At 40.8% G+C, this 72,089-nt stretch overlaps 1 protein-coding gene across 1 annotated transcript; it reads left to right on the top strand.

The window, feature by feature from the left end:
- The first annotated feature begins 37,844 nt into the window (after positions 1-37,844).
- LOC141793877 (scavenger receptor cysteine-rich type 1 protein M130-like) lies at positions 37,845-57,549 on the top strand. Its single transcript, XM_074674753.1, has 10 exons — positions 37,845-37,899; positions 41,808-42,137; positions 44,080-44,370; positions 45,435-45,728; positions 48,296-48,619; positions 48,759-49,079; positions 51,846-52,145; positions 53,481-53,801; positions 56,179-56,499; positions 56,628-57,549. The coding sequence occupies exons 1-10, from the start codon at positions 37,845-37,847 to the stop codon at positions 56,654-56,656; spliced, it is 2,586 nt and encodes an 861-aa protein (XP_074530854.1). The 3' UTR covers positions 56,657-57,549.
- The last annotated feature ends 14,540 nt before the right edge of the window (positions 57,550-72,089 follow it).

Here is a 72,089-nt window from a genome sequence, read left to right as displayed (position 1 = left end):
ACTCATCACTCTGCAGTCACACCAAGGTAGAATGCGAGCCACAAACCTATTTTACTCAAAACAAGCCATTCTACTGCGCTGGGACATGCTTTGTCCTCTATGCAGAGTGGCTCTTGGTGGAATGAAATGTCCGCAGACTGCAACACTGATAAAATATGATACAGGAATGTGAAATGACTTCACCCGGGAGAGGTGTAGGGTCATCAAAATCATTTTACACGGGTGAGATCACAATTTTCATACTACATTTCATGGATCTCCTGATAGCCTAAAGCTATGGTCTAAGATAATGGATTTATTCTCTTAAATTTACGACATCAATCCTGTGAATTATATTTTTGTTTTGTTTTGTCTTTCTTTAAAATGGTATTACTCCTGTGCTACCATGTATAGATACTCATGTCCCTTTAAAACATGTTTTCTTTTTGTTTTGTTTTGCTTGTTTTTTTTAGACATATTCTGTTTTTTGAGTTCTTCATGGTGGTTTCCTTTATTCCCATGAAGCATCTTCTGCTAACCCTCCCATTTCTTCCAGAGCACTGTATTTAAAAAACACACTCCTCTATGAAGCCTCACTTTAGCTATGTTGAAGTTACAGTGGAAATCCGACTCAAAATCGTTCCTACCTGGAGGCAGAGCTCGTGGAGGACAGATATTATTCTTAATACTCAGTTCTCTACAGGAGGTAGTCTTCATGGCCTCCTCCTCCTCACCACAGCGAGCTGAGTAATCACTGAATTCTTCTGATTCAGTTCTCTGCTTGTGTGTTTTTACCTCACAGATCTGTCAGATTGAATCAAACACATGATCACATACTTCTCTGCTGCCACTCAGTCTCATATGGTCTGTTATTTAAAGCCTTTCTTTGTTGTAATGCAGAATAGAAGAGCAGTCATTGTTCCTGTTAGCTCAAAGTGATGAGTAATACATGTCATAATTTCTGTGAAGGGCTGTCTGTTTCTCTCTGAATATCTCATTTCTCTTTTGGCACACACTCTACAGGGGGTTCATTTTTGTAACTTGTTATTTTCAGCTGTTTTTAAACTCACCGGTTTTGCCAGTGTACTGTAAAGGCTGACTTCATTGACAGGTGGGAACCCCGCAGCTGTCTATAAAGAGGCTAAAGTCCCACCTTTGTACCTCAGCTTAACATGAATGAAGAGTGTTGAAAGAGTTTTTGAAACAAACTTTGGAGCGTTTTAATAAAACATAAGCTCTGCTGGAAGCCGCACATAAAATGTTTGTGCACCAAGATCTCAAGAAGCATAGGTATAGTTAGTAAAACTAAATACATTCTACAGCAAGAAACGTTTCCTACTTCATTCACTGCAAAACAGAGTGATATGGATGATAAATGACAGGACATTTTGATCACACTGACCCTCTTTTCTCAATATCTAAAGGACTCAAACTTCTAGACTGAGTAAAGCTTCAAGCAGCTCAGATTATGCACAAAGCAAAGTACAGACTACTGCCAAACAACTTATTGAGATGTTTCTCAAGCACACATGGGGAGAATTGTTTTCGGGGGAATTGAATTTTTAACAAACTGCAGTCCAGACAGCTTAAAAAAGCATGTGCGTCTGGGTTTGTGGGGTAATGCTTTGGAACAGCCTTGTTATATTTAACTCAAAATTTGCAAAAACACACAAAACTTGAATCCCTGTTTTAAGCAGGAAGAATTAATGACAAGTACATGATTGAAGAAATGGATAGGTGGTTAAAAATGTGTGGAAGGAAATGTTTATGATATTTTTTTAAGAGGGTAAGTGTGTTAAATGATATTTGTACAAGCTGTTATGTGTAGAAACATACAAACCACTCAGGGTTTATGTTTTGAAAAAGTCTTCCTTATAGATTAATGCCTAATTATAATCCACACTTTAGAATGAGATTATCAGCACCAATATCACTGGTTACATGTCATTTCAAAATGTTACTTCTTAGCTTCCCAAGCACGTTGAACAGGACTGGATTCATTTATGGCATGCCCAAGTTTCTAAGCAAACACCAAGACGATGAAGTTTAATAGAGAGAACAGAGATCTGTGTTTTTCTCTACTGAAAACGATTTTGTAGTGATGGTGGACACTGGAGCCTAACAGTCAGACAGAAAAAGGACAGAAGAGCAGAAGAAAGATAAACAGGAGAGAGATAGAGCACAAGCTAAAGGCTAAAACACAAGCTAAAGGCTAACACAGGCGCTAATCTGTTTGTGCTATGTTCATTCCAACCCACAGTCAGCAGTTATTCTGCAGTGGTCTGTTCAAAATTGAGTCTATCAATAAAATGAAGAGTGAGGTTACGTTAGCTCTGATTGGTAGATGACTGGCAGGACATAACCAGGATTTAACATTACACGTTACCGACATATCTCAGAGCACCGGGCTGCCAGCTAAGCTCAATACAGACAGCTACTAAACTACTTACAAACTGACAGTGTTTATTTGTTGTCAAGTTAGCCTACAGATATGTTAGAGCCCCGGGCTGCCGATAGTGCTACATATAGCTGGCCACTACAAACTTTCCTTGATGTCACGTTTCAAACAGTAGTGCTATGTAGCTGGACTACAGTGTAAGTTTGATAACTGGGATATTAGTTATCAGAAAAACTTCTGTCATTGGTCAGACCAACCGGCCACAGACCAAACAGCTTCACTTGTCAAACCAAACAGCATCAGATGAATGGCCTCAGGTTAAAAGCCATCAGGCAAAATGGCCTCACACAAAAATGGCCTCAGGTGATATTTTATTTTGAAGGTCGCTGAGGTGTGTCATCAATATTCAATGGCCAGAATTTACACCATCAGCATTTGCTGTAATTGTTGTTCTGCTTTATTCTTATGGTTTTTGGAGAGCTCTTTGAATTGCAACTGTGGATTAAATGTGTGATGTTAGCCATGTGTACATTATTACCCACCTAATATAAACGTATTGAAGGAAGTGATTAAATGGCAGTGGGGGCAGCGCTGTTTAACCGAAAGAGAAGCCCACGTCATGGAAAAAATAAGGACAGAAAACAATAAAAAAGAGCTGAATTGGTTCATGACAGCTGAGCTTGTGTTTTTTTAATTGCAGATTTACATGAATCTCAGAGATGACTAGACTAGTTTGCACCCTTGAATATGGTCGTTGGGACAGGTTAAAACAAGCATTTAAGCTTCCACCGGTTCTTCTCAAACACTGCTGGAGCTCCATTTTTAGTCTTTATTGTTGTACTTTATGTCTGGTTCGACATGTGATATGATTGTGATTAGGCAATGGATTGTGTATTTTTGTTTGTTTAATGTTTGAGATGAATAATGATCAAATCAGATGCGGACCCCAAGGAACCTGTAGAAATCCACCCTCTTCCCAACCTCCCTGTGGGTGGTGACAGTAGCAAGGGGACTCCCCTTCTTTCTGTAATCCACCACCAGCTCCTTAGTCTTGCTGATGTTGAGCTTCAGATGGTCGCGGTCATGTTGAGAATCTTTTGATTAGTGCGTCAAGAGTTGTCAGAAACTTTTGGAGGTGGAAGGAACCAGAGTCAAACCAGAAGTGTGAGCTGAAGAGAAAGGGCTCCAGAACAGTCCCCTGGGGTGCTCCGGTGCTGCTCGTCAACACCTCAGAGCTACAGCTGTCCATCTCAACGAGGTGGTTTGTGATCCAGCTAGTGGAGCCCAGGTTGAGTTGCATGACCAGCAGCTAGTGGTTGGTTCAGGATCAAAAATCTTATTACCTATACCACCCTGTCCATCTTCATGTGCGAGTAGGTGGACCACATGACCAGAGAGGTACTGGAGAGGTCCTGGTGCAGACATGTCTCAGATGGTCTCAGGCGATATGAAAAGTCTTTCATCATTCAACATTTAGGAGCGAGTAGTGAGTGATTGGAGTTGGACTTCTTTATTTCCATAATAGACCTTTAAAACTTTGGATTAAGCAACTTTTCTTTATTCCCTGCCAGACCACTGGAACACACACACACACACATATACACACACCCACACAAACCCACTAATGCTTTAAGGTAGAGCACACTCACCACTGACCCCCAGCCAGGCTAAAGATGATTAGTTGGTGAGGAGCAGCATTAACAATAATGACTTCCATTAGAAAACTGTGCAGACACTCCTCTGTGTCTGTGCTTCTTCCTCCCTCCATGCTACCGCTCCCTTTACCCAGCATCCTTTTCTCCCCGCGCTGCCCCTCCGGTCTCTCTGCCACCCACACACAGCCGGGCTCGGCTGCTTTGCAGACTGGGAGTTGACATTCTGAGAAACCATTAAAAGTGCTCATTATTGGGGAAGAAAGAGAGGGCAGGAATCAAAGCGATGTGAGCGTATTCACTGCTGGGGTTCCCCGCTCTGTTCTTCATTCCCCAGCTTCTCTACCTTTCTATTCACATCCTCCGCCTCTCTCAGTCTCTCTGTTTCTTTCCTTTCTCTTTGTTCTGTGGCCTCAATTAAGCTCTGCCCTCCGGCTCTTTCACACCACTGTCAGAAAACTTGTTTTGTCCTCTTAACACATGCAGAAAAAATAAATCATACGAGCCATGCGAAGATATCTTAGCTGTTAAAACACTTTTGACTTTCTGTAATGAAAATCTAATGCTCCTTATTTTAATCTGGCCTTCACCGTGGATTTCTTTTTCTGTCCGCTGAAGGCCGAAGCGTGCTTTCAGAGCTTTCTGAGCCAACTCCATTAATGTCAGGTTTACTGAGCCAGTCTATTCATCCACATTTAAAATTTAATCGAGCTAGAAGGTTTGTGCACAGAACCCATTTAATTGTCACAAAGATATCGTGATATATTGACATCAGGGCTGCAATCAGTTTGAATTAATGTAATGTCACGTACTGGATTTGGTTTGCCATTAAGACCCCTCCCACCTGCTGAGATCAGGACCAGTATGCCAGTTGGGGTCTCCTGAGGAGCTCTACAGCTGACAGGTGAAGTGTCTCTCTCAGCCTTACATCTTTCCTTTCCGATAAGGATCCGTCAGGGCGTGGCTGGCAATGAGTCCCAGGAGGCAGGACATGATGTCTAAATCATGATGGAGGATGGAGCAGCAGAGGCTATGATGGCAGTTCTCAAATTTGTACCAATGCTTCTTCACTGTAAAGAAAAAAAAAAAAATCATTTGTTGACTCAACTTAACTCTCTCAAGTCATCCTGTTGCTTTGAGAGAGTTAAGTTAATTTAGCATGAAGCGTCAAATAATTTGCACTTGAAAAAAGGTTAAAAAACACAAAAGATGTTGGTTGTAATTTTTGTCGTGATGGTGTTTTGTAACCATGAGTGAGGAGGGAACACAGTGGATATGAGACTCTGCTGTTCTCTGAGATGTTGCACAGAGGACACAGACTGTCTGTGTTCTAAATGGCACAGACCAGCTGTCTACACTCTATAGTAACTGTCTGTCCTAACCGTAACCCATCAACACATCTCATTTGTTAGCATAAACACTAGATGCACTGTAAAAATCACTGAGTGCATGGCCCCTGGGCCCATGCCCTGTAGAGCACACACTGCCAGTGCATGCAGTGGAGCGCAGACAGCCTGTCCGTGCGGTGGAGCGCAGACAGCCTGTCCATGCAGTGGAGCACAGACAGCCTGTCCGTGCGGTGGAGCGCAGACAGCCTGTCCGTGCGGTGGAGCGCAGACAGCCTGTCCGTGCGGTGGAGCGCAGACAGCCTGTCCGTGCAGTGGAGCACAGACAGCCTGTGCCGCCCCTCAGTGTAACATGTCAATATACAACAGGGTTTCATATTCATTGCATTTCCTCCTCACTCATGATATTCAAAAACCATGAGTGAGGTTTTTTGCTGCAATTTGCTGCATATTTTTCTTTTCCTTTTTTTTTTTTTTTTTTTTTTTGCAGTAAAAGAACAGTTAGGCAGGTTTGCCAGTATTTTGCAGTTTTTTTTACAGTGAAATCTTTAACAGTGCTGTATTTAACCATAGCAAGATTTTAACATTGAAATCCCCGCATAAATTTACAGTTCTATCTGAAAGACTCACCCAGGCAAGTTCTCCTTGCTCGCATATGCAGCCAGAGCAGCAGACAGTATGCGTATGATTCGCAATCGTGCTCATACAGTGTCATGGCAATAACTTGAAAATGGTTTACTATGCTAAATAGTAATACGCTGATGGTGAAAACTTGTTTCTGTGTGCAGTACTCTGACTGTAAAGTACATATCCCTCCAATAAGTGCAATAAATTCTCCTGTTTACAGTGGGGTTTTTTTTGGAAAATTCTTTATTTTAACAGTTTCATATTCTTTATACAATGTGTTTATCTTCTCTAATTTAAACTTTTTAAAAACCCTATTTAAATCTTTTATAAGTATCTTTATATCCTTTATATCTTTTGTCTTAGAGTCTGAGAGAGCCCCGCACAAGCTTTCCAATGTGTCTGGACTGTCGGTCCATGTACAAATGGCACATAAAAAAGCTCGAATCCTTGAAAATAGGTGATGATGTCATTTGGCGATTTTTAGCTACCTCTGAGACAGCCAATAGCAAAGTTTCTGACCGAGGAGCCATTTCCCTACTGCCTCAGCCTCAACTGCCAGAACTTTCGGTTGTACTGCCTCCATCCCCTGTCTGTGCACCACCCTTCCACCTGAAATCTATGACATTGTTTGGCTTTCTTTAAATCCCGCCCTAAAACCATCTACTTCACCTAGCCCACCAACTCTGACCGCCATCAGTCCAGCTTATCTTTTTAAAGTAATTTCTCTTAACCTTGTTAACGTATATGACGGGACCTTAAAAGGCACCTTGAAATATAATGTGTTAAAACAACTATCTAAAAAATCTATATAACCCCATTTAAACTAATTAAGACTTCATTTTGTCCTGTAATTTCTAGGAATAACCTAACCTCACTAATAAAAAGATACTAGGAGTGTTGATTGATTAAAATGTTTAATCAAAATTAAAAGTTCCAAACTGATCGCACATTTAAAAAAAATCTTTTCCAATTGTACCTTCAAGGGATAATTTTCAAGTTTTGAAACGGACTATGTCCTCGTGAAACAGGAATTAATGATGACGTAGGTGAGTCACGCTGTGTGATAACTGCTAATGGTTGGAGTAGTGTGACCGTCAGTCATACTCCTTACTGGGGTAACAGCACTGCTGGTGGCAATCATGCTTGGGTGCGACAGTGTCCAGTGTGCCATCTAGCAGAGCTTTGGAGCTGAATTTCCCATTCAAAACACAGTCTTTATTCATTTCTACTCATCAACCACAATGTTATGTTAGTGCTGTATCCATTCCTGATTTCCCAACCTATTGGGCTTGCCGAGGGTCATACACAGAACGCATGCAAGTTAATCATGCGTCAAATAAATTAGTGGCATTAAGAGAAATATGAAGTAACTGATTACCGTGTCAACTTCGACAGCCCTAATAACCACTTGTAGATTGAATTTGTTTAGCTGTGAGGCTGAAATGTCTTGGGCTTCAGAGGAAACTCTGGTAGTTTTATTGCTCTGACTGAAAACTGGGTTAGTGATTGAAAGACTAACCTGCAAATGTGACTCTAACTTTGCAGCAGCAGCACAAACGTAAAGAGGTCACAGTTCCCCCTCTCATCCCTCACAGATCAGCGCTAAGTGTCTTAAACAGGAGGCCAAACATGCAGACTTGGATTTGGAAAGTGAGTCGTTTCCAACAGAAGCTCCAGGAATCAGGGACAGAAGAAACTGGAGACCATCGGCCCTGGGATTTGCATAAATGACTCAAGATTTCAAAGTAAGCCCCACAAATCTCCAAAAGCGTCACTAAACCCTCAGTCAGAGCTCCAGATGTGGGAGGAAAAGGTGCAGCTCAGCCTGCTTTCTGTAATGAGGCACCAAACCAGTCCAAAAGGAAATCGAAAAAGGGAAATCCACTGTGTAATTTCCTACCTGTTTTGCTGCCTTTGTTCACAGAAGGTGGGTGAGGAGGGTGGGTGGCTCGGTGATTACATCAGGGAGGTTCAGCTCCGGCTCAGGCAGCAGCTGTGGAGCTGCTACACGCTGACTGTGACTGTGAAGCTACTGTAGCTGCAGGGGGGTGGAGGTTTCAGATGGAGGAAGAATCCACTGATGATGTGAGCTCGCTCCATGGAGTCAAATAATGGAGCAGGATAAAGACTCTTTCTGTGTCGTTTATACCACCAAAAAGAGTTCCAAGTATGCACCACCATCTTTAAAAAACAAAACAGACAAAACACAAATACCCCCCCCCCCCCCCCCCCCCCCCCCCCAAAAAAAAAAAAAAGAGATAAGGCTGTTAACCGTTAAAACAGGGTTAATTCTCTGTTCTCTGCATAGTCTGTAGGTATCTCAAAGCTTTGTTCCGTTGGTAAAAATGTAATGCAGTAATCTATTTGATATCAATTCAAAAGTTCTGATTTCCTAAGTTGGGAGAATGAGGTAATGTGAGACACCCCCTGGATCTCAGCAACAGAACACATTTGTGGTAATGTGACCATCCCATTTCCCCTTAGCCACGATGGAGACGACCTCATTGTGCCGTGGTAAGTACGTCTTTTTTTTGCATGTAAAAGTAAATTTTCCTGTCAACTAAATCAACTGTTATGCCAAAGCAAATCAATTCAGGTAGAAAAACTTCTATCGTATTTTATGATGAACTATCAAGGTATAAAACCATGTAATGATGCTAGCTGAAGGTTAGCCTAAATGGTTAAGACAGGTTGTTTTTTCAAGAATAGAAGTGGTGGGGTAAAGTGAGACTGTTTTCAAATTTGCCTACTACATACTGCTTATGAAAGTAGTATGTAGTAGGCACTTTTTACTACATACTGCTTTCATAAGCAGTATGTAGTATGACTGTTCAGTTGGGTTAATTTTGTAGTATGCTATGCTGGTCTTCAGTTCGAAGAAAACAGAAGTTGGCTATGGCTGACTTTTTTTCCCCAAAAAACGTTATTGAAAATGTACAAAATAAACCACGAGTAACTTATCTGCAAATATATTGCCAGAGAGAGCATTTTATATTAACTTTCAGTGATGGAGATGATGAGGATTTAAAGATAAAAAAGAAATGGCTCTTACATTTATATTCCTCTGCTACTCCGGTTGTTGTTGCTCCGCTCTCTGCCATTTTCACTTCTGATATGGGACCAGGCGCATTGCATTGTGGGTAACAGTAGGCGAAGCAGACTGGTCTGATGCATACTGTGGATTTTTCCCGATTCAGTTCGTCATCCGGGTGTTTTTCTCATACTACAACTCTGACATTTGTTCGCATACTGCATACTGCATACTGCATTTTGGTCAAATCAGTAGGCACTGCTAGTATAGTATGCGAATTCGAAAACGGCCAGTGTCTCAGTCTCAGGCAATTGAAATGGCTTATAAAAAGAGACAAAAGAAAGTGGTAGGGGAAAGCAAAATGGCAACAAAAAGAGAAAACTGAAAAAAGAGAGCTACCAAAAAGAAAACTCCAGGAAACACAGATCTATTCGTGAGTGACTTTGTCATTGTTAACTTTGCAACTAAAACTAGGACTGTCCGTTACATTGGCAAGTTTGAGAAAGTTGAGCTCAATTTCTCAAAGAATCCAGGAAAACATGAAAGAGTGGGAAAGACCCAGGTTTGCTATAAAGGAAAATGTTGTGGCACATGTTCCTGAAGTGATGTGATGAAGGGACTGCTTCACCCTGAAAGGCCTGGAGCATCCACACGAAGAGAGCAACTCCTCATCTTTCCCTGTAACCTTCAGGGCTGTAGAGCAGGCATAGTTGTAGAGTATAACAGTAGGCTGATGTTCTAATCCAGGTGGGTCCTGTGTTCTGACCCCAGAACTGTGTTCTAATCTAACTGGCTCTATCTGCCATTTGAATGTTGATTAAAATATTTTGAATTATATACTGTTGTATTTGATTTTATTCAGAGTTACTTCAAAGTGTTGGGGAAAAAAATGTGCTTTATTGACCAAACCTCATGAATCTGTTACGAGTCCGATATTACTTCTGTATTGTATTGTTTTTAAGCTAGCAGTCAGGATTTTGACTGTATCAACATGTGTTCATATGGTTGTTTCAGAGGGAAAGGTAAGTAGATCAGTTTGTCCCCAGATGGTTCACTAAACCTAACCCTGTACTTAGGGACCACTCTAGTCAATCACTGCATTCACACAGCATTCACACAGTGCAGATCCCCTGTGGCTGCTTGGGGCTGGTATTCTGCCGGTCTATTTTTTGCCGGAGCGCGCTGCAGAAATGCGTTAATCTCTGCATCAAACAAGAAAACAGACACAAAAAAACGAACATGGTATCCCGGTCATTTCAAAACAAAGCTCCATGCTCTGGCTCCTAATAGTAAATCCCATCCTTTCATCGCGTCAAAAATGCGTCACTGACACAGGACCTGAAGTCATCAGCAGGTCAGATCCAGAGGAAATCTGACACCACAGACAAGGAAAAGTTTGTCTTTGAGGTAAAAAACGATATAATTATAAAACGTGTTACAACCGGCTCGAGAGCCACAACAAAAAGGGAGATGCACACGCACAAAGTTAAGTTTTACTTAACATATCTTATTAAATCAAATATAAAGAGAGAACGAATTGGGTGTGATTGTCAGCATTAGTAGTGTATGTGAGTGTATGGCTGTGTTGGATCATGTGTGGTGCATGTTGTGGTGCAGAAACAAGAAAGAAAGAAATAAGGAGTAGAGCAACGGCTGCTGGGGTCGACACCAGGGAGTGAGAACGAGAGCGAAACACCAGAGCAGGCGGTCCTTAATAACCTGCACACTTGCCAGGTGCACCTAGTTACTAATCAGCATCTGCAAGAGACAAAGACACAAGCAACCAGTAACCAGAGCAACGGACAGAAACAGACCTCAAGGCCCCCCCAAGGCCGTAACAATGACACAACACATTTTTTCTATAAGGACACCAACAGGAAGCAGAAGTCATGGATTGAAGCTTTGGGGAGGACCAGGTGAGTTTAACATGCTAATTAACTACCATGAAATCAGCTGTCAAGGGTGGGATTCTTACAGGAACTTGTGGTTCTGTGATCTGTGATTTGGTGTGCACCCAGAAAAGGCAGCACTGCACAGCACAGTACAGTACAGCAGTCGCGCTGTTAATGAATTAAGGGTTACCTTTACTTAGGGCATATTCACACCTGGCTCATTTGGGGTAGTTGCCTTTAAAGAGTGAGCACCCCTCGTTGGGGCACAAGTTAACACAGCAATTCCTCTCAGACGTGGGGCAAAAAAAGTGGGTCAAATTTGCTGGAATAGCGTGGTCTTGACTTGCTTCCATTCTTGTACCGTAGCACTTTCTTTGCCATGAAACACAATCACTCATAACAACTCAAATTATCAGACAATGAATGTCACTTCACCTGGGCAGGCGGAGGGTTCCTAAGTGTCAGCAATTAGTCGTGTCCCACCAAACAAAAAAGCAAAAACCGCCCTCTGTGACCTGCTAGCCTGCCTTTAGACTGGCTGGTTATCATGTAATGATTTTTGGGAAATGAAAAAGTCACTTCAGCTCAGAAATAAATGAAGGTATATTTTCAAACACACAAAAACACAAAATCACCACCCAACCAGCACAACAATACCCTCCTGCAGAGACACATTGAATAAACAGAAAATCCACAGTTTCCTGACCTGAAATAAAGAGTCCAATAGTCCCCAAATGCAAAATTTATCTACTGTTAAAATGAGTCCTCTCTCTTCCATGTTGAAAAAATCCTAAAGGGAGGGGAACAAATTAAGCAGTAAAGAAAGTCCTGCCTGCCACAGCTGCCACACAGCCACACCGCCTAGAGGTAGTTTTAGACATCCATGAAGAACTTCCCAGGTTGCTCCAAACTCTCCTGTAGCTCCTCTGGAATTAATCCATAACAGCATTATATTCCCTTTAGGACTGCTGATGATGAGGACGCCAGCCTGTGCACACCTTGCTTTTTTTTTTTTTTCCACAGGTAAGTCCCCTCCCACCTTAAACCATCTCCCCTGGGAGTGGTCACTTACCAAAATCCAATAAACAAGAGACAAAAGGGTGCAAAACGCAGCCAAAGACTGACATAAATCCCAATTCAAACAACAGCCCTCCCCCTGTGAAGGTGCTTGTGCGCTCCCTTGAAAACCTGTGGGCCTTAAAACCTCAGCATTTGGCACAACTGGCTCATAACTTAGGTTCCCACTATAGTAATGGGGGGCAGTAATGCACTCAGTTGCCAACCGTGGTTATTCATTTCAAGACTTGTTACCTCTGCCAAGGAGGTTATGTTTTTGGGAGACTTTGTTTGTCTGTGAACAACATAACTCAAAAAGTAACAAACAGAACTTGATGAAATTTTAAGAAAATATTCAAAATAGGATAAGGAAGAAGGAGATAAAATTTCAGAGACCATCCGGAGTGTCGTCTGGATCCAGGATTTTTTAAAAATGATTATTTATCATTGTGAGATAGGGCCATTCTCACCATATGTGTATATAGCTCCACCATAAATGCTCAGATTACTTTGCAGAACAATACAAGAAAAGGTCAACATAATTTCTGACAGATGAAAAGTACGATTCAGATCCTGGCAATAATCTGGATACTAAGATGGGAAAGGGAGTATAACATTAAAGTAGGACTCAAGTGTTGCATGGATGCACAACCTCAATGTGATTTGCTGAAGTCTGCACTCTCAGAGTGCTTTTCTAGTTGGTGATAAATTCACAACTAGATTACAGAAACATGCATAGTGTGAACACTGGTACATTAGCTGGATGAATGCTATAACACAAACTAGCCACACACGCTGCTGATGCTCCAGAATAATTGTTGCCCATGTGAGCATGTGAGAGGTTAAGAACCTGAATGACTGAATAAAGTTAAAGGGAACTCCTGTTCCTGACTTACAACAAAACAAAAGCTCCACAGGTGTGAATACACCCTTAGAGAGCTAGCTGCTGTATGTGCTCCAGAGGGTTGGAGAACAGCATCTGATTTAGTTTGGTCATGCCTTTAACAGGCGATTTTTGGCATTTGAGTGGGGCAGTTAAAGAGTTAATCCTATTCTAATCAGCCTGATTATGATGAAGTCCTCTCTGAAATCATCAAACACTTTCTAACCTAATAGTTTATAATGAAATCATCAATATGCTTCTGTTCAATCAGAACTAAGAGCAGAGTTCCTTTCAGCCATCAGGTTATTTTTCAAAGACTCACTGTATCAGAGAAGTGTTTTTGTCCTCTGTGGGATTTCTTCAATGGCAAATTACAAAATGTATTCATTTCATTTTTTTAAGTACTTTATAATTGTTGCCTGTCATTCACTGAGACAAAAAACACACATGTTGCAGAGATGCTTGTCAAACCATCAGTGATAATTATGGGTTTGGTGTCCTGCTCAGAGACATTATATGATTTTATCAGTGGAGCACCCACTCCACCTGAGGCTTAGCAGAAAAACAAAGACATAATGACAGATCCATCCTCAACCAATCAATCTACGCCGGCCACTTCATTAGGTTCCCCTGTTCAGCAGCTCGCTAATGCTATTATCTACTCAGCCAATCACATGGCAGCTACTTGGATCCAGCCTGCCTTGGCTCACTTTGAGCCCCTTGGTACCACCTGAGCATGGTTTAAAGGTCCATCCCTTTATGAGCACAGTGTACCCACCTTCTGATCCTTGCAGAGAAACATGCAGGGGTCTTAAGCAGTGGCGTGCACATTTTTTTTTTAAAGGGCAGGGGTGAAAGAAATAAAAAAACGCAGTCTTGCAACTGAAGAGGGCACTAATTCTGCATATGTCCAGGAATTTAGCAAACATATTGACCCCTGAAGAGGGCACTGTAATGCATTTTAGCTCTCAGGAGTGCACTTTAGCGCTGACTTTAAACAATAAAGCCATGACGGGGCGTGACCCCCCTGCTCCTCCTCTGTGCACACCACTGGTCTTAAACCAACCTGCCTGAAGCTTTGCTAACACACGAAACAGACCTTAACGTGAAGCTCAAAGCAGAGCTGGGTTGAACATGGATCTGGTGTTAATGGGCTGTAAGCATAAAAGTTATTTTGCTTGTTTATAAATGAGTTCTGCATCATGTTGCACCCCTTTCAAAAGCCCCGTTTCTACCAAATGGTCTGGTATGGATCAGTACAGTTTGGTATGGATCAGTAAAACCTGGTCCTGTTGGTAATTCCACAGCCAATCATGCCCCTCTTGGTAGGTGATGTGTAAGCTGGATGCTGATAGCTGCATCAGCTACTTCAAAGCAGGAAAGCATAGCAGAGTGACACAGTCTGCTCCTCTACCAACCACCATACCTTGACAAAAACATATACATGAAAAGAGAGCATCTTAGAGGAGTCTTTGGAGACGCCTGTTGAAGCTAGTGTTCACTGAGTTAGACTGGGTTCCCCTCTAATTCTCTGTTTTAGGCCAGTTAAGAGATAAAAATAAAATAAAAACTTAATACACTCAAACATAAAACACCAAATTTGGAGGAAAAAAATTCAGAGCCCAGTGCCTGATGAAAATGGTCTGTTGCTCCAATATGAGACGACCTCCATCATGGGATGGGGTTTGTCAGCAGTACATGAACACTTCATACTCTGAGATTCTTATCATGGATGCTCCGCCCATAAATCTGCAGCAGCTGTGAGATGCGATCGTGACAATCTCTAGGGAAAGGTTCAGGTACCATGGTGAATTTCTAACACCAATAATTAAGACCTAAAGAGGCCATTGAGTCCAAAACATCAAAACATGATCAAAAGCAGTCCCATGTTTTGTGTCCCAGTGGAGAGGTTTGATAACCTGACACGCCAGACGAACAGTTTCATATATCTGCCACGGAAATATTTCACTAGTCCATCTGGGTAGCAGCTCTTCCCATTTGTTTTCAGAGGCGGGACTTTAAAGAAAATCAGCAGCTGGTGATTGGACAACCGTTCTGATTAACACACTCACCACGGACCAATCCACATCAAGCCACGGTATGACGTAGCTTATGTGAGCTGATGCTTCTAAGAAACAATAGATGAACAATTACTGAATCACAAGAAACAGCTGTGAAAAAGGCGTTAGACGACAGCTTCCGTTTTTATAAATTTAACTTAAGAATCAAAGGAACGCTGAAAAGTACAAAAGTCTGCTGACGTCACGTCTGCTCCCACAGCTCCCGCCTCTCTTCCCTGATTGGGCCAGTTAGAATTTAGCCTAGTGAATTCGTTGGTCAATAGAGCCTGGCAAGATGGACCTGCAGGAGTTCAGAAACTGAATCAGGCAGGTCCATCTGCACTGCAAGGTTAGAGGTTTGATGGAGAACAGACCAACAACTGTCTTTCATGAACATATCTGTTGGTGATCATAGTAACACAAAGTTGGTCACCTAATTTTCAAATAAGATGATGTTCTTTAAGATACGTTGAACATAAGTTTATTGTGCTTCTCTAAAGTGTGGAAACAGAAACACACCATCCCTTTGACTCACTCCGTCACAGACATAAAGCTCAAAGTGAAAAGCCTGCAAAGAGACATTCAATCAAAGACTAAAGCTCTGTGTTCAGAATAGAAATATTTAAACTTGCAGAGCGATGGCTATCTTTGTTCTCTTTTAAATCTCTTCTTTCCTGCAGTCATTATCTCATATTCTCTGCTCTATTTCACTCCATCTTCCTCTTCTTCCCATTTCTGCTCTCTTTCTCTGTCTCCATCTTTATCCATCACACCGAGGGGCCTGAACCCTCCATTGTACGGTGCAGTAGATCCCACACACACAATACCTCTGTGAGACACACACACTCAGACTAACACACACTGACTGTGCTTAGCCAACTGTCTCCTGCATTATATCCTCCCTAGCTTATGTCACGGAGCTTTTTCACTGCTAATCCACGGTGAATGGGAGAGGAGGAGCTGTGGGGAGATTCAGCAGAACCCAGAGCTGGCTTCAGCAGCACTCTGAAGGGAACTGAGTCCTCTGATAGGCCCATTGTTTGGAAGAGAAGAAGAAAAACCATGCAAAATTTTCCTTTGAGTTCTTTACATTAATGTCATGATTTCACTTCTTCCCCTGACTTTAAGAACCAGCAACCAGCTTATTGAAAAAGAAATAAAACATTTTAAAAGAAAAATATCTTCAAAGTGGGTTTTTATGACATTTAGTGATGTGAGGCTCTGACATTGAACTCTGACTGTACATTCAGCTGGACTGAAAGGACACATTCTAAAAAACACTTATACAGGAAAATTCCTCTGTTAATTAAAATTTATACAAAACATTTAGAGTGCACAGAAAAAGAGATTCTTTTTATCTTTTATTATTTTAAATCTCTAAAAAAGAAAAACAGAAAAATGTGTGCTTTGTGCACAGACTCTTGTAAACATTTTATGGTCAACAATGAAATGTTTTTCATTCCAGTGGTATTTGTAGAGCATCTTATTTCTCAGAAATCAAATCATCTTATAAAGCTAAAGTAAAGCCATTTCATCTTTGAAGGTGTAGCAGTGGACAAAGCTGGGATGGTCATGAATTTATCACCAACAAACCTTGAAAGGAGTCACCAGCACCTACGCCTCCGTCTCCTGAACATTAAGCTACACGAAGAACACTCTAACACTCACAAAACTCATTTCACTCACAGTGTGGTTGATAAAAAATCATTACAGGAAGCATCAAACTGAAAGGGCAAAACACGAAAACCCTCTGTTTCAAAAGCCACCAATGGTCAGTGCGCACTTCACTTAAACTAAGTCAGAGCTAAATTCAAAAGAAAAAAAAAAAAAACAGTTCCTGAATAATCAAATCAGGGGCTTCCAAAAGACAAGGAAACCCAAACAACACCTCAATGCCTTGTGTTACTTAATTTACAGGTGAGTGAGTAGGTAAAGATGTAAGAAAGTAAACACTCAAGTTAAGAAGCAAGAAATAAAGCAAGTAACTGCATGTTCACTCCTTTTCTATCTGGCCTGCCAGGGACTACAGATGACAGCTACACTGTAAAAAATTACCAGGATTTCACAATGTTTCACTGTATTTTCTCATAGTAAATTGCTGTATCACAACTTTACAGGACTTAACTGTAATAATTACAATATAAGACTGTAATTTTAAAATTTGCAATAACAACAGTATTACTACAGTCAACTGCTGTGATATTTGCTGTTTCAATTATAACCAGGATTTTACAGCATTTTATTGCATTATTTCACCATGAAATGCTGTATTAAGACTATCCACTGCAAAAACACAGCAAATTCCATGAACTGAATTGTGGGACGTGCAGCAGATTTTCAACATTTTCAAGGTTGATGCCACCAAAATAAGTTTAACATATTCTGTCAAGTTATTGTACCCTTGTTTTCCACCTTTGCTTTATCTACATATTGTCATTTTGAACTAGTGTGAAGTTCACCATATTAATTCCTCTTTTCTCTGACGCTTTTTTATTTGCTTTTCTGACGCTTTTTTATTGCGGCCGAGGCGCAGCGACTGCTTGGTCCGGATGATCCATGCCAAGTGAAAAAAGTGTGCTGGAAAGACCCGGTAGTGGAGACGGTCGGAGCCTCTGTTACCTCAGCAACCGGGACAACAGACTGACCATCGGGGCGCGCATCAGAGGTCATGAAGCGCGTCACCGTGTGGGCCAGCTCCCAGCACAGATGTAAACTGTTCCTTTGTCAATAATAGGAGTACAACATCTTTTTTAGATCACGTTAGAAACAAAGACTGTATGTCAGCTTACACTGTAAAAAGGGAATCTCTAGTCATTTGAGGTGATGTAATTTTTTAATCAATCCAACTCAAAATTTTTAGATTTAGGTTTCCAATGTATTTTTGTGGATCATGTCAACTTGAAATTCTGCGTTAGTACAACTAATAAAAAGAAGTAGTTGGACCAACTTAAATGAATTGCTTCAATTGGTCACACCTAAATAAATTAAGTTCTTTGAAATGAAATAAACTAGTTCATTTAACACAACTTAATAAGTCAAATAAACTAAATATTTTAATTCTTCTCAAATCAACATTTTGCATCCATGAAAAATGTTGAAAACCATGGGTGAGGAGGCAACACTGTGGATATGAGGCCCTGATGCACATTAAGATACCACACAGGGCCAGTGTGTCTGTGCTCCATGGCATGGACCAGCTAGCTGTCTATGGGCCACTGCGCTGGCTGGCTGTGTGTGCTCAACAGCATAGACTGCTTGTCTTGACTGCCTGGCTGTGCCCAGTGACATTGGCTGCCTGGCTGCCTGGTTGTGCTCCACAGCATAGGCTGCTTGTCCTGTTTTACGGTAATTCCTTGGGCCTGGCAACTGTGAATTAACAGTAAAGTGTTGTTGTTTTAATGTAAACTACTGTGAAACAATTACAGTAAACTACTGTGTATTACTTATGGTAAATTGCTGTGAAGATATTTGCAGCAACTTGCTGTGAAAGTAATGCAATTATTAACCAGTAACTTACTGTAATTTTACGGTGAAATTTTTTACAGTGTAGCCTTACAGCTGAAATACACCATGCGTCTGCAGTTCATCTCCGTTCTATCACTGTAATTGGATCAAAAAGGTTTCATTCAAGTCCATCTGTCAACTTACACCGGATCCGTTCTGTTGCAGTACATCTGTGTGGCTAGTCCATCATGTTGTAGGTAATATGCAGCCATCCTATTTTTGTGAAAGCTGTGATGTATAAATTCAACATAGGGAAGATTAAGCAGGACAGGAAGTTGTGACCAGAAACTACCTAAAAACACCCAGTAACTTTCAAAATAAAACACTGTCAAAATCAGTTTGTATTTATCTTGACTACAATGACAAACGGACATAATGAGTGGAGCCAGACCAGGAGTCAACAGGTTTGAGGTTTTACAGTCCAACATGAATGAAGAGAGACTTATCAATGGAGTGTGAAGAGCAGGAACTCCTTGGTCTGTGACTCCAGCTGTCTGTCATACAGCCAGTGTAAGCCGTAACAAAGTAGCACTGCAGATGTAACTGGTGTATTTGAGGCATATTTATGGGGTTATATTTGTGCAATCGGAAACTGAATTTGAATTGAAATATTGAAATCGAAAAGCATGATGGAATTTAATGTTTTGAAATTGAATTTATTTTTAAAATTGAATTTTTTTTTTTTTAAATTGAACTTGAATGTGTATTTTGCCCATGAAAATTCAACTCTTTTTATACTTTAATTCAACTTTTTTTTAAAACTTAAAATTAAAAAACACAGAATGCAATTTCAATTCCCCAAAAGCAGATTCAGTTTTAAAATTCAGTTTCAATTCAGAGCGGCATGACCATTACGTCATCTTGTGCCTGTAGGGAGACTAATCAAGAAGATTCACAGACACCCTCTACACATCCCCGGACTCTCCTGTGTTGTGTCTAGCTGTACTCCTCCTCCCATGAGCGGGACCATTGTCAGTTCAACAATGGCTGAAGACCAGCAGTTGAATAATCAAGTTAGAAATCAGATAATACACATGGTTGTCTGTCCACTATGTAACCCTGCGATCGACTGGCGACCAGTACCGCCTCTCGCCCACTGACAGCTGGGATAGGCTCCTGCACCCATATAGAAATGAATGAAATCACATACACGCCCCTCACCACCCCGGAGTTGACAATCAAATATGGCTGCCCCCCATTCTAAACAGTTATCAAGCTCCTGTAATAATAAGTTCATAAGCACTTCTGACAAATGTTTGTAACCCTAAATCAGCCGTATACATAGTATTGTTCAACTTATATTTGTAGAAATGCTACCACAGTGTTATCTACATCCCTCGTGTGGAATCTGTGAACTTAATGCAGGGTGTGCTAACAACAGCTAACACAACGGCCCTGGTATGTCGGCACAGTTAGGGGACCTGTAGAGGGTGTCCGTGAATCTGCTCGATTAGTCTCCCTGACAGGCACAAGATGATGTAACGGTTGTGCCACTCTGAATTGAAATTGAATTGTAAAACTAAACTCTGCTTTTTGTGAATTGAAATTGAATTCTGTGTTTTTGAATTTTAAGTAAAAGAAAAAAAAAGTTGAATTCAAGTTTAAAAAGAGTTTAATTTTTTATAGGCAAAATACAAATTCAAATTCAATTAAAAAAAATGAATTCAATTTAAAAAAAAAATCAATTTCAAAACATTCTATTTCATTACACAATGCTTTTTCAAATTCAATATTTTAATTCAAATTCAGTTTCTGATGGCACAAATTTCACCTCATACATATTTACATGGATGCTGTGTGTGCTGAAATGTGCATGTATATGTACTGTCCCCTTAAATAAATAGATAAATAAATAAATGAATAAATACATAAATAAATAAATTGATAAATAAATTGATAAATAAATAAATAAGGGGCATGGCTGATAGAGCCACAGGCAGGTACATTATAGCTGTCTGTCATGAGACACAAAGCCTGCTGTTAATCCTTTTTAGTGCCCTGGATCAGAAGTTATGTTGATTCAACATTTTGAATATGAGCACTATGATCACGCAACTTCAAAACTCTGCTCTAAAATTGGAGAGGTGACATCTCAGAGCCCAGAGCAACTCGACTCACAGGATCACAGAATACAACAGACACAGGTGTGGTTTTAAAAAGGATCTGACCCCCAATCTACAAGACCAATGTCAGTGTCGCCATCCACTGAGCCATCTGGGTAGCGTCAAAGCCAAAGGCCAAGAGTGGTTACCTGCTTACATTCAAACTGTGGCACAGCTCAGAAGTTGTCAGCTCTTACATTACACCTAAAACATAAAACCCCCTCTAACCCCCCCACAGATGCTGTGTATCATAACACAGTCTTGATATTAGTTAATGATAAAGAATAATATGTCTGAATAGGAAGAAATAATGGACCAGATAGATCATTTCTCTTTACTCTAGGTTACGTATGATACTGTGTAATCATTGCACTAGTCAGGTTGAAAAACTGAGAGCAGACCATATCTATAGACTCGCTGAATTATAAATGTGCAGGTGATTATTATCTACACAAAGACAATCAATGTGGAAAATGTCAAACTAATCCATAGATTTCACACAGAGTGATATTGAAGGTAAACGTTGAACAGTAGTGATCAATAGTTCAACAGAGGGTAGAGGACAATGATGAATAACAAGTCTCTGTTGGCTTTGTGTGCTAATGATTAGCAGGCTACTGTCAAAAGGTTTCTCTTTTTACTGCATTAATCAATTCTGTCCATACAAGAATCAGAGTGAGTGCAGGAAGAATACAAAAGATTCTCACAAAATATGATCCCTGGATATGGAGGTTTAGATATGTCTTATCCAGGGGCGTGTCTGGGATTTGTAAAGATCAGGGGCTAAGGCCAGAACACCATGGGTCAGCTATCAACTGTCGGCTTCTCCTCTTCTCTGGTCTCGCAGTTTTTATTTGCAACCTGACGGGATGAATGGCTGCAATTTTTTTTTCATTTTGTTTATTTTTATTTTTATTTTTTTTACCTGAAGTTATATGCTATGAAAAAGTAAAATCTAGCTCAATGAACTGTTACTGAGAAAACATTTTATTTCTGCTTAAATTATTCATTTTACATGCTTTACTGTCACAATGCTTTCCCCTTTCTTCAAAACATGTTAGTTTCTTCAAAGTAATCATGTTACAGAACTAATCACAAACTGAAGAGGTATTTTCAGCCTGTTTAGGTGAGCTGTTGTAGCTTTTATGCTTGTTTCAGCTCGGGAAAGGTGAGCTCTTTACTGCTCAGGAAAGTTGTGGCCTCTTCCGGACATGCAGCGTTCCAGCACCTCATGTCTGGAAAGCACCAGTGTTTGTTGTGCATCTGGATGACAAAACGTCCTCTCACCGTGTTTTGTGTGGTCAAATCAATGAAGATGCCTAAAGTAGCATTGAACAACCTTTCATCTTTGGAATCTCTCCTTTTCCTTGAACGATCCGTGGTTGAAATCAGCTAGTGTGGCTTGGTGTGATGCATATAAGTGATAAAATTACATGTTGTATTTAATGTGTGTGATATTTAAACTAAGAGCGGCGTATTTCAAAGCAACTACAATAAAACTACATTGGGATTAAAAACCATTACCTTTGTGACAAGCCACATGCAGCAGCAGCAGAGGCATGAAAGTGCTACAGGAGGGTACAGAGCCACGCTTCACTAACACCTGAGCTGAACCAGTCAGCCATTGTGAGTTGAACACTTGGGTTGGCTGGTCCGCTTTGGTGACCCAGGGGCTCACACATTGGTACAACAGTATCTCTAAGACAGTTCATGGTCTGCTTCTACACATTTATGTGAAAAGTACTGGACAGTACTCTTTGCGTTCTCAGGACGCCATTACGCTCTCTGTCCCAAACGCTCGGACAGAAATTGGGAAAAAGGACCTTAGGGTGCTCAGAAACCCTCATCTTGGAACCAGCTGAAGAACAACTGAAAGGAGCTGGTGCTCTTAAATGTTTTTAAATCTAAAATGAAAGACACAGATGCCGTTTCTAAAAAATGTCAGTGTTATAACTTGGTTGTTTGAACGACTGATACCTACACTGTAAAAAAATACCAGGATTTCACAATGTTTCACTGTATTTTCTCACAGTAAATTGCTGTATTACAACTTTACAGGACTTAACTGTAATAATTACAATATAAGACTGTAATTCTAAAATTTACAATAAAAACAGTATTACTACAGTCAACTGCTGTGATATTTGCTGTTTCAATTATTACCAGGATTTTACAGCATTTTATTGCATTATTTCACCATGAAATGCTGTATTAAGACTATCCACTGCAAAAACACAGCAAATTCCATGAACTGAATTGTGGGACATGCAGCAGATTTTCAACATTTTCAAGGTTGATGCCACCAAAGTAAGTTTAACATATTCTGTCAAGTTATTGTACCCTTGTTTTCCACCTTTACTTTATCTACATATTGTCATTTTGAACTAGTGTGAAGTTCACCATGTTAATTCCTCTGTTACCTCAGCAACCGGGAGAACAGACTGACCATCGGGGCGCGCATCAGAGGCCATGAAGCGCGTCACTGTGTGGGCCAGCTCCCAGCACAGAGGTAAACTGTTCCTTTGTCAATAATAGGAGTACAAAATCTTTTTTAGTTCACGTTAGAAACAAAGACTGTATGTCAGCTTACACTGTGAAAAGGGAATCTCTAGTCATTTGAGGTGATGTAATTTTTTTAATCAATCCAACTCAAAATTTTTAGATTAAGGTTTCCAATGTATTTTTGTGGATCATGTCAACTTGAAATTCTGCGTTAGTACAACTAATAAAAAGAAGTAGTTGGACCAACTTAAATGAATTGCTTCAATTGGTCACACCTAAATAGATTAAGTTCTTTGAAATGAAATAAACTAGTTCATTTAACACAACTTAATAGGTCAAATAAACTAAATATTTTTAATTCTTCTCAAATCAACATTTTGCATCAGTCCAACTTAAACTTTTCAGTTGTTTCAACTCAATAATCTGCAAAACCCGAAAGGAAAACCATGGGTGAGGAGGCAACACTGTGGATATGAGACCCTGATGCACATTAAGATACCACACAGGGCCAGTGTGTCTGTGCTCCATGGCATGGACCAGCTAGCTGTCTATGGGCCACTGCGCTGGCTGGCTGTGTGTGCTCAACAGCATAGACTGCTTGTCTTGACTGCCTGGCTGTGCCCAGTGACATTGGCTGCCTAGCTGCCTGGTTGTGCTCCACAGCATAGGCTGCTTGTCCTGTTTTACGGTAATTCCTTGGGCCTGGCAACCGTGAATTAACAGTAAAGTGTTGTTGTTTTAATGTAAACTACTGTGAAACAATTACAGTAAACTACTGTGTATTACTTACGGTAAATTGCTGTGAAGATATTTGCAGCAACTTGCTGTGAAAGTAATGCAATTATTAACCAGTAACTTACTGTAATTTTACGGTGAAATTTTTTACAGTGTAGAAAGTAATCTTGATCCATAATCTTGCGTTCTGTTGACTGTGTTTTGTCTGTCCGGAACATGCTAGCATGCTCTAATCAGTAAGACAGCTAACAAAACTTTCCTTAAAAAAAGCTGTTGCATCCCACGGCTAAATGGGTTCAGCTATAAGGTGAGAGCCAGATTCATACTGACATACCTTTGCTTCACTTTGACCTTAATGTTACCCACCTAGGGATTGCACTCTGGTTCAATGGTTAGCGCTGCAACCTTAAGTCAAGAGGGTCAACAGTTTGAGTCCCAATTTGCCCTTCTGTGTAGAGTTTTCATGTTCCCCTGTGTGGGATTTCTTGGGGTACTCAGGGTTGTCTGTATCCACGAGTCAGCCTTGTGATTGACTGGCGACCAGTCCCAGGTGTACCCCGCCTGTCACCCTAAGACAGCCGGGAGAGGCTCCAGCCACCTGCAACCCTGAACAGGAAAGGTGGTACAGATAAAGAATGAATGGTTACCAGAAACCTCTCACCAGAAACGAGAACAGACAGTTCTAGACTGTGATTGAAATGCAAAACTCTATCAAGTGGAGAGCATAACAACACGATGGTGGAGCATACCAACACATTGGCAGGGGAGAGTGTGAATGGAGTCTCAGCAAGGCTGCTGGGTGAGGGGCACAGTGTAGGGGAGGAAAAAAAGTTTAAAAGGTCATTTTTTGAAAGTCTAAAGGCCAATTCTAACTGTCACTCCCTCCCCTCCCTCTGTTTGAAGGACTAAGGGGAAGGGGTGAAAACACATCTCTTAAAAATGAAACGCCACTGGATCCCTGTTACGTCATCACCCTAGACCAGGGCTATTCAACTGGCGGCCCTCGGGCCAACTCCGGCCCGCGGTAAAATTCAGACTGGCTCGCGGATCAGTTATAAATAAAATAAAAAATATCCATCTAACGGTACGGAGAGCGGCTGTCATTGTTGAAACTCTTAAAAAAACAGCAGAGCGCTCTTGTTTAATAGAACATCTTTGGTCCTGTGCTCACAGCCTATCACAGCGCGTGTTAATGAAAAAAAAAACGCCTTTGCGCGCTGGTGGAGTCGTGGCTAGCTAGCAGGAGCAGGAGTATTCATACAACGGATTTGTCAAAAATGTCGCTGTCAACACTAAAGAAACGGAAAGTGGATGCAGAAAATTGCAAATTCAACAACGACTGGACTGAGAAATATGTGTACACCGAAACTGCAGAGGGTAAGCCGATGTGTTTGCTCTGCAATGAGTGCACTGCGGTCGCGAAGGACTATAACCTGCGGAGGCACTTCAAAACTAAACACCCTGGCTTTGATGAAACTTATCCCCTGGGTTCGGATGTTCGCCAGCGGAAAATCAAAGCCCTCGCTGCAAACTACGAGCGAAGCCGTGTCGTCTTCAGTCGATCATGTTCAGCTCAACAGAAGGCAACTGCAGCTTCTCTCCGCATAGCCTGGATCCTCGGTAAAAAGAAGCGGCCGTTCACCGACGCTGAAACGGTAAAAGAGTGCATGCTCGCTGCTATCGAGGAGGTGGTTACAGACAACGAAGCGAGAGAACAGGTGGTATCATGCATCAAGACAATTCCCATGTCCGATACATCAACTGGAAGAAGGATAGATGTTTTAGCCAGAGACGTTTTTGAAACTCTTTCGGCTGAATTAAAGAAGGCTGAGGTTATGTCCCTGGCTGTGGACGAATCCACTGACAGCTCAGACACAGCACAACTTTGTTTATTTGTACGTTTTTTTGATGGCGAATGTTTCAGAGAGGACATCCTGGGCTTAATACCACTTGAAGGGCACACAACTGGTGAAATAATTTTCCAGAGGATTGTTGCTTTTTTCAATGACAATGGACTTGATTTGGAGTGCGTTAACATGCTGGTTACAGACGGCGCACCATCTATGGCCGGTAGAGTCAAAGGACTTGCGGCGCGACTGTCTGCCGTTGCACCGAAGATGAAGTCACTCCACTGCCTCCTCCACCAGAGCGTGCTATGCGCTCGACTTAGCGGTGAGTTGAAAAATACAATGGACACGGTTATGTCTATGATTAACTTCATCAGATCAACATCCAGTCTTCAACACAGACTGTTTCGTCAACTACTTGTCGACATGTCAGCTGAACATTATGACCTGCTTTTGCATAATGATGTGAGATGGCTGAGCAAGGGCAATGCTCTCAGAAGGGTCTGTGAGCTCAGGGAGGAAATTGTCAGTTTTCTCCGCAACAGCAAGCAGAAGAAAGCAGCTACGTTTCTTTCTCAAATGCTGGATGATGGATTTGTGGCAAATATGAGCTTTTTGAGTGATATCTTTCATCATTTGAATGCACTTAATCTGGGACTTCAAGGGAAAGACAAAACTGTGGTTGATCTTGTTGAAAAACTAACTGCATTTTAAAAAAAACTGGAACTGTTTTCATCCGACCTCGCAGACAGGATGCTCCATTTTCCCTCACTCCGTGACTTTATTAAGTTGTCAACACAGACCACAGTAACTCAAGCAATGTTTGACTTTTTAAACAAGTTGAGAGACAACTTTGCATCCAGACTCAATGACTTTGACATGCCCAAAGAGTTGCTGCATTTCATAAGGGACCCATTTGCCAACACCCAAATTTCCCCAAAAGTGCAAGAATTTCTTGCAACACTTGACATTGATGAAGGTGCCTTGCAACTGGAGATCATTGACATGCAGGCATCTTCTGACATGAAGCGTACACATGAGAGAGAGGGCTTTACAAAGTTTTGGACAGTATTTACTGATGTGGAAATATTTCCAAACACAAAAAAACTGGCCATCTATGTGTTAACGATGTTTGGATCTACATATACCTGTGAATCCAGCTTCTCTCACATGAACGCCATAAAAACAAATGCTCGCTCCTCATTGACAAACGAAAGATTGCATCACTGTTTGCGCATAGCCCTGACCTCATATAAACCATCCTTCTCTGCCATTGTCCATTCAAAAAAATGCAATCTCTCCCATTAGTAGCTTGGAAGTGAAGCAAGACAGTGTTTGCTTCTGTTTTATGGATCATCCATGCAGACTCTTATTGCAGTTTTTTTGTTGACCTCTTGGTGGACAAAAGCAGGAAATCAAAGTTTGTTCATTTATAAATGTCTTTATTTGTTTAATGTCATGTTCTAGAATTGATCAGTAAAGATCTGCTTGGCAATTTTTTTTCCAAATGTTCAGCTACTGTAACTTATTGAGTGGCATGAAATCCACTGGCAAGTACAGTTAGCCCATTGTATAAAATCTGTTGTTACTGTAGTTTTTTTTTTAAAAGGAAATGCACTGCTGTAGGTTGAGATGTCAGATTTGACCAAGTTTTATTGAATTTTTCCTTGTAGCACAATAAAAGTTTTATGAATGTAGAAGAGCGTTGTGTGAAATTAACATACGGTACATATTAAGAATGATGGCTTAGAGAAAAGTATGGCCCCCAGGTCTTAAGCTTTCTGAAAATTTGGCCCCCTGAACATTATAGTTGAATAGCCCTGCCCTAGACTCTTGCTGGCCATGTCGTATGCAGGGTGGCTGTTTCTTCTCTTCCAAAGTGTACATATTTTTACAAAGTGATGATTAACTGATGTCAGATTATGGCGACAAACTTGCGGCAAACAGACTTCACTACCACGTACTGTATTACATGAGTGATGAGACAGCTAAACCATGAAAAGCTAACGTTAAGCTAACATTACAGCACTCAGAAGCTTTATCATGTAGCGTCTGCATGCTGTAACATTAGCTCATCATAGCTTATGTAGCTAATGCAGCTCCTGAATGTAGCTTATCTTTCTAATCATTCATGAAATGCAGTTCATTGTAGTGAAGTCTGTTTGCTGCAGATTTTTCACCCTGGTCTGACATCAGTGTAGCTCAGGCAAACTTTTTAATTTGTGGGCCACAATGGGTTCTAACGTTTGACAAAGGGGTGACCAGGAGCAGATGGATGGGGTGCTTTGGTAACTATCAGGGTATCATTCGTTCATTCCATATCCGTTTTAGAATCCAAAATCGGAAAAAACAGATTACGACTTGTTAGTCAATTTTTTGTTTTCAAATCAAAATCAGAAAAGGAATAACTGTCTACTTTTCAATGTTTTGATTTTGTTTTGAAATAAAAATTAGAATATGAGAGAATGGAATTATAATGGGATTTTTAATCCGTGTATGGTTCGTTCTTTCGTTATTCTGTTTCAAAGCAAACATAAAACAATTTAAAAACAAAAAACAGATTGTGTCAAAATTGTGTGTGTGATATTTTGATATTAAATGTGAACGTCTCCATATAAAAAATTAGTCAAATAACACACATTGAAGGTTTATACAGACATGTTCCTGAGCTTTTTTTTTTAATATATCTATAAGTAACAGATCGATGATGATCCACTCCATCTTATCCGCGCGCATATAGGCATTTAATTTTTTCAAGTTCGGCTGGCTGGATTAAAATGTTCAACGGGCCGTAGTTTGCCCATGCCTGGTGTAGCTAATATAAGCTGTCACTTAAGCAGTGTTAGCTAGACTGTTATAAGGAGTGATTTTAAAACAACCAACAATTGAAAACATGGCTAATATTTACATGGAGAAGCAAAGGATTGGATATCTAATAAGAATAAATAAATAAATAAATAAATAAATAAATATGGATATCATGGGAAATTTGTCAAACCTCTTGGTTCCAAGTATGGCAAAACCAAGAACTAAGGGGTGGGATTGGGATTGGCCCCTAGTCAAGTCTGTCACCATTCGTCCAAAAACACACCAAGGTAATACCAACGTCCAACACACAGGGGGGATAACACTGCTGTGCACGTAATATAGAAACACTTTGCTCCAGGTACAGTAGCAGATTATTTACTTGGTTAAATAAGCCAGGAGTCAATGAGGATCTGTCTCAACATGTTTAACTACACACTGCATTACTTTGGAATGACTTTCATTCCCTGCCATGCTAACCCATCACTGAGCTGTACGAGCTGAGCGTGGGTGGTTGCTGTTTGTCTTTGTCTGTTTAGAAAGCTGCTGTGAAGTGTGCTGCTCAGAGACTTGTACCTTCACTCTGAGCAGGGCACAGTGAGGTGGTTTCAGGTCTGATCCTGGACACTGAGCGTATGGTTTCAGCTCAGGCAGACCTGGAATGACTGGTGTCACACTGGGGATCCAGAGAGAGGAATACAGAGGAATCTGGAGCACTTCTCCTGGCTGTTGATGTGTCGTCAGATCTGTGTTTCTCTACCTGATGACTGACAAAGATCTTAGATCCTGTGTTTGTATTTAGGGCTTAGCAGCAGCTCTGTTAACTCGGCAGAACAACGGTGTGTTTGGAGTTTAGTGATTTAACTTTGCTCTGTCACTGTTTGACAGTTGACTTCAGAGACGCACACTTCTTTAAACAACACGTCTTCTTCTACATGATCATTTAAAGGGGGAACTTTGCTGTTCTTTTGCAGTGTATTTCATCATAATGGTGTGTGTGTGTGTAAGTGTGAGTGTGTGTGTGTGAGTTGATATAAATCCATCACAAAGCCCTGCCAGCTATCGTGTGTATGTGTGTTTGGGCAGATTTACGCCTGCTGTCTGCTCTGTGATTGGCCCAGGGACAGCTCGGGACATCCCTCAGGGGCTCCCGCGCTCTTTATCTTGTCAGAGGGGCAATCAGCAAAAAGAGGCGCTAGATTTACCCCTCAGCTCCCCGTCGGCCGGGTGGGGATGGACCGGCGCTGGATGGATGTGCCTGTCTGAGCGCCCTGTCTCCGTCTCTCCTCTCATCCCTCCTTCCTCTCGTCAGGTGATAGATTTGTGGAGATCACTCATTCCTCACAGCCCAGAGAGGGGTGGCATCCATCACTCTCTTCCTGTGCCTCACCCCTCTCTCAGCCTCTCCCCCCTCTCTGCAGCCACAGAACCATAAGCTGTCTGTCACAGTGACAGGCCCATCCACTATATCACAGAGAAGCCAAGCAGCCCACAGGACTCTATTATATCTAATCTGCCCCCCTCGACACAGGCCGCTTACACAGACCAGCACCAGTGTGTGTGTCAGTGTGTGTATGTGTGTGCTTGTATGTCTTCAAACCTGAACACATCACTGGCTCCTAAATTATCTTTTATCCGTCATGCAGCAAATTAATCCACAATTAATTTTCCTTTGTGTGGTTTTGTGAGTTATTATGCATTAAAAAATATGAATGTTCACGTCAGGGCTCCTCACACTTCTCTTGATATCTTGAAAAACCTTTGGAAAACATTCCCTGAGTGAAGCACCAACAGCAGAGAGCTCTGGCTCAAAAAGATGAGTTATTACTCATACATGAAGATGATTTAATCAGTCAAGTGTCTCTCGTCTTCTCCGACTGTAAACTCGGAGCCAAAACTCGTGTATATTTGAAAATCCTGGAGTATGAAGTGTTCATTTACTGCAGACGGAGCCCAGCCCGTGATGGAGACAGTCTTATATTGGAGCAACAGACTATTTTCTCTATATTTGGTGTTTTATGCATGAATGTATTCAGTTTTTATTTTATGATTTTTTTTTCTCCTGACTCGCCTCAGATAGAGAATTAAAGGGGAACCCAGTCAAACCCAGTGAGCACGAGCTTAAACAGGCTTCTCCTCAACTCCAACATCTCTCCAAAGACTCCTTTCTGTTGCTCTATTTTCTTCTACATGTTTTTGTTGAGTTATGGTGAAAGTGGAAATAAAGCTTGCATAAGTTCAGACAGGACACTGAAGTCAGCTGACAGGCTGATGTTTAGCCTCGTCTTGCTCGGTTCATATTGCACCGTAATAAGGGAATCTTCAATCAGTTGAAGTGATGTAATTTTCTTAACCAATCCAAGTCAATATTTTTAAGTTAAGGTTTCCAATGTATTTTTGAGGATCATAAAAACTTGAAATTCTGCGTTGATACAACTAAAAAAAGGAAGTAGTTGGACCAACTTAAATAAATTGATTCAATTGGTCACAGCTAAATAAATAAAGTTCTTTGAAATTAAATTAACAAGTTCATTTAACACAACTTAATAGATCAAAACAAATAAATGTTTTAATTTTTCTTAAATCAACATTTTCTCAACTCAAAGTTTTATGTTTTTTCAACTCAATAATCTGAAAAACCAAAAGAGAAAAAACATGGATGAGGAGGGAACGCTGTGGATATGAGTACCTGCTGCACATCAAGATACCATGCAGGGACAGTGTGTCTGTGCTCCATTGCATAGGCCAGCTGGCTGTCTGTGCTACACAGCATGGGCTGGTTGGTTGTGCTCCACGGCATAGGCTGTTTGTCCTGGCTACCTGGCTACACTCCACAGCAGTGAGGGCACCAAATAAAATACTCTCTCAGTAATGGTTATTTGAATTTAACTGAAGACAAAACCCAGTTTATCATTTCTAATCATAATTTTAGCCCATCAACATATCTCATTTATTAACATATAAAACATTTAACATGCTCAAAGGTATACAGTCCATGCCACAGGGCACAGACAGCAGGTCCATGCCATGTGGAGCACAGAAAGCCTGTGCCCTTGGCAGGTTAACATCTTAATGTACAGCAGGGTCCAATATCCACTGCATTCCCTCCTCACTCACGGTTTGAAATAAGTCAATTCAATAGGCTGTAAAGAAAACTTAACAACTAGACATAAGGTAAACTCAACTTAAGACTATTAGTCATATTTACAAACCTTTTAAGTGCAATTGTTTTCCTAAATTATTTTAAGTGAGCTAAACTTGTCACATTTTTACAGTGCAATAAAGTATAAAAATACCTCGTCAGATTTTACTTTGAGGTTTTGCAAAATATTGAGTTGAAACAACTGAAAACCTTAATTTGTATTGATGCAAAATGTTGATTTGAGAACAATCAAGCTTTTAAGTTCATTTGACTGAATCAATGGTGTTGATTGAACTTATTAACTCCTTTTCAAAGAACTTAATTAATTTAGGTGTGACCAACTGAAGCAATTATTTGAGTTGGTCCAACTGTTTTCTTTTTTCATTGCGGCACAGCATGCATTTTCTGGCATTTTCTTTGACTAAAACTGTTTCTGGTCCCAAATTATCGACTCATACTTTCCCACTGTTTGGTACCCTTCTGTTGGGGTTGCAGACTATACCGATTTGACCCCAGAAGGTGGAGCTAGAGACATTGCAGTCTGTTGATTGGTTGAAAGAATCGTCACTTCCTGTGCATCAGTGGCTCATTTCTCCTGGCAGCACACAGTCTTCTCTGAAACAAAGCTTGATTGTTGTTTGTAACAAAGGACGACATGTCAATCACAAAGAAGACAAATTGCTGGCTGTCTTCCATAGTTGCTCTTTGTTTACTGTGTCATATTTTTCCTTTGTTGGATTTATAAGTGAGGTAACACTGTGTTGTGCTGCTATAGTGTCACACTGAGCCCCTCCTCCCACCAAACATCGAACGTCTGAGAGACATGTAGATTACGTCAGTATTGGGTCGGTCCGTCTAAGACCATATCCAGACGTCAGGGCAACGTGCAAAATAGGTACAAATTTTGATATCTAAATGTGACCTCTTTTGGACTATGTAATGACATTCAGCATTTGGACATCATTTCCAGACCAAATCTAGACGTCAATGAGATGCTCAAAATGGAACAAAACATTCAGACGCCATTACTAGACCATTTTTCAATGTTAATCTTACATGCATACGACATCCGAAAAAGACGTAATAAAAACTTTCATTCTGCACCTTCAGAAGACCGGATTTGGACATAGAAAATTACATTAAATGTACATCATTTTAACGTCACATTGCACAGTGGGCTATCAAGAACGGCACAGTTGGCCGTGGAAACGTGAACAGAATCAGGCTTTATCGATCCGACCCGTACCAAAGTGTTCTGATCCATACTGGACCACTTAGTGGAAACAGGGCTTTTGAAAAGGGGTGTAGCACAATGCAGAACCCTGTTTATAATGGTGCGGCCACACCAAACGCGAACTCGCAAATTTATTCGCGCGAATGGCCTGTCACGCGCTGCGTGAACGCCCGAGTCTCGACGCTGGACTATTTTGACAAGCTGAGGGGTGAACACGCGGAGTAGAGAGCCCGTTCATTTAAAGACCAAAGGCCCAAAAGAGCATCTGAAAAACAATGAGCTGTGGTTTCAAAAGCATGACAGGAGAGTGTGTGAAAGCCTTAGAGATCACAATCAAGGCCTGCTGCCTCTCCCTGGTAATCCACCTCCACTGGCCCTGCCTGGCTGTTCCCTACAACCTCATCCTCGATCCCCCAAACCCCCTACCCCCTGACCACCCGAACCCCCGACCCATGTCCCCGGAGGTCTCCCTGGGGATAATGAAGGAGTCGAAGAAAGAGAGGACCGCAGAGAACTTCCATCTTTTCCCTGGCTCTGGCTCTGCCCCGCTCTTTCCTCCTCTCTATCAGGCTCAAAACTCCACTGAGGGAAACACAGTCGGACTCAGGGATGACCCGTGAAGGCAAATCCAGCTGGAAACGAATGTTTCCAGAACTTACCTTCAAAACCTGTCTCCTCAGAGACTTTCACCCAAGCCTGCTCCTTTTTTCCTGGTCTCTGTAGAGTACACACGGCATATCGTATAACTCTGGATGATGACACACCACACATATTGTTTTGTCCTCCATCCTCCAGCAGAGTTGGAGCCGGAACAGGTCATCAAAACAATGACGTCGTGGGGGAATGTCATCGCTGATTGGCGGCCACAGCAAGCCTTCATGCGAATTTGCGTCAAAAGTTCAATTTTTTCAACTCGAGCAAATTCGCGTCTACCGCCCAAACGCCCAAACGCCCAAACGCGTGAACGCTCCAAACACACAAATATGCTACCCGAGGCGAATCGGTGTTTAAACGCGTCTTTGCATTGACTTTGTATGTAATCGCGCCTCAAATTCGCGTTTGGTGTGGCCCCACCATAAACAAGCAAAACTCTTTTTATCCTTCCAGTCCAATCACACCAGATCCATGTTCAACCAAGGGGCAACATCCAATTTAGTAAAAAAGAAACCTGTGTGGAAGTGCTAAAAATGGCTGTTCATCAATAATTCGCATTAGGCTGGCTGCAGAAAGACTGGAAGTCACGTACACACCCAGCCCTAAAAACAGACTTTTACGGCATTTAAAACGTATTTACAGCCTGGTTCTCAAAACGGCTAGGGTCTGAAACACTGATTTTTCTATCAGCACACACTGTACAGGCGGTGATTTTTTTTATTTTATTTTTTTTCTGTCTCAGCAGTTTACAAGATATTAGGATTGTCTGATTGTCCAATCAGAGACACAGCTCAGCTCACGTGACTGACGACTGACGTCCATGTTTTATACAGTCTTTGTGTTTAACCCAGCTCTGCCTTGAGCTTCACATTAAGGTCTGTTTTGTGTGCTAGAAAAGAAGGTTAGTTTAAGACCAGTGGTGTGCACAGAAGAGGGGATGCTCCTCTAATGGTCTAATTGTTAAAAATCAGCACTAAGGTGCACTCTTGGGAGCCAAAATGAACTAGAGTGCCCTCTTTAGGAGCCAGTATGTTTGCTAAAGTGCAGAATTTAGTGCCCTCTATAGTGGCGAGAATGCACTTCTTTTTTATTTTTCCCCTGCCCTTCAAAAATTCTGTGCATGCCACTGCTTAAGACCCCTGCATGTCCCCTAAAGTGCATCATGTCCTTGATGGAAACATGGTGCCCTTCCTGTTTGATTTACGACGTATGTACTTTGATGGCATAAATATCATGTCTAGACTGAAACAGCATCATGGACACGAGTCTGTGGCAGAGAGGCTGATTTGAAGGGGGCTTGAAAAACTCATGAAGCTTTACCTTGAACATCTGATTTCTCATGTGTTCTGTTTGCCAAGCTGTGCTGACCGTAAACAGTTTTAAAGAGAGTCCAGACACTCTTTTACCTCTTCATTGCTTTGCTCTGTATTTCATTTATCTATATATGCCTCAGTCAGATGTTAATCTTTATTGCCACACTCAATCTTTTCTGCAAATATCTTTGGTTTTCATGTGATTTATATTAAATTAAATCTAATTTGCGGAATGTGTATTATCCCCAGCTCAGTGAATTCATGTTGGGACATTTCAGAGGAGTTTCCTCTTCATAAGAGCCCGACGGGCTGCCCAGCTCATGGCACCACCTGAACAATTGATTTGCTGCTCCCCTAAGTCACAGTGATAGCATTAGCATGTTCACCTCTTACTGAGGGGTCTTTGAATAGCTGCTTATATTAAACGCACACAAGTAACGCTGTTAGAGCAACTGGACACACGATAAAGGTGAAGTGGAGCCCATCAAATAACACCTCAGCCAACTTCAAAGAGCTTTTATGGCAAGATTATTTCTAATTCACACCAACTCTCATGAAAATTACCTTGTGAGGCTTGAAGAGCGGAGTAGCTCTTCTCAGCCCCCAGCCGAGCCTCTAAGCCTCGACTACAACTCAAATCCAATCCTCACTATTCTCCATGGTGGAGCGAGCTGAGGCACATCCTCGGGGCTCGTCATTTCATCTCTGCCTCTCCGCCTTTGTTGCCTGCCATCCTCCCTGCTTCTTCACACTCCTTTCTAACTCGCTGCTGAGCTTTGCACTTCTCAGCCGAGTCACTCACAGAGAGGTAAGAAAGAGGAGAAAACACCGGCTGTTCTCTCCTCCTGAGTCTGTGAGCGGAGTTGGTGAACCTGATGGAGATAATGGCAACAAGCACAGGGGAGGTATTTACATCTGTATGTGAAAGAAGCAGTCCATCCCTGACAGACAGTGTTTTATTCACAGTTAAAAACAAACAAATGGGCTTCCTGTCTACAAAGGATATTTACCAGAAACTTTTAAAATAAATATATGTATATTTACACCAACTGAGTTTGTAAAATGATCAAAATGACCCTGAATCCAGAGGCTGATAGCTCCTGTTCTGCTCTGGTTCTCCAGCTAAATCCTCCACAAAGTGACTGAGTTGACCTGGATCTCCTGTCAGTATCACACTATCTGTTGACATGTGTTTAATACTGTAATGTAAAATGCTAAAATTTGACTTGATTTTCTTGTCAAAATGTTAAAAGAAAAAAAAAGAAAAAAAAAAAAAAAAAAAAAAAACTAACTCCGGACAAACATTGTACTATCAGATATTTCAGCCCCCCAATTTATTTATTTATTTATTTTTTTGTTCTGTTTTGTTTTGTTTTCTTTGTGGGGAAAACATTTTAGTTTCCAGTGAAACGAAATACAATACAACAGAAATGTATATCCTGATACAATATCAGTGATGACATGACTTGTACAGTTTTTCTTTTTAACCCACAGTCTTACCCCCCACCCCTACCCCCAAGAAAAAAAAGAAAAGAAAAAAGAAAAAGAAGAGAGAGTGGGAAAAGTAAAGAAAAGAATGCAAATAAAATATGGGGAAAAAAACAATTAGAAACCCGAGAGGATAAAAAATAAATAAAAAGAATGTGTCAGGAATCACATAAAACTTTTATTTTAACTAACACAAAATACAAAAACTAAAAAAGGCTAACAAAAGTAACAAAACCAAAAACACCAGAAAACTCATGGAGGAAACCTAGGGGCACTGGAAATGAACCCACAGAGAACCAAGGAAACACAGAGACTTTATGCACAGAGGGGTAATCAAGCACAGGTGCAGAACAAGACAAAGGTGAAAACACATGAAGGGCAATCAACCACAAGAGAAACACAAAGAGAACCAAACCAAACCAAACACAGGGAAACTCAAGACAGAGACTAAATACATAACAAAGAAACACTACAAATAATTCCAGAAAGACACACTCAAGACAAGAACCAAATCAAAACCTCAAGAAGCACGAACTAAAGACAACAACAAGACACACAGAAAAATCCACAAGAATAACTAAGATTGACACAGAGACACAGGACAAGAACCAAATCAAATCCACAAGGAGACAAACCAAGGAACACAGCACCACAAAGAAACAAAAGAAGACCAAAACACAAGAAATATTATATATACATACAGATGACAGTTATCCATAATGGTACAGTCTACCTGGCCTTTCTGTACATAGATTTGGGATTGGACACACACCAAAACTAACTTATGCTGTAGCGAGGCACCGTCCATGTCGAGCCTTTGGCTTCTGTTCTATCTCTCTACCATTTTGCTTTCTTCTGCTCTTCTGTCCTCTTCAGCAGAGAACCACACAGATCTCTCTTCTCACTCCTGAACTTTGTCAGCCAGCCTGGTGTTGTCATTGTCAGATTTTGCTTAGGGCTCTACGAAGGCTTGGGTCAGCTCTGCCCAGTAACATCACCAGTGTAAGACATCAGCCGTGTTTTAGTCTTGCATCTGAAAGACGGCTGTACATCCATGTGTTCTGTCTGTATGAAAGCCAAATGATCACAGGTGGATGAAGAAAGAGAATGGATAATGTGTGGTTCATTATGGTAATGGAGAGCTTCTCTTATTCCAGGGTAATTTGAGCAGCCCTGCACACAAATTGTGATTTAACCCACAAGTCAACCTGTTAGAAAAAATACCTGTAAATCTGAGAGGGAAAAAAAACACTGTGATAAGTTGGTGCTCAAAAATAAACCAAAACACAGGAAATCTCTGAGACTGTCCTTAGATAGAACTGGTTGTGTAACTTAGGGACATGTTGCAGCAGGAACAACCTAAAAGCTGCAGGGACATAAAGAGTGAAGAGCGTAGCCCTACTGTCAGAGAGCAGCGTGAGCAACAACAGCGACAGAGCTACAACACAGCAACAGAGCAACAGAGCGAGCCACCACAACTGCAACTTCTCCATTTCTGTGCTGACGGGATATCAGAGCAAAGTTTAAAATGCTCTCAGTCCTGCACCGCTCCTTCCTCAGATGGTCTTTAGCTGTGGTTTGTTGTTCTGTTGTGATGACGGAGATCTTTGGTCAACAACCAGAGGAAACACAGCGCAGCCCGCCTGCCAGTGAGTACATTTAACTCCTCACACAGTTCATTTTAAAGACACCGCACCATCCGTAGGCTAATCCAAGCCTGAGTTTGTTCAGAGCTGACTCTTTAACAGTCATGTAGGAGGGAAAACAAAGTTTGTTTGGTTCAGAGTGAATGGGGTGAGTCTTACACGCTGTAGAGGACTTCAGAGAGGTATGTAAGAGCTGAAGGGCATCCGCTCTCTTTACGAGTTTCAAAACAAAGTCAGGGAAAGCACCAGAGAGACACTGCAGCAGACACACCTCACTCCGTCTATAGACCACACTAAGAACATATGAGGGAGCAGGTGAGGCTGGATCCACCGTCACAAACACAGAGATTCTAACAACAGCAGCTTCACATCCTGGATTTGATTGGGTTGTTTTAGGCAACTTCACAATCATGGCACAGGAACTCAGAATAGATTTTCATTGAACCCAGATTGGACCCATAAGGAGGGAAAAGTATCATGTTTGGTAATCCAGATATTAAAATCACACACCTTGAGGCTTTTTCCAATACGGTGGGCGCCGTTGCTCCAGACGAGAAATGTGAGTGCATAAACATGAAGCAAAAATGACATCCCATCATGTAAATAAGAAAAATAACACAAGGCTAATTCTGTTTAATACAATATTAAGGTTTAACTCCAGGTGAGGAAACGCCAACAAAACAACAAACTAAAAGCTTGGCGGCTTTCTTTTTCAAGAACGACTGTTTTTCAGTGCTGATTGTTGGTCATGTTAGCCCTGCTCCGGCCCTTGACGCAATCAATGCTTCATTCTGGCTCATCAAAAAGATGGTGCTTGCTAAGCACCAGTTTTGAGCACCTGGAGACATTTCTTAGTCTGTAGAATGTTGGAAATGAGGTGAGGTGTATGACATACATCTAAGTGTTACTTCTACTGTTTTCCCACACTGCCTTGCAGGGTACCTCTAACTGGGTGCTCAGTAATCTTCCCACACTGCTTTCCTGACAGAGCTACTTTTCCCACACTGCCTTACAGGGTACCTTTAACCATGCACTAAGTCATGTTCCCACACTGTTATCCTGACAGGGTACATTTTCACACTGCCTTACAGGGTACCTTTTACTGTTCACCTCAGTCAGTTTCCCACACTGCGATCCTGACAGGGTACCTCACAGATAGTTTGTCACTCAAAATGATGTCTTAGTTCTAAATTTCCCAAATACTTGAATTACTTCTTGTAAGAAATGTGATGCTATCAATCTGACCAAAATACCTTAAAATTATTAATCTGACTCCATTCTCCTCTCACCTCTTTCCGCGCAGTTTGTTGATGGGGAAGGATCAGGAGGCGTTCTGGTTCTCAGTTGAACACAAATTTATTAACAATATGTCAAGAATATGCATTTACAGAGATCTCTGGTGCAGCCTCATTTCCCTGTTCCCTACATGTTGCAGAGACAGTTCATGAGACTGACCCTGACTCTCTCTCTCAGCACCAATATATAGTCACTAACAGAGTTTCTCTAAGGAATGTAGGTTGAGTCATCTTCTTATTGGCTCTCCAGGTGTTGTCCCCCTCTTATTGGCTGCTGGCCGTCTTCTGTCTCTGTCTGTGACTGGCATTCATCAAGTCGGTGATCAGCCCCCCTTCACTTATCTGTAGAGAAACTGTTAGACACACAAATCTTGCTTCCTTCCTTCCTTGAATTGTTTACCTTCCTCACTTTGACTGAAACACCTCAACTCTGAAAAAGTAATTACTGACTTGCATTATTAGTGTTACATAGTTACTTCTTTTTATTATTGGGTATAAACATTATAGTTGTGGTCACTCTCTACTGTGGGTGCTCCATAAAATCCCAGGAGTCCCCAGCCTCCCTCAAGTGTCCTGCAATTCATACCAACAACAATGAGCACATGTGTACAACCAAGTTAGTAAAAGCACATCTGTATAGTATTGTTAATAAAAACATGTCCACATGGGCTATATATTCTTTCAAGAAACACAAAAAACTAATGCTAAGTCTGGCCCTGGCCTGGAACTAGCACTAGCACCAGTTTGGTCTGAAACACTTTGTTTTCGCTGCTGTCTCTTTAAGGCTCCCTGCCCCCTCTTCTACCAGGCTGGAGAACTGTTGGGGGCAGAGCTATGGGAAGACCTTGGTGTTTGAGGCCCACACATCAAATGTGACATTAACTAGTTAGAAGATCCTCATGTGATGACCTCGTCATTTCAGCCTGGTGTAGTCTGGTGAAGTTCTGGCACTGTTTGTATAGCAGAGTGTTTTGATCAGTTTGCCAACTTTCTGACAACTAAATGCAGGACAGGTGCACAGTGCCATGGTGGTGTGAGCAAGATGTGTGGATTCAGCGTATTCATAAATTCTGATTCAAATGGTAATGCAGAGTGTGTATACTGCACAGTCTTTTCTTTTTATAGGTTATCCATGTTTCTTTTGCCTAACCCAGCAGACAACACTACACATTACCCTAGCTCTTGCTGTTTTTTTTTTGTTTTTTTTGTTTTTTTTGCATGACTTGATGCATTTCTGCTGTATACAGTACTGCAGCTTTCACATTATATGCCTCAAATCTCTTTTAAATTAGTCAACTCAAAACCTAGAACTAATTTACTCATTTAAAGCTTGATGGGAAGAGATGAAGTGTCAACTGAAAATGGAAGAGATGATTTAAAATGTTTGTTAGGGATAGGTTTCATCAGCTTGCTTAGAATAAGCCTTCCACTGTGATGGTGCTTGGAAGATTAGGGAAGTTTTTCATTAAATGATGAATTAAAAATGTAAGTTGAACAGAAAACAACAGGACGATCATCACTTTTTAAATTCAAATCCGTAATCCACATTTCAGCTTGTCTTCCTTAAACGTCAGTTTACAGCGCCCAGCTGTTTTCTATCAGTCTGCCTCCTCTGAACTGCAGGTTTGTCATACGGCTGACTGTGATTGGCTTGATCTCCATTCAATCAGTATAACTTGGCCTATACACTTTCAACAGCCATCTGTAAAAAGTTGGGGGGAGGGTCTCAGCACCTGCATCTCCCACGGGAGAGACACAGTCTGCCACTGCTGTTTTATCTGATCTGGAATCTGTTCAGTGAAGTTCACTACATTTAAAAGGGTTGATAGTCAGTATTTGGGAAAAACTGAGGCCCCATATGTAATAAACCAATTTTGCCCAAAATACAGGATGTCCCAGTATAATACAGAACAGTTGGCAACCCTAGTTCACAGACAGATTCAGGGATTTCTACAGCATATGGATAAGAAGAGGTTTGAAAATCTGCACATGCAGATTGCTCCAGTCTGAACATCCAGCAATGGTTCTTCAAATCCATCTTTAAAATATGGGAATGTAGAATACCCCATCTTCAAGGTTAACCAAACCACATTTTGATCATGTTAAATGCTGACACTGCAAAAACTCAAATATTATATCCTTAAAAAAATAGGATTTACCTCATGAGTTTTGTGGTGTTGAATAAACCCCAACTTCTTAACTGGACTAAAGTGTTTGCAGAATGCTCCACATTATTCTCCGCCATGGACCTCATCAATCAGGGAGAATTACCAACAGGTTTACACAAACACAAAGACCTGATTAAGGTTTATTAGCCTCAAAGCAAAGGATTAAAACTCACTTTGATCTGTGACACAAAAACCTGCAAACCAGCCACGAGATCTGGGTTTTGTTTTGGTCCCTTATGTACAGCCACAAAAAGAGGATTAAAAATCGCCCCAAGAAAAGAAGTTTTATCAGTTCTGTTCAAACTTACCATTTGGGAGATGGTGTGTGTTAAATGTAATGTATTTGCCTTTGTTTGTTGTATTATCCATGTTTTTCTTTGCCCTCGTTCAGTTCTGTGTCTGAAGCTTTTGTGTGGAGTACATAACCGTGCCTTCTCCCCACACCCAGGGCCCATTGATGCCAGGCTGGTGGATGGAGACGGTCGCTGCTCCGGCAGACTGGAAATGAAGAATAACGGAGAGTGGAGAGCTCTGACTCTCAGGAGCGATGGCAAAAACTACAATATTTGGTTTGGAGAAGTGGCGTGCAGGCAGATGGGTTGTGGCTCAGCAGTTTCCGTAACTATAAACTCAAACGACACAGAGCGACTGGCATGGGCTGTGGCCTTCAGCTGCAAGGGCAAAGAGTCCACTCTGAAGGAATGCAAGAGTCCCATGAAACGAGGACAGGTGCAAAAGAAGGAAGATTCTACCACAAGTTTGAAGGTGGTCTGCTCAGGTAACACCATTGACATCATCATAGCAAGTTTTTAAAAAAAACTTACAGACATGTACTGCATTGACTCAGGTGGAGACCTTTTATAAGCAGGGAGGGGGATTTTTTTTTTCTCTGCTTTCCATTAAACAAACTAAAATTCAGGCAAGGGTTTACGTTTTATTTTTGATCAAAAAATAGATTATTATTATTATTAATAATAATAATAATAAAAATAATAATAATAATAATAATAATAATAATAATAATAATAATAATAATAATAATAATAATAATAATAATAAATTACTGGACTTTTATTAAGGGGCCACATGGCACCTGACAAGACCAGAAAATAAAAAAAAGTTTTACCTGAAGAAGAAAAGAAGAAGACAAATCAATAAAAATTGAAGATTTTCTCTTATCAAAAAAAAAAAAAAAAAAGATACACCAGGATGATCTGGGAGAACATGCATAACAGTAATGAACAACTGCAACCTAAAAAAAAAAAAAAAAAAAAAAAAAAAAAAAAAAACATGTTTTGAGCAAACATTCTTGATCTATGTAAGCAACACATGGCTAAATATTTATGAAAAGATAAACAGGAAGTAGGAGCTGAGCATGCTCATGGCACTTCAGGCTCACAGTAGTTAACAAAGAACAGACTGCAGTAAACTGTCTAAAGAGGACAACACCTAATTATTACTGGACTGGAGAACCCCCTTTTTTTCCACTGTGAGGCTAAAGCATGATGGGTAAAGGCTAAAGCTAATAACAAAAAAATTAGTTTGTTACCGCCAGTGTTGGACATATTAATTTAAAAAAAAAAGATGAGTTATTGTAACTTGTAACTTTCCCAAAAAGTAATTGATTTGGGAACAGAATTACTCCTTTATTAATGTAGTTAGTTATTGGTGAAAGTATTTATTGCATTATTATTCTGAAAAAACTTTAATTTTCCAAAAGACGTCAGTTTATGAGCAGGTTTTGCTCTGGGACATAATGTTCACATGTCAGTTTTTGCCTTTTTCATCTCTGATGTTGAAGTGGTGTCTCACTCAGATTAAATCTGCAGCTCCTGTCCTGTGTCTGGCTGGGTGATCCAGGTCAGATAGACCTGACCACTCTCCTGATTTAGGAGGGATTCTTCTACGTTTTAACCCTGCCTCTTGCTCCACTCCTGACTTGTAATTTCTCCAGATTATCCCCTTAATCTCAAGTATATTTTTTAAGTCAAAACAAGTCAGCTACTTGTGCCTTACATTCAAACCTGGAAAAGCACTCACCTCTCCCTCTGGAGTTGGTTTGATCCAAAGACACTGCAGGAGATCCTCTCTGACTGAGGTTACACAGACACACACAGGTAGCTGTGTGATATTTGTTGATGAACAGTTGACTTTAGCATCAGCTCTTTGTTATAGACGCGTCAACATGATTGTTCTCATCATTACTTGTGTGATTGACACTTTTCCCCACATTTTATTATCAGCTCCTTTTTTTGTGCCTGGCTGAGCGAGACAGGTCGGATACAAAGTAGCGCGCCTTATTTCACAGTCGGTGACAGAAATGTTATAATGTTTGAAATAGTAATCGATTAGATTACCTGTTACTGGAAAATGTAACAACATTAGTAACTTCAGTTTTAACACTGTTATTTCCAACGCTAGTTACCACCAGGTGAGCCAGAGTGAGTCTCTGTGAATAGTAAGTTCCCCAGAGGCTTCAGGGTGGAAAGATGAAGGGGTGCTACTCTTGGGGGTGTCATGGAAGAAAAACTGGTGAGGCAAATTGTACTTCAGGTTTGATCTGAAAACATTGCGTCTCTTGGTTGGTAGGAAACACAATTTGGTTGTTGGGATTGTGCAGGCTCTTGTCATTCAGACCCCCAACTAAGTAAAATGGGTCTCGGGATTGAAGTCAAGGAATCCCAGTTTTATAACCACGACATTTCTTTCTTTGTTTTTAGAAACTCTGAGGCGTGACACCAGTTCACATCTCTGCTCAGGCGACATGAAAGTGAAGTCAGACCAAGGCTGGATCCCAGTGTGTGAGGAGGACTTTGACACTGAGGATGAGAGGGTGTTCTGCAGGGAGCTCGGATGTGGGCCACCCATAGACTCCCCGCAGAGAGTAACGTCCAATGGCATACCCACCATATCTAAGACGTTTCAGTGTAAAGGCAACGAGTCTCGCCTGGAGGACTGTGCCAGTTCAGTCACTGATGCCTGCAAACGTGCTCCTGGGATTTCATGCACTTGTATGTATGCCCTGATTATAATGTTAACCTTTATTCAGCCTTAATATGACGTCACCACAGCAGCCTGTAATGAAGGGTCCTTTAAGTGGTCTTTGATTATCATTACTGCGGGGCAAAAAGAACAGATATCAATTTGATTGTGAATTTAGCTCCACACCCAGTTCACCAGTCATATCTATAAACTGAACCAACCTGTCTGTCAGGGGCCCACAGGGGCAACTACCACAATACACAGCAAACGCAATACCTGTACCAGCTCCCATCCCAACCCAGAGGCTCAAAGTTAGAGAAAAAAAAGTCACAAAACTAAACAGGGTCTCCATATCATTATTCTGTTTACCTTTAAATGAAAGAGAACTGTACTCATACATATCTGTAGAAATAAAAAGATAAGTTACGAAATAAATCTGATATACACTGACACAATCAATGTAAGGAGGAACCTTAAAGATAATCTATAGAGGACTCTAGGTCACAGAAAAGTCCATGTGTGTCCTACCTCTCTTATATCTGAGCTTTTCCAAAGGTAGAAAGGTAAACACCTCCTTCAACTACTGTAGACATGATGAAGCTTTATTTGACTCCTGGTTAAAAAGGATCAGTCTGCAGAATTTGCTTGTGGTGATTCATAAGCTTACAATTTATGAGAGTTATGCCAAAAATGGCCCTGTGGAAATCAGATGCCATGATTTCTTTCACAGATATCAGAGAATGCATCAAAAATACTGCTCCAGTAAGTGTTAAAAAAGAGAGGCATGTCTGAAACAATAGAGGAAGGCTGAGGGAACCCTTTTTCAGCCTCTGTCTGCTTCATTCTTGTTAAAGATCTGGTGAAGATCTCCTGCTATGTTTTTAGAACAGAGTGTTTTGACATATTCAGGGATTTCTACAACTTATGAACATGTAGAGGTTTAAAAATCTGCACATGCTCAGTCTGAACATCCAGTATATCCATATTTAAACTGTGGGGAAGCAGACTACAAACTCTTGAACAGTATGTAAACATGTGAAACTTTGTGAAAGCTCCCACAGAGAGTTGTGTTGTTGCTGTCTTGTCTCTGCAGATACAAGTGACATAAGGCTGGCAGGAGGAAAGAGCCCCTGTTCGGGCACCCTGGGGGGCCGGCAGGACTCGGAGTGGAGGCCTTTGTCTGATAGGTGGGATTACCTAAGATCAGAACACTACCCTGAGATCTGTGAGAGGCTGGGCTGTGGTGGCCTCATCTCAGTGAAGGATATTTATCTTCAAGATAAAGAAACCGTGTGGGAAACAACGTCCACCTGTCGTCATGATAGAGGTCTCTGTATGACTTGGAGCGGGACAGGTTCAACTTCACTTATTGCTGTGACTTGTGCAGGTAACTATACAAGGTCACTCTGTGTCTGTCTATCTATCTTTCTGTTCTTCTTCTGTGCTAATGATCATGTTTTGATAGTTTTACCCAGGGGGGAAAGTAGGTTTAAATTCTTGCTGGTACTATTACCAAAACCTTCATTTTTCTCTGACTTTATGCTTTTCAAAACACCAAAGTTAAAACTCAGACAAATAAAAAGATTCAGTGTTTTACTGGCAGCTACCTGGGGGCCTTTGGAGCATGCAGGGATCAAAAACACTTGACAATGTGTCAAACTGTTTCTTTCAATTAAAACATTGATAAACATCCAGAATACAAGTCTGTAAGACTACATCGTGAGGTCACAAGCAAAAACTCAAAGTGGAACTGCCTCTCATCAAAACACATCACCCAAAAGATTTTCTACAAAGGCCCTAAGTTGTCATCCTCTGAAGGCCAGTCATGCTACCTGTTGTGGCAACCCATCCTTATTATCCCTGTCCTTTTTCTTTTGAACAAAGAAGTTATTTTTCTCTACATCCATACTTTGAAAAAATGACTGTTCTGTAGATTTTCTCTCCATTTGTTTTAAATGTCTGTAGATGATATCTGAATTTTTTAAATTATGTTGAAAGTGTTTTAGCCATCCACAAAAATGTGTAGCACATCATTGGTGTAATTTGATGTTTGACCTGTCCTGACACCCAGGGGTGTTTCTTGACGTCTGTGGACCAGTTGTGGAAAACGTCCCAGTGCATCAAATCATAGTTGGGTCATTTTGGACCGGAATATGACCGCGGTGAGTGAGGGTCCATTTCTCAATGGATTTGTCATCTAGAAGGGCTAAGAAACAAATTAAGCCGGGTGCATTTTTTAAAGTGGCGGGGAAATTTTTTTTTAAGTCCAAAATCCAAAATGGCTGACGTGGAGATGATCATTTTAATGATGGACAATACATGTTTTCAGAACTTTTTTTTTTTTTGTTAAGAATTACATATTTCAGTGTAGCATAATGATTTTACCTTATTTTAACCTTAAATTTCAAGATGGCTGCCACTTTTGGTGTTTTTTAGGGTTTTTTGAGAGGAGTTTTTATCATTTTTGGGGCATTTTTTTTTCCTTTTGTTACAGAGTCTCTATAGGGTTAAAATGGAAGCTCTGCTCATGATGGATTGAATAATATACAGTTAAAGTTCACAGAAATAACACCTGAAGTCAAGTCAGTCGTCTTATCTCTGTGCGCTGCAGGACCGAGAGGTACCGAAGATCATTCCTCCCTGCAGCCGTCAGAGTGTACAATTCTTTGCTTGGAAGAGAGCCCGAACACCTTTAATTTCCCTCCGGGGATTAATAAAGTATGTCTTATCTTATCTTATCTTATCTTATCTTATCTTATCTTATCTTAAAGTAGATGTTTATGTGTAGACAACACTTGTTGATTGCCCATTTCCTTTTAATAGTGACTGTGCTGCTATGACTTTTCAGGTCTATATCACAATTTTTTGGCTATATTAAATACTTTGGTAGTTGCAGGCTAATGGAAATGAAAAGGTTCCTTTATTTTGCACCCATTTAAATGAATGGAGATTTACCATCACCATGGAAACCACTAGAGCAAAGACATATGTGTGACGTTACAAGGAAAACACAGGCCTTTTTCGACTTTGTTTTTGCCACAGCCATTTCGTATTTTGGACTAAAAAAAAAAAAAAATTCCTACATGATTACAACTTCTAATTTTTTTTTCTTAGCCTTCCTAGATGACAAATCCATTGAGAAACAGACCTTCGCTCACTGCAGTCACCTTTCGGTCCAAAATGGCCCAACTGTCATGCATTTAAACACACTAATTTGATCACCATAGCAACTGCTGTGTTTGTGAAGTAGACGCTCATGTGCACTCACACAGTGAAATCTTCAGTCCATAGCTCTGAAGCAGTTTTTGTTGATTATCATTAACATTGCTCAAAATAACATGAAACACGTGTTATTACTCTCCAACTGATTTTAATTAGGACATTTAACGTTTCAACCAAGTCTGTAAACAGGGGAAACACAGGGCTCCCTCTTAGGGGAGGGAAGAAAGGCAAGAGCAACATTTCAGAATGTTGAAAAGAATTTTTGAACAAAGTAGTTTTAAGTCTTTATGTTGCTCGTGGCTCTTTTTTCTGACCCAGAGTGTAGCCATGACTGGTTCTGTATGAAGGCTTTAAAGCAGGCAGCCGCCCTCCGATCTTACCGTCTCTGAAACTTTTAGTGGTATGCAGTACCGGCACTTTCACCCCTGGTTTAACCTCTAATGCTCGTCTCCTTCCATGTGTCAGTTAATCTATCTGCAGTGCAATAAAGCACAATCCAAACCAGCAAAGGCTGAATACCCGCCATGCTAACAGACTAACTCTTGCTCTAATGTTAGACCACTGCTGGCCTCCACACACTTCAGTATCTGCACACCGCATCATGTTTCTTTTAGCCTGAAATCAGGCTTGGTTCCTTTCCTGTTCTTTTTTCATTTTGTTTTCAATGGATCAGCTTGTGAAGTGATTGACAGCCACTCTGTGAATATTCCTCTTCTCTCCATGTTTCTTCAGAGGATGTGAGACTTGTGAACGGTTCTGGAAGATGCTCTGGAAAACTAGAAGTGAGGTCTGGACAGTCCTGGGTTCCAGTGTGTAACTCCTCCCTAACCCCGGAGTCAGCGGTCGTTGCCTGCAGAGATCTGGCCTGTGGTTTCCCTGAGGAGCTTTTTGGGAGGTATTCTCACTTCTTCCCAGGAAAAGCAGTGAGCTCCAGGAGTCCAGGCTTTAACTGTAATGGAACAGAGAAGCATCTCATGGACTGTCCCCCCATGGTCACCAACGCCAACACCACAGAGGGGCTGGGTAAATGCTATGATATCAACATGACCTGCACAGGTAATCACCAGGCTTATGTTTAACCTTTTCATATCTTGGAGGACTGGTGTCTTCAAGTAAAAACAGGAAATAAGTTACTTTGGAGCATCCCTGGTTTGTAAGTGAATTGCTAAAGATGTCTTATTTTTTTTCTCTGTAGAAGGTTCACCTGTTCCTCTCGTAAAGGTTTTCTATCTGCCAGAGGATGAGACGTCATACATCACAAGGGTTTTCAAGGGCCACCGATTCGCCATCTCTTGCTCCATGTCTTCACCGTTCAGCATTCTCAACTTCCGCCTCACATCTCTCACTAAAAAACCCAAATCGATGGTGCAGCTGCAGGCGCCTGTGGATGGGAAAGCCGTCTTCTTCTTTCCCGCTGCGGAGCACGCAGACCAGGGGACCTACCGCTGTGATTACAACTTCAACCTCAGCCCAGAGGTTTTCTCTAAGGCGAAGTCTGTCGGCATCTTAGTCAAAGGTAAAGAGTTAATCACAGCAGCTTGTTGGTATCCTGTGCATTTCCATGTTGTAGTTTTTATATTGTTAAAGTCACAGGAATACTTTTTACCAAAAGAAGGAAATACTTTTTTTTAAGTGTGTAAAAAAAAAAGATTAGCTAAATCACATTCAAGGTAGAGTCAGGAAATTTCATTACTTGAAGAGGGGGTTCAAGGCAGACAGAGACTGACTGAAGTTTGATTGTTTTCACTTTTCTAACTGAAGCTAACTACAAATAAACACAAAACACCGTTGTTTAACATCCTGGGAAAAGTTGTCTTGAGCAAAGAAAAGTCAAAATACATTTTTATGTCAAGGTCATTTTTCATGTGGGAAACAGGAAATAGGCTGGATTGGAGGGCGAAACACACATGGCACAACCATACATGGTGCGACCGTAGAGACTCACTGGGCTCAAGGGACAAAAACTGCTCCCCCTGGTGGCTGGCTGCAGTATAGCTCAAAAACTCTATCTCCCCATTCCTTCCAGATGAGCTGTAGTCAAAATTAACAACATAAACACAGTCTGTAGAAATGTTCTCTCATCTGTATACTGTGGTGATATGAGGATATTGTTAGGCTGTGTGTTGTGTTGTGTTGTGTTGAAGTCCTCTTTTTTCTGAAAAAGTTTCTTATTCATAAGTTATTAGATACAGTGGCCGAGACCCGCCACCGATGCAAACAAAAGTACCTGCAAATAATAAAGAAACACTGCAAACAAAAATAAAAACCGCTGCAAACAATAAAGAGATGCTGCAAACAAAAAAAAAAAAAAAAAAACACGCCACTGCGAATAAAAGTACCTGCAAACAATCAAAAGCGCTTTAAACAAACAAAAAAAAAAAACGCTGCCACAAAGTAAAAAAAGAAAAGCCACTGCAAATAAAAGAAGCACCGCTGCAAATTCAAAAGTTGACCCTGCAAATTAAAAAGGCACGCTGCAACTTAAGTGGATTACCAGGGACTATATTTGCAGACGCACCGGCTGAGAGGAGAAGTTGGCGAAGAAGAAGAAGATGGGTGGAAAGCAAATAAGTGGATTGTATCAAAAAAGTAATGCTAGTGTTTAATGTCACTGTGTGTACTTTCTACTGTGTTGTTTGGTTAGGCCGTGTAGCCCCAGGTTTGACGGTTTTGATACAATTCACATTTTTTCTTTTTCGTTAAACAATTTCCACCCGTCTTCTTCTTCTTCGCCAACTTCTCCTCTCAGCAAACGCCGGTGCGTCGGCAAATATAGTCCCCAGTAATCCACTTCCGTTGCAGCGTGCCTTCTTTATTTGCAGGGTCAACTTTTGAATTTGCAGCGGTGTTTCTTTTATTTGCAGTGGCGTTTCTTTTTTAATTTGTAACAGTGTTTTTTTGTCTGAGGCGCTTTTTATTGTTTGCAGGTACTTTAATTCACAGTGGAGTTTCTTTTTTGTTTGTTTGTTTGCAGCGTCTCTTTATTGTTTGCAGCAGTTTTTATTTTTGTTTGCAGTCTTTCTGTATTGTTTGCAGGTACTTTTGTTTGCATTAGTGGCAGGTCTCGGCCACCATAATTAGAGGTTAACAACAAGTTTATACATCACGCTCAACGATGATTTACAGCTGATGTTCTTGGATTGTTTTTTTTTGGCAATAGAAAGATACTTTGAGAGGTCATATCAGATTCCCTGCTGAGCAGACTTAGGCTGCAGTATAGCGGTGTCTGCGATGGGGGGGTATTTTGGCTTCACAATGGTAAAAGCCTGAGCCACGCTTGTCCATTTGTATACAGTCTACCTAGATGGCTAGACTATCTGTGCCCCATTTTTACATATTCTAACTTTGTAAATTTTATATTTGACAAGCTTTTTAACTGGTGCATATAACTTTATGAAAAAAAATGCCCATGCATTGAGAAAAATAGAATTATTTGTAGGCTGTTCACTGCACTATGATGGTCCAGAGGTTAGACTAGAGGAATTGTTGGTTTTCTTGGAAGAACTTGTCAATTGTAAGTGTATCATTGTCCACAGAGGATTCAGAGGGTGATACACTGGAACAAGAACCAGAACAGACCCCAGGCTGTAAGACCTCCTCCGACAGGTTATCTCCACCACATTATATAGCTACTTTTCAGACTTCTGCAGTATGGCCCATTTATGCTCAACCTTAAACACGGATACGGACAAAGCCTTCTGTCCATTCCCTTCCTTCATTTCTCCATTCTTCTGCATGTTTCCATAAAGCTTATAGAAAAACAAAGCAGGACCACTGGAAGCTGTGGAGACAGTGTCATTGTTACTACTTGATTTATCGCTCTAGTAAGACATGAAGAAGAAATCATTTCTTTTTGAAGACAAACTTTGAGAGTTGGTGGGGAACTCCTGCTTCTGTTTCTGTCTTTAATACAAGAGGAACAGTTTTAATACCTCCCCCACAGTCACTGTGTTTGTTCTTTAAGTTTGTTGTTGTCATAAACGTTTAACTCTGGGCTGCCCCCCTAGTGGATGTAATGGTTAACTGCAATGCCAGCGTAAAGGATGCATGGAAGTATGTGAGCAGTGAAGGTGACATCATTTGAAAAGGACATAGATTAAGAGACAATAAATGAGCCTTTACTCTCTGATGCAGCACATTTATGTTGGAGTGTGATGAAATGAGCTTCATCACATGGCAAGGCTAACCCGTCTGCAGAGGGTACCCTGATCAGGATCTTGTGGGTGGAACCCTGACTTTAAATCAAACCTAATCTGACCTGTGACTGATCATTTGTGTTCAGGTAATGATTACTTGAGGTTGGTGAACGAGGATAACCGGTGTGTTGGTCGACTGGAGCTGCAGCGTGGTGGAGAGTGGAGGTCTGTGAGTCACCGTCACTCCTGGAGCCTGAAGGAGGCCAGCGTGGTGTGCAGACAGCTCGGCTGCGGCTCGGCTGTTTCCACCAGAAAGAATGACAGCGCTGAAGTTGTGCCTACGTGGCGCTTTTATTCTGACTGTGACGGCTCTGAGGGCGCACTGATGGACTGTGGGACGGTGAAGGAGTGGCTGTCTTCTTCCTCTGTTGACGTTCTCTGCTCAGGTGAGATGAGCAGCTCTCAGCATACAACACAGACATCATCTGCGTGTCAGTTTCCTCATACAGGTTAAACTTTATGTGCCTCTATCAAAAGGGCCTGCAACCTACTGCTTTTTGACTTTTTTGCAGTGGCTCCTTGTAGCTTTGAAAAAAATTACTGAAATAAAGACATTTTATTTTTCTCTTACACAGGGTTTTGATGATTAAAGACACTGACACTAAATAAAATCATATTTTCACTTTTTGTTGAAATAAATCTTCATCCCATTTGTCAATAAAGCCTGCCACCGCTCTTCTTCACCTCCTACAACATCAACAGCCCACCAACTTTCCATGCACCTGTTACTAACCTGAAGTTTTACAGCCCTGGGAAGAAAACTAAATCTACAAAAAAACAAATCTGGAAGAAAATACAGATTTTTGATTGATTAATTTTACTGTCAACATGCTGGCTTGATATAATTGCTTAATTTGTGGAATGAAATCTGCAAAAATTTAAATGAAATCATCAATATAGATTATCAAACTGAAGAATTCTTGAAAAGAGTTCTGAAATTTTTGCAGGTAATTAAATTTCATTTTAAAAAAAATAGAAATTGTTGAAACTACAAATATTTGGATGTTTTTCCATTTTTTTTATTTGATTTTTTTTTTAATTTTTTAAAATTTTACATTTTGAACATTATCATTAAATTTCATTTTTTGAATGGTTGCAAGTTCATTGAATTAATTTTTTTTTCAAATTTTTCAAATGTAAAAACTTTTTTTGAAACTTCTGCAAATTTAGTTAATTTCTATTTTCACAAATTTCAGAGATTTTAGTTTTTTAATTTTGAAATTTGAAAAAAAAAGAACTTTCTTTATCGCTTCAATTATAGACTTTTTTTTATTTGAAATTTGTTTTTAAAATTTTTAGAATTATATATATATATATATATATATATATATATATATATATATATATAGATAGATAGATATATATTGAATTTTGCAAATGTATCAAAATTGAAAACACTAAGACAGCACATGTACATTTCCTTAAATTAAAATAAATAGAAAAAAATAATAAATAAATCAATAAATAAACTTTTTTTGTGTAGATAATTATTCACTTGATTTTAACCATATACTGAATTTTATACCCTAATAGTTTTAAACTGAAGCTCAGGTAGATTTTGTGGCTCTGGAATGACTTTAATCCAGCTGAGCTGATGCATAATGGCTCTTCTGAACGTAAAGGTAGCAGACCCCTGCTCTATCATCACACTTTCCTTTAAAAGCTTCTGTTTAAAACCTGCTCTGAATCACATCTCCGCTTCGCCTTCCTCTGTGTTGCAGACATCCTAATTCAACCAAACATCTCTTTCTACTCCATGATGAGTGAGCAGCTGCAGCAGACGGCTCTGGTCCACAGAGGTTACAGCTTCACCTTCACCTGCTCTGTGATGCCACAGTACCCTGGAGGTCACTTCAGCCTCATCTTCAACAGCTTCAACCAAACTAACACCGTCACCAAGCCGGCCGTCAATCACTCTGCGCACTTCAGGTTTGATGCTGCAGATGAGACCCACAGAGGGAACTACAGCTGTGTTTACCACAACTTCATCTTCAATCACAACTCCTCATCTGAGAGTCACAGCTTCTCTGTGGGGATAAAAGGTAGAGACAAACAAAATCATCCATTTAGCAAGGAAATCCGTGAAATTAACAACTGACAGCAAACATAGATTAATGATTGCTTCCTCCACCTGTTCCTCAGCAGCTCCACTTTGTTTCTTTACTCTAGTTTCTGGCTGTATTGTCAGTAGTGAGTCACCATAACTCAAGTCTGAATCTAGTCTGAATCACCAAGAAAAAAAAAAAAATCCTAGTCAAGTCGAGTCTTCTTCACTGTAATATGAGTCCAGGTTGAATCCTAGGAAAAGTCCCCAGAGCAGGACACAGGAAACCCACTTAGTGGAACTTTCAGTGTATAAAATATTTTGATGAATTCAGCTAACATTAAGTTCATGATGAGGAGTGTTGCTGAATGACTCCAGATTACTGTCAGTCAAGGGCGGACTGATGTACAGGGATACCAGGGATTTCCCCGGTGGGCTGATGGGCGGATCGGCTAGTGGGCCGCGGCCGCAAAATAAGAGAGGGGGATAGTGGGGAAGGGAGAGCGGATCAGGCTGTGGCAGAGTCGCCTGTCAATCACACTGCTCAAACAGGGGACAGTGCCAGAAAGCATTGTTGGAGGATTTGAAGCAGGGACGGGCTTGCCATCGGGAAGTTTGAGACTTTTCCTGAACAGTCGGTCTATTTCATACCCTAACCAGCCAGTGGTTGGCCTGGTTATCTTGACGTTCCGGAGAGTACCAGAACGGCTGGTGTTGCCAGTTGACCAACAGACGGTACTGCTGGGGGGGTTCTGCCAACGCCGGTCTGCCGACGACCAATACTGGCTGGGAGGGGTCTACCCACGTGTCCCGTTGTTGTGGGCCAGACCGAGTCAAAGTCTCTGGGCTGTTTTACTGTTCCAGTCCGCCACTGCTGTCAGGACTAACTCTCAGACAATTCAGTTAATTAACAGTAATGTCTGTTGATCTGAATTTGACAGTGACAGTTAAGAGTCTCTATGTGAAACATTAGCTTCTAACACAGGGAAGATGTTGCTCTGCATTTGCCAGGTTTTAGCCATGAACCAACCTAAAGAACCAACCCCACAACCCGTGGCACCTCCCGTAATATCTTGCCATACACTCTAGCTGGATGAGACAGCACGTGAACGTGTATGCTGGTCAGGGACTGTTACCTTTCACATTTTCAACAATACAGAACCATTGCCCAGTACCTGGCAATTAGTATCAATTTGTGGTACTTTTGTGTGTGTTGATGTTAAAATAAATATTACTTTGTTTGATAATAAAATCTCAAAGTTTTTCAATTTAACACAGGCATGGGCAAACTACGGCCCAGGGCCACATGCAGCCCATTAAACGTTTTATTACAGCCCGCCGAACTTGAAAAAAAATAAATGAATAAACCTTGTTAATGTTTTATTTTCCCTGCAATTAGGATGTTTTCTATATAGAGAGTTCACATTTGATATCAAAATATCACACAAAAAATTTTGACACAATCTTTTATCATTTTTTGTTCTTTCATTTTTAAAACCAGGACAGAAAAAACATGTTTTTCTGTGATTCCATTTTTCTGTTTTGGTTTTAAAACAGAAAAAACAAAAAACAAGTCAGTTTTTTTCATTTTTTAGATTTTGTTATGAAACAGAATAACGAAAGAACAAACCTGGTCCGGCCCCTTTGTCAAATGTTAGAACCCATTGTGGCCCACGAATCAAGAAGTTTGCCGCCCCCCCCATATTTAACACATTTGTTTCACAATATATAAACTTGCAATGCTGTGTTCAAGTCCAGTATGGAAAATCGCCTACTCTTCCACTCCTTCATAGTCACAAAGATGTGTTCAGGTACCTAAATATTGTACCGTTAGATTTTACCTAAATCAGTACTTGGTTCTACAGATGGAATCGGGTCGGTAGAAGTACCTGATTCAGCACCCATCCCTAATACAGAAAACCAAACACACATGCCAGCCATAGCCTGAGACTGATCTGCTCGTAGGACCTTACATTAGAAGACATAATGAATACAAATTAACAAAGCATTCATTGGTAAATAAGCCCAAGTCCTCCTCCAAGTCCTGATGCAGTCAGAGCTTGAGTCCGAGTGTAAGTCATCAGGGCACGAGTCTGAGTCGAGTCACAAGCCCAGACTCGAGTCCGAGACCTTGACTCAAGTACTCCAACACTAGTACCTGGTAATGCTGCATACGTTGGTCTGGTCTCAGTGCCTTTCTGTACAAGCCATGAGTACTGGCAGCAAATCTGAAAACAGAAAACCAGAATGTGGGAGCTCAAGTTTGTGCAGCCTCAAACATTTTGGTTTCACTTTTGGGAGCTATAATACAATCCAGTGTTACATCAACCTATTTTTACCAACCTCAGTTTTTATCCCTTCTGCTTTCTGGACAGAGTTCACTGAAGTGCTGTTGGACGACGGGTCAGAGAAAAAGGACGACAGGCTGCTCTGTGCCGGCAGACTGTTGGTGAACCATGAGGACAAGCTGATGCCTCTCAGCGCAGAGTCCTCAGTGTGGGACCTGACTCATGCCTCCTTGGTCTGCAGACAGCTGGGCTGTGGTTCTGCTGTCTCTACCAAAGGGGTCAAACTTCCTCAGAGCATGCTCATGGCACGTTTCTTCTCAGACTGTGATGGTTCTGAGTCTGCGCTGCTGGACTGTGGGAGCGTGCTGCCGTGGCTCTCCTCCACTGCTGTGGAGCTGGTCTGCACAGGTAAGACGGTGAAAAGCTCAGACTGGGATTTGTCCCCTCAACTTCAACATGTCTAAAAATAAAAGAATAGTTATTTTCCTTTTTCCCATTTCTCATATTCTGTTTTCTATGTGTGTCTTTTTCTTCAGGCCATCAGGACCAGGAAGACGCTGACTGAGGACTTGAAGATGGACTCCTGAAAACCTTGGTGATCTTTGAATGAATCTTACAGGGAGAAATAGCTGCAACAAGACACCAACAATCTGTATCATATTCCTTTTGGTATTAATGAAATGTTTATTTCAAGTCAAGGTAAAAATAGTCAACATTTATCAGTAGATGAGTAACTGGGAATAAACGAGCATTCAGTGTAATCACTCCACCTTAAAGGGAACTTGAAGAAGTGTTTTCTAAAGTATTTTCTATTCTTTGTCTCTGAATATTGGGTCTCTAGAAAAATCAGGAGATGTAATAAAAAGTATTTTGTACACTAGATAAGTGTTGTTGTGACTGGCACTTAAAAAACCACTGGTTGAGTGCAGAGCAAACAGTCAGAAGATATAGGGCTTGTTGTTTTTAAGCAGGATTAAATGAGGTATGTACGCTCTGGTGTCTCAACATGCACAGACTAAGTTAACAAGGATCCCTCAGGGCTGATACAGTAACTATCAAAGCCTGTCATCTTTTCCCCCTATATTTATTTTATCATGGCACCAGTATGAACCAATCAAAGTTCAAGAGGACCCATGCCGCATTTTTCCACCTCCCACCCAGCGTTGTTTTGGCAGCCAGATTAGTTTTAGTCTCAGTGCATTGTAAAAAAAAAATATTGGTTTAAGTCACAGTTTAGTCATTTCAATATGTGAACGTTTTAGTCAACACAGACTCAAAACATAACTTTGATCTCATGCTTTGTCAGTCATGTTTGCACACTTGATCCAGGTTTCAATTTTTTTGCATTTTTTCATGTCTGCCCTGCTCGTTTCCTGGGTAGTTTGACTATTCAGAGACACTGTAGGCTACTTGCAACAACTAATTTTCACATTTTCTTTCATATTTTCTCTACACATGTTGAGCAATGTTTAGATGATGAATAAAGACTTGTGTGTGTGTGTTTGTGTGTGTGTGTGTGTGTGTGTGTGTGTGTGTGTGTGTGTGTGTGTGTGTGTGTGTGTGTGTGTGTGTGTGTGTGTGTGTGTGTGTGCGTGTGCACGGGGCACATACTGACACCCGCTGCTCAGCATCAATTGCTTGATCACTGCTTGATGATTCCATTTTTCCTGTACTGCAAATTTTCACAATTAATACAGAATAAACACATCTAAGAAAGTGTGCAAAGGAGTCTGTGCATGAAGATTTTTTTATTATTATTATTTTTTCTTGGATTACGGATCCCCCAAAAAATAAATGAAAAAAAAAAAAAAAAAACAGACTCAGTGTGCAAAGGCCTTTAACCTTAATGCTTTTGCATAGTGACTAGATTCCTTAACACACCTGCTGACATGCTGGTGTTTCAGTTTAAAGTGGTCGTGGTTCTCCACTAGGAGCCACATATGAAGTTTCATGTCACTGATTTATTGAGCAATTGTTACCGATGAGCACTGACAATATTTTTATGCTTTAATTGTGTAAAATTAAAGGGCTGTTGTGCAAATTGAATTCCAGTGAAAGACAGCGGCCTGAAGCACTGTTGGCTTCTGGGAAGTTAAGTTCTTTTCACCTACAGTAAAGGCTTATTGGAAATAATTTGGTTGTGTTTCAGGTGTAACATTATTAACCAGAGCCGGCCCTAACCAATGTGGTGCCCTAGGCAAGATTTCATATGGTCCCCCTTGTATTCCAGCACCAATAACAATTTTTACATACTTAAATAAAACTATCATACAGCGCTATGTTTTAGTGAATAAATAAACAAATAAATAAAATATCTGGAACTGAAATACAAAGATCTATAAATACAAATTGAATATTTGAAAATGTGTATATCACAGGAACCTGTAAAAAAATACAATTAATAAGAAATCAAGTTAGTCACATATATCAGTCAAGTTAGTAGTAGTGAATATTTATTGATAATAAAGCAAACATTAGAAAAGTTTAATTCCAGAGATTCCTTGGTATGTTTTCTCTTCATCAGAGCAGCAGGTCAAGTCTGCTTCAAACTATTTATTACAATATTTGTATTTGAAATCAGCTGAATGTTAGCTTTCTAAGCGCACAAAGTTGCTAATAAGAAGCAGGACTCTAACGATTCCTGCCTCACAAAAGAAAAACAGTAATTCTGTATCTGGTTATTTTATCTACACATATAAAAGTGTTTGTTTACCTGATTAAAAAGTAGTGAAAATCACTGATGATAACTTTATTAGAAGTTAGGACTTAAGCAATCAAACCTAACTACCAACCGTTAACAAGCTAGCATAACTGAGAGTAAAACTTCTAAATAACATTACACACATACCTCTGTCTTTTTAACATTTCTCCTCCTCCTCTCTTCTTCTCTTTCACCCCTGGGCTCCTGAAGGCTTTGGCTTTTTTGACATGATACCTGTTATTTAGCGTACTGTCGGTCAGTACCATATAAGCAGCATAAACTGCCTGTCCATCTCATCCACAATTGAGCAGGTGAGGAGGAGTGTTGTTTGTGTTGTGATCATGCGCCCTTCAGGGTCAAGCGGAGTGCAGGAAAATAGGGCTTTTTTTTAGGGTTACTCTCATGTCTTGCCGGATTCTTTTGTAACATTACTGAATCTAAGTCTGGAAATTCATTTATACAAAATAGATAGCTGCGTTGGCGCCCCCATGCTTGCCGGCACCCCTAGCATGTGCCTATGCTGCCTATGCCACGGGCCGGCCCTGTAATTAACTGCAAATACCAGCTTTGCTTCACATGTAATCCTCATGATTACATGTGATGTAAACATCTACGAGTCAGAAAGTGACGCAACACAACAAAACACTAAAATGTGTTGCTAACACTTTTATTACTCGATTGTTATCAAGTTGTTGTTGCAGTCTTTGTGGGAAGTAAGGTCAGTTCTCACCATTAGTGAGACCTGCCTGACGCTGCCTGTTAAACTAGCTGGCCTCTGACTAACTCAACAAAATAAAGACACAGTTGTAAGTCTAAAGCTCTGCCCACAAAATGATTGCTCAATATAGGCTTTAAATTTGTCATAGGATTTTTTGAACCACCTTATTTTGATGCTGTTTCAAGTCTTCGTCCCTGTCCACAGCCGTGCACCAAGACAGGCTTCAGAGTCAGTGTTTTCCTCAGCCTGGCTCATTGTCCGCTGCTGAGTCCTAATGAGGAGATCCCTGTGATACAATAACCCAATGCCAGCCCCATAAGCAAAGTCAAAGCCAGCAGAAAGAGCAGAGATAAAGTCAAAGCCGTGGACACTAACAATCTAACTTCGCTCTCTGTAGTGAGCTCAGCTGTTAAACCGAGCGTGTCCTCTCTTTGTGGTCTGGAGTATTTTGCTCCAACCTGCCGCTCTGCTGGCCTGTTTGCCGTGTTTGTCCACAGCTAACACAGCTGACAATGACACAGTGCCACCATTACCGCATATGTAGCTCACATTCCTGGCTAATTGGGTTTGAGGCCCCTGAGGCTGTGTATGAGCGTTAAATGGGGAAGGCTGGGTGTGTGTGTGTGTTGGAACTGTGCAGCATGATTAAGGTTGAGGGGTCACTGGGTTTTTTTGTGTCCATGTGTGTGTGTTGGAGAGGATAGATTTAAAGCACAGAGGTCTCATGAAAACAGCTCCAGCAGAGCAGCAGTGCAGTCTGGGAAAACTCTGAGAAGTTGTGTTTGTTTTCTCGGGGAAACATTTATTTTTTCCACACCCAGCTCGGTTATGGATGTGTTGTGTGCACCTTCGCTCTGTCCCAGTGTGTGTTCACCTGGGTGGGAAACAAAGGTATGATAAGGTTGAGAAACAAATGAACACTTCAGAGCCGAGTCGAGCAGCAGGCAGGGAGTCGGACTGCGAGCGCCGCGGCTCCATAACACCAATTTCCTCACTTCATCTAGATATGCCTCCCGGGTGCTCCGCCTGCCACCACCTTGTTGTGTTTCCACCCTCTGCTTTTTTGTCTCTTCCTCCACACCTGCTGCGAGCCCCACTGCAGTCACCAATGCTTATTCATCTAAAGTTGATGAGCGTTCAGTTTGCAAGTGCAGCGAGCTCTTTTGACGGGAGAAAAAGTCTGCTCTGCGCGCTCACCGCGACGGGGGTGAAAGCACTTGGATGAATGCTCCACTCCTTCGCTGCCCTATATTTCACTATTCATTCAGCTGAGTGTGATGGCAGGATGGCTGCGGGTTTAGTCATCCGAGAGACATGAGTTATACACCGGCTGTACATCTGAACACCGGAGGAGGAGGAGGCGAGAAGGAGGAGGAGGAGGAGAACAGGACATGATGGTGAAAAGGCGAGAGCTGCTGAAGGGGTGGGACGGCGTGGCTCATCTCTGAAAGAAGCGAGCAGAGTCAGCGTGGGGCGCTCGGATGATGAGCAGGCGGAAATCATGCGAGTGGCACACAGCTGTACTTATTCAGAACAAGTCAAACATTTAGTTAAAGTCAAACTTTGAAAACTTCTCTGAAAGTTTGAAGGTGGAAGACGGGAAACAAGGTCAACGCAAAGAGACACACTGAGCAAAACATGCTCCTAAAGGCACCACGGATTAAATGTCACACTCGAGTGTTGGTGTCTTAATTGTGTGTATCTGTTACTTCTTTGAAACTGCAGATTATCATAACAGGATGGGCTGGCACTCTGGGTCACGCCCACAAGGTTCATCCTCAGGTGGTGGCCTGGGTTCAGGTCTGGCTTGTAGCCGCTTTGTAACCCCCTAATTCCCATGCAAAGCGTGAGCACAGTGTACTACGCCATGCTTAAAGGGGATATATCGTGCTGATCCCTGATTTGATACTTACATGTAATATAATAAATTTGAAATCAAGACCTTTCAGCCCCTGAATTTTCAAAAAATGAGGTATTGTATTTTTTCTGATATCCTAGAACGAGATTTGATGCCTCTGAAAATAGGTCATTGCCATTTGGCCGCGAGATTTTGACCGTCGTGAAGACACGAGGATCCTTTCTTTTTATTAGAGTAATCTGATAAAGCAGCTCCTCCTCTGTGATGTCAGTTAGTCACACAACCGCCTCCGAGGGATGCACCCACCAAGAGCCCAGTATAAATAAAGCTCCCTACTAGCTCTGGCTAACTTGACTGAGTGCTGGATGCAGGAACTCTGCTCTGCTGAGCGGCTCGGCTTTACATGGTGAATTAGCAGTTAAAACACTGTAGTTTTAGCAGACCTTGAAATACTTGTGAGACTGTGATATTTGCATGCTTGTTCTGACATGCACTGTGAACCTGGACCACAATAATGCTGCGGTAATAACATAGTGAGGAACTGACGGTAGAGGCGATCTTTAGGCTACACTTTCAGCATGATGGATAAAACAGACAGAGAAAAGTGAAGGAGCAGGATGGAGTCCTGTTATAGAAATAGTTTATTGGTGAAGTCTGCCTATATTTCCACCTATAAACTATACATGTTACAGTACCGGTTTGACTCAACACACTGAAGCGTCCTGAGATGATCTGTGTCGAGGAGGATTGTCTTCCTCCTGAGCTGCAGAACCGTCCGGGTCTGACTCGGGGTCCAATACAAAAGGACGTATCCTACACTCTGCCATTTTATTAGTGCTATCAATGCCTTACGGTGAAGTTTTGGCAAACAGCAAACTCGCTCGGTCTGCTCCATTCAATGTGGCGATTTTGTAAATACTGCAATGCTGCAAATCCGCCCCCTGGCTCTACCCCCTCTGCCCCTCTGATAGAACTGACCAATCAGAGCACAAAGGGCTGTGACGTTGCAAGGTTACTGGAGGTCATTCTCCAAACGGAGCGTTTCAACGAGATCTTCAGAATGGCCTAAAATGAGGATATTGAGAACGCTATTGTGGGGCAATGAAGGAACTAAATGACTTGTACTGAGGGCAGAAATGCTTTACAGGCATCTTAGTCTGGCAAAGTGAAAAGGAGAAACAAGCATGATATGTCCCCTTTTGAAAACTCTTTGGTCAATCATTCCCCTCACACAACACATGCTGTGGTCCGCTGGCACCGCAAACACCAATGGCTGTCTGCGGCTGATATGCTGCAAGGCTATTTTTGCCGGAGCACACTGACAAAAGTCAGACAGGAAAACAGAGTATCCCGTCACTGCAAAATAAAGCTCCATGTTCTGGCTCCATGATCTTAAATCTCATCCTTGCAGCGTAGACTGAAGGAACTCAAGTTTTACGGAGGACTAGACTAAATGCATTTAGGCATGTAGACATGGTCAAACCGAGCATCAGAATAGGGGAGAAAGGTGATTTAAGGGACTTTGAACGTGGCATGGTTGTTGGTGATCTACTGGGATTTTAACCAACAACCATCTCTAGGGTTTACAGAGAATGTTCCCAAAAAGAGAAAATATCCAGTGAGCAGCAGTTCTGTGGGACAAAATGCCTTGTTGATGCCAGAGGTCAGAGGAGAATGGACAGACTGGTTGGAGCTGATAGAAAGGCAACAGTAACTCAAATAACCACTGGTTACAACCGAGGTCTGCAGAAGAGCATCTCTGAACACACAACACGTCCAACCTTGAGGCAGATGGGCTACAGCAGCAGAAGACCACACCGGGTGACCCTCCTGTCAGCTAAGAACAGGAAACTGCGGCTACAATTCACACAGCAACACCAAAACTGGACAATAGAAGATTGGAAAAACGTTGCCTGGTCTGATGAGTCTGGATTTCTGCTCCACATTCAGATGGTAGGGTCAGAATTTGGCATCAACAACATGAAAGCATGGATCCATCCTGCCTTGTATCAACGGTTCAGCTGCTGCTGCTGCTGGTGTAATGGTGTGGGGGATATTTTCTTGGCTCACTTTGGGCCCCTTAGTACCAACTGAGCATGGTTTAAAGTCCACAGCCTACCTGAGTATTGTTGCTGACCATGTCCATCCCTTTATGAGCACAGTGTACCCATCTTCTGATGGCTACTTCCAGCAGGATAACGCTCCATGTCATAAAGCTGGAATCATCTCAGACTGCTTTCTTCAACATGACAATGAGTTCCCTGTACTCAAATGTCCTCCACAGTCCCCAGATCTCAATCCAATAGAGCACCTTTGGGATGTGGTGGAACAGGAGATTCTCATCATGGATGTTCAGCCAACAAATCTGCAGCAAGTGTGTGATGCTATCATGTCAATATGGAGCAAACTCTCTGAGAAATGTTTCCAGTACCTTGTTGAATCCATGTCACTAAGGATTAAGGCAGCTCTGAAAGCAAAAGGGGGTCCAACCCAGTACTAGCAAGGTGTACCTAATAAAGTGGCCGGTGAGTGTGGGCTGCAGACCCTGAATTGGGACACAGCTTAAAGTGATACTCAGGGATGGAACAAGTTGGGTCCTATCACAAGGTTTAGGGCAGAAATTACCCCTACAGCAGTGTTTTTGTGCAGCAGAAGCCCAGAGCGCTCACACCAAACACCCTCCTCCCTGCTCCTCTGCAGGTTTCCTCTGCATTCAGACAGGACCATATTTTACTTGACCATAAACACAAATAAATAGACTCCCACTGAAAAAATCTGATATCGGTCTGCATTCACGCTGTATTCAGAGAATTTTCAGCGCGTTACTTTCACACAAAAACACCGCTAAATAAGGCTCTAGTTCTCAAGACAGAGACACTTTCTGCCAATTTAGAGTGATGAGTTAACCTGACAACAAGCTACAGTGAGAGAAACATGGCTGATATTAAACCTGCAGACTGCTGAGTGTTAAACTCAAAGCACTGCTCTGAGATCAAACCATTTAGGTCAGGTTTATTCAACAGACCTAGAAAATATTGAACATTCACGAGAATCTTAAAACCAAACATCATCTTTCCTGACTCTCGAGGCTGGGTTCATTTCACCCTCTCCCTTACAAACAGTGCCTGGATGAGCTTTCCAGACAGTTTTCAGACTAGTTTGCTGGAATTTGGCTTCCTGTTTCAGTGATCTAAAGCAAGTCATGACAAAGATAAGAAACAACTTTGCCATATTGTGGTCTGTTGAAAGCTTGAAACTTTGCTCTGTGGCGTCTGCAGGAATCTGCGGGAAGAGACAGCAAACATCTTGAAAACAGTTGATGTTTTGAATGGAGTTTAGAGCTGATGCAACATCGGGAAAATCTCAGCACTCAGAGGATTTGTGACAAAGTGTCAAGCCAAAGCTGCCTTTTGTCAAAAAAGCACATAAACTGACTCCGAATGCGATCACACCAGGCTAAACCGTTGATTTACTTTTGTTTACAGCCTTTGTTTCTGTGAATGTAGCCCTTGAACTCTGACCTTTGATGGATCTTTGCAGAAAGTCTTCAGCTGCAGATCACATTGTGCTGAGCAGTGATTTCAAACAGAGAATCAGGGGCAAACTTCTCTGGACTTTAAGGTTGTATGTTGATTTATCCTCACACACTCTCTGTCACCTCTGTTGCATCTCCCTGCTGTACATGAACTGAAGTGCAGGTGCGTTACAGCACATTTTCTTTCCTGTGGGAATAAAGTTTCTGAATCATTCTTTCCCTTCCTGAGTGAGTGACTCAGCCTCAGGCTTTTAGTGTGGCAGGATGTATTGGTGGTCTTTTCATGTGTGTAGTTGATGTAACTGCGTGGGCGATGAGAGAAGTCAGAGACTGTCTCGATCCCCTCTTATTCCCCGCGTCATGTCATCTCTGCTTGACCAATCCCTCTCATCAGCACCGTCTCAATTGACACGACTCCCAAACTATTAAAGCTAGCGTCCCGCTCTCTGTCCTCCCTCATTGTCTCACCCCTCCTCTTGTGAGCGGGCCTTCAACGGATGCTCATTAAAACCTTCTCGGCTGAATCGGACAGCGAGAGACGCACAGCAGACTCCCCCTCCCTTCACCCTCACTTTTTTTCTTACTCTGCCAAAAGGAAGGAAGCCTGAAGTTGGGTGAATGCTTTTTTTCTACGATGTACTATTTCAATTTCAAGTGCTTCTGGGAAGGTTGTTTATGACAGGAAATACTCATGCCAATAAAAGTTGTTTACTGAGCTGGACTTGGACGGAGGATGCAGGAAAAAGAGCACATTGGTGAGATGGAAACAAAGAGAGAGAAAGAAGGAACTAGTGAAAGCCAGTCATTTGTTATAATAAGAAAAAACAAAGGTGGACTGGCTGTGTTTTCCTCCGCCTGCGTTCATGCACATATTGAAAACTGAGTAGAGGTGCCAGAAATCTGAGAAAAGGCTGGTTTGTTTTTTTTGAAGCTGAGAAGTCGAGCGGTGAGCATTAAACCAGGAGATAAAAAGACTTCCACTGTAGTCCTGAACGTAGCCTTGCTTGCCTGTTTTTACCTTTTTGAAAGAAAAAAAAACAAATGACTCATTGGAATGGTTTCATTTTGTACCATCAGTAACTTCAGCCTGTTTCAATCACTGATGTATTTGGTGCACTTAAGAATAACCAATGTAGACTATGTGAGGGATGAAGGTAAACCTGAGTGTCATCTGCTAATTGGTGTTGGGAGTTTTATTCCAGGGTCAAACTGAGCTCTCACTTCTGAGTTTTTAAGATAATGATTTAACAAAATCACTTTTAGGGATCTTAGAAACTCTTTCAGGGATTTTCAAGCTTTCTAAGTGGTAGTTGGTGATTAGTTAGTAATGAGAGTAAGTTAGTAATTAACATGGTGGTATTGTCAGGCTGATCATTGGAAAACTGAAAAAATACTGAGTGCTCACTACAATCAATGTGGGAATAACTTTGAGTTTTCTATGCTGAGAATGAATTCACCTTAACCCTTAATTCACAGCTTAAGCTTGAGCGCCGCAGTTGTTGGGCAGGCGCCAATTCATACGTTTCTTAAGTTTCTACAGAAGCACAAGGGACACAGTATAAAAACTGATAAAAGCACAACAACCGCCTCTACAAAAAACTTTGGTAAGTACGGAAGTAATGCAAAGCCAAACCAGAAAACAAACACAAAATATTCAAACTTCAAATCTTTAATGAAAGTATTTCAGGCATAAACTGTATAAAAAATAATAATACTGAATAAAATGGATATCATCTTGATCGGCTGGAAGTAATGTCTCCTCAAAAACTGCTCCCCCTGGTGACCAATTGCAGTATAGGTCAAAAACTCTGTCTCCCCAGTCGTTCTACATGGAATGATGGGCTGTGTTGTGTTCAAGTCACTTTGCTCTGAAAAATGTCTTTTTCGTTAGTCAATGGTGGTTAAAAAAGGGTTTTAAGTCACAATTAACGATGATTGACAGTTGACGTTCTTTGGAGGGAGAGCCAAGAAAGGATTAGACTCTTGGAAGAAAAAAACTATATATATATATATATATATATATATATATATATATATATATATATATATATATATATATATACTATGATATATCATATATATATATATATGATATATATATACTGCGCGTCGTGGTGGTCCCACTCGTGCCTTAGAACGGTCTAATGCACGCTCCCTCATTGTTTAATCCTTACATATATATGTGTATATATATATATATATATATATATATATATATATATATATATATATATATATATATATATATATATATATATATATTTGTCACATGGCTCTACTCATAGTCTCTAAGTGTAGACTGTGGCTTTAAGAAGGCCGAGCATCTGTTGGGGTATTTTGGGGCTTCAAAACCGTACAATGGTAGATGATGGAGTCCTGCTGTCTATTCTTTATACTGTCTATGGTTGAGTTCCAGGCCTAAGCTCAAAGTGAAACAGCTTTGTGTCTGTTGATGAAAAAAAAAAAAAAAAGCAAAAAGTATCTTTTATTTTACAATTGTGTCAGCTGTCGATCTTGATTTGATTCCTTTTGTAAAATTCATTCATACACAAGTTAAATTCTTCCAAACATTATATGCAGTATGAAACCAACACATGCAGTCACATTTCACAAATTGTGCTATGCTTCCTTTTCATTCCTGTGTTTATGGGAAGCATTGCTGTGGTTTTAAATGTTAGTCTGCAAAGAATGATGTTTGATTTTTTTTTTTTTTCAAAGTACTTCACCTTTTTCATGCTTTGAGAAAAATGTAGTTCTGAATCTTTTATACCAACAAAACCTTGGAACTGAAAGGAAACCACAACAGATTTGAGTATGAACAAAGCTTATCTGAAGAGTGTTTCCACTGAACTCTGTGGCTCCCCTCCTCCTCACTGTTTTGATACCCAAAACATTCAAGGTTTTCTTGCTGGTCCTGGAGATTCCAGTGTTTTCACTTTATATTTCTAAAAAAAAAAAAAAGGGTTTGATGGTTGGTTTATCTTTTGGCAAATATTTGACTTAAAATTTGTAGAATCATAAATCTTCTTTGTTTTACATCTTTTCAACTTTCTTATGATTCAATAATGGGTTTAACTGGGGTTTGAATTTTATTTTTCTGGCCTTCTATGCTAAGCCCTTTTAACATTTCAGTATGAGTAGTAATGGCAATTGTAGATATCGAATGCTTTTTGACACTTTAGAATTCCAAACTGACACATACCCTTTGTCATTTTCACTCCTATCAGTTCTAAATATAGATACCCACGTGCATGTTTTACTGGTCATTGTAGAAATCTGTAACTTAATGTCAACTAGTCAACTAGGGCCTTTGACTTCCATTCTAAATTGAAATGCAGATATCTGTTGTTGAATATTCACATGTTGTAATTAAAAGTCGACATATTCATAAAGATAATTCTATTTCACATCAACTACTCAATTCTCACAAATAAAAACACTCATTTTTTTATATCAACATTTTTTTTCCTACTCATGACACAGTTTATTTACGATACCTACAATTGCTCCAACGTTACAGATATAATAAATTTATTATAGATACCGACAATGTAAGTTTTACTCATTTAGATTTGATTATCTTCCCCCATATTATCTGTAATTATTGAATGAACAGATATCTAAAGCTTTATTTTTATGTATTACAACTACATGAGATATCTCCTTTTTTTTTTTAACTAGTCAAAAATTGATTTGTTAATTTCCAGAATTGAATTTCAACATTTAAAAATGTCATTGTGGATATCTTCAACCATGGACACATATATCCAAAATGAATATAGTAATTAGGCTGCATGTCTGAAATGAAGTAATTGTCCTGCCCACATATGTGAAATAAGTTATTTGCAGCCTCTGATGCCATCTAAGGATTGGTTCATTGGGCAACTCCTCTACTGTTCCGCTCATGTACACAGCAAGCTGAATCTGATGTACACAGCTGGTAGACCATGATTGAAAATAAGAACAGAATTTCTGCATTTGACAGATTTTTTCATGTAATGAGTCAAGCCAGACATGAGCTGTTGCATAGCAGGAATACGATCTTTGTTCTCACAAGTTCCTTTTGACTGCATGTTGATAAGCATATTTCATTGTGAAACAATTTCTTTGAATTTTAAGGACCACTTGCTTTGCAACATTCTATGTCTTCTGCCTCAAAACACTTACAGCTAGAGCCACTGGTTCTGTTATCTGCGATCATCACGGTCAATGGTACAGCGTTTTCAAACCTCTTCAGGATTTGTTGAATATTTATGAACTATTAAAAGTCAACTAATGGCTGTATGGTATACTACTAATATGGAGGCCCATCATGCCTTGTTAGTGCCTGGAACGAAACAACAACCCATATAATAATAATAATAATAATAATAATAATAATAATAATAATAATAATAGTAATAATAATAATAATAATAATAATAATAATAATTATAATTATAATTATTATTATTATTATTATTATTATTATTATTATTATTATTATTATTATTATGCCTAAAATGTAATAACTTTGATTATGTTACTTTTTTATTATTTTTATTTATTTATGTATTTATTTATTTTCAATCACATTTCTGGCTCAGAACTTTTGTTTGTTAACAAGTTGTGTTTTTTCTTTTTTTTCTTTTTTTTTAGGAATTATTTTTACATTTTGGGTTCTTACATTTCAGGCTCTAATGCTCCTATGACTGGAACTGCAGTTGTTGATATCTGAAATGGGAAATTACAATCCCACTAGTAACAGACCCTTCTCAACATGTGGACATTCAATTGTTTACAGTATGTCTGTTATAACAATTCTTAGACATGAAAAAGTAATTACTGATATCTATAATTCAATTAAAGATATTTAAAAAAAAACAGTTTCTACATGTCAAAATGTGACATGTAAAGATGATTTTTCAGATATCTTGAAATAATATTTCATCATGTCAAAATGTAATTTTTCCAGCAGTGAAAACTAAATTGCTACATGTCAGCCAGGCTGTTCTAATATTAAAATGGCTTGCCGTAGACCTGCCCTATTGTCAAACATGACGATGATGATGGAAAGATGATGAAGTGAAAATGGAAGTGTGTACATCTACTGAACCCTCTTCATTATCACAGAAACTCCTCCCACGTGAAAACACTGGCGTAAACTTCCCTCCGTGAGCGTCCATGAGAGCTCGGCGAGCAGACGGTCATGCTGGCCCGGTGGCTCCCCGCACTAATTGAATGCCTCTCCTGACAAATGGATTGTTGAAACCACACCTGCAATGCACCATTAGGCTCTCCTCTCCCCTTTATCCACCAAGGACTGTGTGCGTGTGTGTGCATGTGTGTGTGCTTGTAAGTGTGTGTTTGTGTGAGGACAGTCTTAATGTCCGCCTCTGCTACTATTGGTTCTTTGTGAGCCGTATCCCGAAAAGGCTCTGTGATGGTCACATTCAATTTAGTTCAACCTTCAAACACTGAAGACACAGCAATGTGAATAAATGATTTCAATGAGGCTAATGTAGGGAGCATTCACCGCTAAACTCCACGGGCACAATGCTGCTCCATCAGTGAGAGCACTTCTCCTGCTGCTCTGATACCAAGAACGACAGGAAATGCAGATTCAAGCAGGGGCATTCTTTGATTTCTCCCTGCACTTAGTGAAAACAAGGATTTATCAATGAGCTCTGTTTGTGATCGTCACTGAACGCTTCCTGTAAAGCAACAAAACATCCTCCTGGTGCTGTTTTTGTCCCGTGGCTCAGCAGATAAGCTGGAATCAGGTTTGAGTCCAGCTGGTGACTGTTAGTCCAATATTAGCCCTCCTCTAAGGTCTTGTCTGGTCTCCTTCAGCTCCTAAGAAAACATCTGGCCCCTCAGGTGTTTGTGTTCAGGTACATTTACCAGCTGCTCTCTAACAGAGTCTGACTGCTGTTTGGTTCTGGGCCAGCTCCGCGCAGAGATGCCCCTTTAAAATTCTCTGTTGTCACTAGAGATGGAGTGTGTCTGTAATTTTATCAGCCGCGCAGGCTGAATATAAAATATCCCTCCTCTGTTTTTAGTCCTCGGATTCCTGATCAAAAGGTGTTTTCTGATAAAACTATAATGATAAATGTTCATGATTATAAAACCTCTGACAGATGCAGTATCACACTCTGCAGCATTCATCCACATGGACTTTCCCATGATGATAAAGGTCACGTGGAGTAGCTTCCTATGAAGGCCAAATGACTTTAATGTGAGTGCATTAAAGTGACAATGAACCTGATCTAAAGATAGACCATGTTCTTTACAGCGAGCTGCAGAGCATTACATCCATGTCTTCACTTGTCATCTGCTTCTTAATTAGATTTCACTTTGTTCTTTGCAGTAAAATGATCTAGATGAACCTTAACCCAAGAAAAAGCTGTCCGGGCCTCTGTCATGTTTGAGCAACAGAAAATAATGACCGTCTCAAATCCCAGAGACTAAGATCCTGACTGGATCATGTTGTCACAGGGTTTCTCTGTGACCTACAATATCAAGTATTTTTTTTTATTTTTATTTTTTAACTCTACAGTTTATAGCCACAATCAATGCACAGAATCAGAGGTGACCTAAGGCATAAGCAAACTAAGCATGTGCTTAGGGCGCCGCAGCCACTAGAGGCCCCCCAGTACGATTAACAAAAAAAAAATATGCTTTTTATTTTTATTTACTTATTTATTTTTGCATTTAGAAGTGATGATTTCTACACAATCAGTTATATATTATTGTTAAAAAAAAAAAAAAAAAAAAAAAAAATGTCAACAGTGAGCTGCTGATGATTTAGGCCTGGTGATTCTTAATGTCTCTAAACTGTCAAAACTCCACTGCACCAGTAATGTGAGCATCCTGCTGTGCAGCGCACACAGCGCATACAAAGCGCAGGTAGATAAAGAAAAAACGCCATAAAGGACTTACCCTTCAGGTGCAGTGGATAGGAAGAGAAAGAGGAGAAAGAACACCAAGATAAAGAGATGTTTCATGTCTCAGTAATGGAATGTTTATCAAAGAGATCTGCGTTGCTACTAGTAGCAAATAAGCTACTAGTACAAAAGAGATAAGATGGTCTTTTAACTGGCCAGTTAAATGGTCCAATATCCATGCTAACCTTGTATTTGTGTAATAATAACTTTGAGTTGATTCAACTCATTCGGCTCCTCTCGATACCCCAAGAGCCGGCCCT

This window comes from Halichoeres trimaculatus, unplaced genomic scaffold (genome assembly GCF_033239565.1).
Source record: "Halichoeres trimaculatus isolate MK-OKI-2021-1 unplaced genomic scaffold, fHalTri1.1 fHalTri1_scaffold_7, whole genome shotgun sequence".
NCBI lineage: Eukaryota > Metazoa > Chordata > Actinopteri > Labriformes > Labridae > Halichoeres > Halichoeres trimaculatus.
The sequence above is the reverse complement of the archived record's forward strand: the minus strand, read 5'-3'. Positions and strand labels throughout refer to the sequence as shown.

Coding starts and splice junctions, on each gene's coding strand:
- LOC141793877 (XM_074674753.1), top strand. CDS start 37,845: ATGACGGAGATCTTTGGTCAACAACCAGAGGAAACACAGCGCAGCCCG. Junction 44,371..45,434: donor TCCTGGGATTTCATGCACTT/GTATGTATGCCC, acceptor TTGTCTCTGCAG/ATACAAGTGACATAAGGCTG. Junction 45,729..48,295: donor TATTGCTGTGACTTGTGCAG/GTAACTATACAA, acceptor ATGTTTCTTCAG/AGGATGTGAGACTTGTGAAC.